General features: G+C 39.8%; 2 long non-coding RNA genes across 2 annotated transcripts; one reads left to right on the top strand and one right to left on the bottom strand.

Annotated features, from left to right (window-relative positions):
* Positions 1–4,864: 4,864 nt before the first annotated feature.
* On the top strand, positions 4,865–23,370 carry LOC306643056. The gene is made up of 3 exons (XR_013758812.1): positions 4,865–5,034; positions 21,951–22,075; positions 23,249–23,370. It is a non-coding gene; the product is annotated as an uncharacterized lncRNA (long non-coding RNA).
* Positions 23,371–25,244: 1,874 nt separating this feature from the next.
* Positions 25,245–37,822, bottom strand: LOC306643341. Its single transcript, XR_013758905.1, has 5 exons — positions 37,633–37,822; positions 30,203–30,335; positions 29,405–29,455; positions 26,798–26,870; positions 25,245–26,443 (listed from the first exon to the last, which is right to left on the bottom strand). It is a non-coding gene; the product is annotated as an uncharacterized lncRNA (long non-coding RNA).
* Between the last annotated feature and the right edge of the window lie 27,306 nt (positions 37,823–65,128).

Below are 65,128 nucleotides of genomic sequence, written 5' to 3'. Positions count from 1 at the left end.
ATACTATAAAACAGTGACTACTTTATGCATATTGCTATTACTAACAGATTCTTGTATGCTCTGCTTTCATCACTAATGGATATTTTATGAGATTTGCCTAAAATGATACATATACCTCAAGTTCTTTCATTTTACATCATATTCTACATTGTATTCCTTTATTTGATATGTCATCATTTAATTATTTTTTCTCTTACTGATGGGCATTTATGCTGTTTGTCACATTATTTTTTGCAGTGATACAATAAATGTTTGCATAAGTCTACTTACTCAAGTATGCAAAAATATCTCTAGGACTGTATTTGTTCTAATTTCTTCCAAATGGCTTGTATAAGGTACCTTTGCACCAATAATACATCAGAGTTCACATATGCCACATTATAACCAGTATTTGTACAATCGAACTGGCTTTGCCAAACAGATGGTTATGACATGGCATCTTGCTGTGGTTTTAATTCATTCTTTTGTCTAATAACTAGTGAAGACAAGCATCTTTTTTATGTATTTATTGGCATTACTGTGGGGGTATTTCTGTGAACCACTTTCTCCATAGTGCATATCCCTTCTCCATTTTATATTTAATTGTTTGTTGCTGTTGTTATTTTGATTTGAGAAAACACTTCCACGTTCTGCATTTTAATCTTTGCTGGTGGTATGCAGTGAATATTGATCAGCCCTGGCTGCTCTAACAAATACCATTGACTGGGTGGTTTAAGCAACAGACATTTATTTCTCAGTTCTGGAGACTGGGAAGTCCAAAACCAAGGTGCTGGCAGATTTGGTCCTGAGTGAGGACCCTGTTCCTGACCTGCAGTTGACGACCTTCCCATTATGCCCTCACAAGGAGGAGGGAGAGCAAGCTGTAATCTCTTCCTCTGCTTATAGGGCACCAGTTCCACTGTGGAGTCCCTACCCCATGACCTCATCTGAACCTAATGGCTCTCCAAAAACCCCACATCCAAGGACCATCACATTGGGAAATAGGGCTTTAATGTATGGATATTTTGGAGGGGACACAGTTATTCCATCCATGGCACAATGGAAGCATTTTTCTTTTCTTTTTGCATTTTATCATTTGATGCACTTACATAATTTGTCTGTTCAACTTTAATCCTATCAACTTCTTTTAGTCTTTGATTTATTGTCTTTTCATGCCCTGTTTAAGATAACTCAAAGCTAGCTCATATACTTTTATCTATTCCTTCTAACTTAGACTGCTAACTTTTAAATTTTGCATTTAAGTTTCTAATAATATTTGAGTTAGTTTCCACATGTAACATGAAGTAAGGACAAATATATTCTTTTCCACATGCAAAGCAGATTGTCCTGCTGCAATTTAGCACACAGTCCGTCTTTTTGTAATTTCAGACTTTATAATTCCATTTCTTTATTTTTTATTTCTTATGAACTTCCTGCTTCATGTGTGTGTGCTTGTGTATGTGTTTGGGTAGGTATACTTAGACTTTATGTAAAATCTATTTCTTATGGTGGATCCTATTTAAAAAATAATTGAAAGTCCTCACACCACAGTGTATGGCTAAAAGAAAGACTTGTGTGAAGAAATGCAGAAGTGGTTACTATTTCTTTAATGGACTGTTTTGGAAAACATTATACTATAAAATACATTGTTCTCAATTTTTATTTCATTATAGTGAATTGTGTGCTATGAATTAACAGAATTTTACATGTATACTAAGTGACAAATGAAATTAGTTACAAAAGTTTTATCAAATCTGTCTTCTTGATAGTTTTGAAGGAGTGAAGACCAGTCTGGTGTTTGCCTTTGTAGTGCTATATGTAGTGGGATTCCTGAGACACAGCAGATATTCAATAAATATGTTTAGTGAAAGGGTTAAAACAGAGCACGGTAAACATCCATCTTCATGTCAATTATTTGCATTCATTTTTGCCCCTAAAGACCCATTTCCTAGCCTCAATCCAACGGCCTGAGAGAAGCTCCAGCTCTGCACACATTAAGTTGGATGCTTCCCACCATAGACATTCTCAAAAACCTACACTCAGAAGGAGGTGAAACAGCTGTTTCCCTCTTCACGTGGCCATGTTGCCCTTTTGGACTGGCTTTTCCACTTTATTCTCTTATCACTCAGTTGTGTTCATCCTCTGAGTCTGACTCGGTGACTCTCCTTGTGCCCACACCCTTCCTTGACCTCTTGCTACGTCTAACCAGTGCCCTAAAAGTGGATCACAGACACCTCTCACTGCTGTGTAACCATTTCACATGCAAATCTAGGAACCAGTTATTTCCTAGCTCTTTGATAAAGGTCACCATGAGCATGGCTTCAATTCTCCTCCAGCTTCTAAATCAGAGCTGTATACACCAGAGGCCTTCAACACAGGCCTGTCCAATGACCAACAATAAGTGAGTGAATTGAGACCTGATTGCTATAGCGTTCCCCAGACCCAAGAATGCAGAGGAACTGCTTCCTTTCAGGACAAAGCGGGGACATGGTTCAGTTTCCAAATGAAAGAGCAGCTGTGTGCTGACATTAATAGTATTATCTGGTTCCACTAAGAGTTGGGGGAAAAAGTTGAAATTTTAAAATATCCTTCTATTCATTCCTTTTATGAAATTTTATTTTTAGTTATGAGGCAGTGTAAAGTATATTACCATTTTATTTGAACATTTATTTTGACCAGATTGCAAATTTTCTGTTAATTGAGTCTTGAATTGGCCAGTACACCATTGTAGATTTGCTTCGCAGCTTCTGCACAAGGAATTTATTACAGACTTTTCATCCACATCTGCTCATTTAGTTTGCTTAATCTAGTATAGTGTTTCCCTTAGATGCAAGGAGATAGTGACTATTGAGTGAAGAGTAAAGAAAAAAGAACTTTGAAATATTCACAGTTAAATTGTATCTGTATTCAAGTTCCATAATCAAATATTAAATGAACTATGCTGAGCTTTTTGTTGGCCTTTTACATACTTCCCATATTTTTCATTACAGAAATAAGACAAATGAATCAAAAGAGCTGAGAAAATTCATATAAGAAAAAAGTTTCAGTTACCTAAAAATCCATCACACAGAAGTAGCAACTTTCAATGTTCTTCTATATATATTTCCAAGGTTTTTCTTGTAAAATGCATACAAGCATGATTTTTACAGAGATTATACTCACATATTTTTGTAGAAAATGGTTTTCAATTAAACATGGTTGCCTTTCTTCTCCTTAACACTATAGGCCTCTTTCTATAGCAGTAAATACCAATGCAAATTTAATAATTAACTATTGTAGGGACTTCTACTATATGGATCTGTGTAAAATATTTGGTAAGCCAATCCTATTTTGTAGGAAATTTAGATAGTTTCTAATTATTTAATATGTTAATATGTTATATAAATCAATCCTGTATTGTAGGAAATTTAGATAGTTTCTAATTATTCAATTGATAATGAGCATTGTTGTACAAAGTATTTATAAATGTATATTACTTTCTGAGGCCAAATTCTAAAATGAGAAAAAGCTAAACCAATAATATGATTTTTTTTCCTCAAAATTTTGACATAAACTGCAAAAGTACCTTCAGAAAACTTCTGCCAATTTATATTATTTGCTTCATCTTTCTTAGGAAATGCTAGATATTATCTATTTTTCATATTTGGAATCAGATAAGTGAAAAAATGTTATTGTTAAAATATTTTTTATTAATTTTGACTACTGGCAAGGTTGAACATCTTTTCATATGGTTATGGGTCAGTTCCAATTTTCTCCCAGGTGGATAATCTTTTCTTATTGATTTTGTTTTAAGAATACTACCTTCATTCCTGAGACTGGCATATTGGTCTAAATTTTCAGTTCAATGAATAAAATATTACTTTATCAAAATTATGCATACATAGTTTCAAGAAAAATCTACTCCCCAAAAGTATAGAAACCTTGGACTGAATCCCCTTCACCCCCAAACTGATTTTCTGTTGTCTTCTTCAAGGTCACATGGTGAGAACCATGGAATGTGTGTTCTTTTCAAGATTAATAGACTCAGGGTGCAAAGAGGCAACATTCCGAGCGTGAAGAATTATTAACCAGCCCTTTTTGAGAAATGTTCCCGCATTTTCAATGCTTTGTTGCTCCACTGACTAGTGAACACAGGAGCTCACTTGGAGGCAGATGTTATGCTTCTTCATACTACAAATGTAAATGATTATCCCCAAAGTGAACATACAGCAATAAAAAAATAAAGAAAGAAAGAACACAAAATTCTCAGATGAAAACAAAGATATTGTTGCCCTGAATTCGAAAAATGATTTCTGTCTACAAGTTATTCTCTCAATCTAAGACCACTGTGGTCAACCTCAATGTGTTGGATGATGAAACAAAGACTTAAAAATCAGAGGAGATGTGCCCAGGTGTGATGGCCAGCAGTGCCAAGGTGTGACCACGGTTGCAACAAACTCAAATTCTTGCAAATCGTTATCCTAGTAGAAGTGATAAATCTCATCTAAGAAAACACTATAATGCCTCTGAAATTATATACTAAGTTTTTGTTCTAAGATAGATATGTGCATATTCCTAAGGGAAGGTCTTTATTTTTAATCATATTCTTAAAAGAGAAAATATCCGCCCCCATGTAGGACCCATACCAAACATACCGTTCCCCGGCATACCCTGAAATTTGCACATACTGCACTTTCTCTCAAAATGAATGACCTTTTTGTTTTTGTTTTTGTTTTTGTTTTTGCTGTATACTATTATGTCAGAATAATGTTCTTCTTCAAACCCCAAGTCAAAGATAACCTTACTAATAAAACCATTATTATTAACTCAACAGCCAGAGTGTACTGTTCTCTTCCATGACACACAAAACTCTTTTCTGCCTTGTTAAAATAGCAGTAAGGTCACATTATAGCTGATGATTCACCAGTTGGTCTGACTGGCAGAGTCAATATTCCTCACTCCCTCTCCCCACCCCCTCCATAAACTTACTGTCTGGACCTAAGAGCAGGAGCTGAGAGCAAATAGAGTCTGTATGCATGGATGATGGAAAGACCAATAAAGGTGAGCCTTCGTCAGGTGAGTGAAGCTTCTCTTTCTAGTTCCTTTAACTCTTCAGGAATCTGCACCCGGACGCAAGATGTTTATCTGATCCTGCGTTCATTTTGTGAGTTTGGGAATTGCTACCATAACTTACACCCAGAAATCCCAGCCATCTCAGAGTTCAGACCTCTCAGGATCTGCAGATGGGGGTCCCTGCATCATTCTCTACTGTTGCCTTTGACTCCTCAGGGTGATGGGGAGACCAGTCGAATCTACTCCCGTCACTAGTGCAGACAAGGAGGCCTGAGTTGCTGTAAGAGAAGCCTCCAGGCTTCAGGGACAAGCATTGTCTCACTCATAAACACATATTCTCTGATTTTCCCCAGCATTTACTCCAAATTAATTTTTCCATGGAAAGCCAACTGTTGTACTTCAAGCCTTTACAAGTGAATTGTAAGTTACCAAGTGAGTTGTTATCACTCCTATGTCTTTGAAAGACCCGGTGGTTGTAATACTGGTTCAGTATCACATGGGGAATAGAAGTTAAACAAGGCACAGTCCCTAGCTTCAGGAAATTATCTTCATGCCTTGGAAATCCTCTTGGATACATGAAAAATACAATAATCCTGTGTCAATGACTGGATGACAGTGCTGTGTCTTATCTCTTGTTCAGTCTTATCTGTGGTATATCAGGGAGGAAAATGCACTGAGTAAAGAATAAAACTTGACATTTTATTATATATTCCTATACTGTAAAAAATATTGCAGGAGTCAATAATGAGGTCTGTTTCTCCATTGTCTTCTGACGATGAAATTATTTTATAACTTGGAGAGCAAAACAAAGTTGAAATGATTTTAAGCCTTTTCTATTTATTGCCTTAGAGAGATCCAGAAAGTCCCTAACAGTGTCTTTTCCCCAGTTTCCTTGTCCTCACCACAGACCTGTTTCATCACCTGGAGGTGTCATTTATGAAGACAAAATAGGACCACATGTGACATAATTTAGAAGAATAGAAGAGTGTTTACAACTGCCCGTTGGTACTAACTTGATCAGCTTTTTGGTCTCCAAGTACTCACTAGCTAGTCTTTTCTCTTTGGAGTGATGTGGTCTAGCTTGATGCTAAATATTTGAAAGAAGTCTGAAACAATAGCGATCACGAGGTAAGACAGCAGCCAGAGGAGCTTCCCTAATGTTCAGACCATCCCAGCCTGTGAGGATCACCTTGGAGGGCCCACGGAGTCTCAGTCGGTGGAGGATTAACCTTTGGCTTCACACAGCTGTGTCCCTTCTGAAATCAAATTTGCCACACTCAGTGGAACCATCACATTGGGAAGAGCCTTTTTTTAATTTCCCAAGCCATTTAATTTATTCTGCATAACTAGCCACTTTCTCCCTCCGGGGACTTTCACGAAAGAGCTCAAGCCTTGATCTTTCCTTGTCGGAGGGGACAAAGCCAGTAAGTGACAGCCCAGGCTCCTGACAGGGCTGCACCTGCAGAAAACCAGATTTAAGGATTAAGGACACGGAGGCTGCACCCCGTCCTCCTAAATCCTCATGAAAATAATGCAGCATGAATCCTTTTAAAAATGTACTTAGGTGTGAAATCTTGGTCTTTCTTGTTTCCTTTTTCTTTCTTTTTCATCCCTAGACCGCCCTAGGTCACATCATGTTTCAAGAAAATAAAAAGGCTTCGTTAGTCAGGCAGTATCCATAACAGATGTCAGTTCAAACTGAGCACCCTAAAGAGATGCAAAAGACACCCTGGCATCCAGAAATGAACACATCCTGCATCCAACAAGACAAACATGTCCAAAGGGCTATTCTAACAGATTCGACTCCACATTGTAAAGTGCTTGAGTGGATGTGGCAATAAAGGGGAGATGTATATTTCAACACCCTGGGAGTTCATTTCTGTCAATCAATGGCAGGAATTCACTTTGAGGATATTACCTAAAGGTGTTTTTGAATCACTGGACATTTGGAAGCCTAGTTTGAAGCAAGCATTTAATGGAAGAGGAATGTTTTAAAAGCTTTCTAACCATTTGAAGCTGTTATGCTGAAAATAACATTTCAGAGTAATATAGCAATGCCAGTCGATTTTCGGGGGGGCCAGGAGAGGTGAAAGCTTAGCAAGGGTGAGTGAATTCTCCACAAATGTTACTAGCAGGGTAAGTGATAGAGCAGAAGCCAGAATTCTCTGACACTGGCTACTTGGTGTTCTGCCTCCATGAGACACTTAACAGTGAGGAGTAGTACTAAGTTTCAGAAAGGTTTCAAAAATAAATCTTCTGGAAGCACAAAAAGAGCAAGAAAATTTCTTGGGTTAAGGCTTTGGGGTAGAGTAGAAAGGAAAAATGGAAACAGAGTTTTTCCTTGAATTTTTCTTTGAATTTCACCACAAGAGGAGGGAAAAGGGAAGAAAGATAGGATGGAAAGGAAGCTATAAACTAGGCTTTAGTCACAAGTAGGACCAGCAGAAAATACCTTTGTATTTTGTATACCTATGTATACCTTTGCAACAAAATATAGTGGAAAAAATTCTAAACTGAGAACATAGCTACTTTGTTCTTCTTCCAGCATCTACTTCTGACTATGAGAGAAGCTTCCTTCAAGTGCAATTCTATTTGAGTCTTATTTAGAATTTTAAAAGTCTACTTTTATAGTTGTAATTGACACTGATTCCCTTAGGAGTTTCCAATTTAATAACACCCATGAGGAAGCTTTATAAACTATGAAATACTATGCATGTTTTAAAGTCCTTATTACTTTTATAAAGGATATCTATGACTTTGAAGTCCAGAAAATTCCATGGTCAGGCTCCAAACTGCATGTGAAACATGATAATGCAATTTCTTGAACATCCCTGCTTTGCGTACACCACCTCTAACCTTTCCTGCAAACTTCAAGCTGGCTTGTATATTGGTTTCCCGTTGCTACTGCAGTAAATTATCACAAACTTTGTGACTTAGAACTATGCAAATTTACTCTTTGATAGGTATTGAGATCTGTAGCCAAACCAAAGTGTCAACAGAGCTACATTCTTCTCTGAAGTCTCTGGGGAGGACGATACTCACAGGTTCTGGGGATTAGGATGTGGACATTATTGTGTCTACCATAGCAGTATTAACCCTATGTTGAAATAAGGAAACTGAAGGTCAGAGTAGTGAAATAATTAGACCATGAAATGAGGCAGGCATAAGCGAACTACCTCTTGCACTGATAAGAGCAGCTTTGGTATTAAATCTTAATGTTCAAGCAAACATTGTTTATTGTTTAGGCCTCTTCCATCAAACATCTGCCTGCCTCCAGTATTATGCCTTTGGGTAGGAATGAATTAGTCAAAGGGAAATTATAAATAAACCCAAACTCAAGTTCACTTTTGAAAATAAATTTCCAGACCAGATGCTTCACACAGTGGACACAGACATTTTTGAACCAACTATTCAAAAAGAAGAGGATTCTGTGTTCCAATTAAAGTAACTAAAACAATAAGGGCTTTCACTTTTTATGCTGTTGCTGTTCAAAGGGCTGCAATTGGCACAACGTATTTCTGGCCTTGCTGGTGTTAAAGTCTGTATCCATGTCTTATCTGTGTCTATGTCAATACCCATAAACACATAGGTGTGATGCCCACAGTTCAGCATCATGTTTTTCTGATTCCCAAAATGTCAGTTGAGCTTGGTTTTCAGATGCTTACCTTAGCCTGTGAGGTAGAAGCAGCAGCCATGACAAGAACAACAGGCCAAGCTAGTCCCTAGCTAGGCTTCATTCAGTGCATTGAGTGGAACAGGTACTGCTTTAAGCACTTTGAGTGCATGGACTCAACAAATCTTAGATCAACAGCCTGCAGTAGGCATGAATATGTGTTACAAATGAATAACCTGGCACTCAGACCAAGGTCACACTGCAAGAAAGGTTTGGAATGGGACTGCACACTCCACCTGAGAGGCACTGTGGGAGTAGACTGGACAGGATGGGATGTGCGGAGGACTCACCACCCACCACCATAAGGGTGAGAGTTACTAGGACACCTGGGCCAGCTGCCCCACCACACACACCCTGGTCATGACAGTCTTTAAGTCATACTTTCAACCAAAGAAGCAGGACCCTACCCTAGCCCACCAAGACCCTAGAAGCATTTGGCCTGTACTAGAGTCCATCCAGACTCATAGAACCCAACGATTAAAAAAATCAACACCCTGATTGCTTTAAATTTGTATCTGAAAAGGACAACATTATTACTTTTGTTTACAGTGGCATCTGTAAGTTAATAAAGAGGAGCACTGATATTTTATTAAAAATGCTCAAATCTGCTACAGTAGTACATGTTATGCTGGTTACAATGAGATGACTAGAAGATTTTTGCACAACTTGGTAATAACTTTGTCCTTAATGTGATTCAGACCAACAACAACAATCTCAAAACAAGAAAAAGAGCTGCTGGCTAAGGCAGGGTACAAAATGTGGAAGCAAGTCGGCTGGATTGAGTACATTAGTTAAGGAAAAATGGGTGGACGTCAAACACAAAATCAATTCAGTTCCTCAGTATTGATTCTCTGTTCTAGCCTATATCTGTCCTCTCTCTCTCTCTCTCTTTCTCTCTCTCTCTCTCTCTCTCTCTCTCTCTCTCTCTCTCTCTCTCACACACACACACACACACACCCCACAGTATGAGACCACTAAAAGTCTGTTGTTGACATAGAAATGTTATATATTCTTGAATTAATTAACTCCATTATTTGCCAAATTTTGTAGCTCTGTACCAGAATTGGATCAAAATTCAAAAGCCAAGAGACAAATTTCAAATTAAAAGCTATTTAAATTTTCATAATATTATGGCATTTGCAGATAAATGGATGGAATTGGAGAATAGCATGCTAAGTGAAAAAAGCTAATTCCAAAACAACCAAAGACCAAATGTTTTCCCTGATAAGTGGATGATGATATATAATGGGGTTGGGGGGTTAGGGTGTGAGAGAAAAATGGAGGGACTTTAGATTACATAGAGGGAAATGAGAGGGGAGGTCATGAAAAATTGTAGAATGAGACAGACATCATGACCCCATGTACATGTATGATCACACAAATGGCATGAATCTACATCATGCACAACTATAGAAACAAAATGATGTACCCCATTTGTGTACAATGAATTAAAATGCAGTCTGTAAAAATAAAAAAAAAATTAAAAATTAAAATTTTTTGAAAAAATTTCCTACATCCACATCTTGCTTACCCCATAAATAACAAGAATATCAAAGAAAGATCATTAGACATTTTCCATGAGTGAGTTTATTGTGCTTGTTAGCTGCCTACTCTAAAATTCTACATGCTTGAGTGTCTCCAGAAAGAAAGAGTAGAGATTAAACTTTCCCCAGAAGGAGCTTGGATAATAGTTGGCTATCCATAATATTTATATGAGAGAAAAAAGCCCTAAGATTATTTACATAGCAATTTTCATTTTAGTATAAATTAATACGTTGCAAATTGCGTGTTTAATATTGCCTAATTTAAATCTTAAGAAAGAAATAGGTTAGAGCTGTACCACCCACTTCATAAATGAGAATGTTAAAATCCTGGGTGAGAAAATGGTAGGACCTGGACTCAAACCCAGGCCATTTGTGGCTAAAACCCATGTTCCTTCTGCTACAGTCCATGGAATCAGAGGAGGCACTTTAATTACACTTTCAATGGATAATCAGGACACTTCTTTGGGGAAACATAATGTAAACTGAATTTTAAAGAAAGAAAATTTTAAGAGGCATGCAGGTTAAGTTAGCTTTTGCATCGCTGTGACCAAAAGACCTGACAAGAAGAACACGGTGGGGGGGAGGGAAGGGTTAGTGTTAGGGTTAGAGTTAGGGTTAGGGAGGGGGGCAAGTATAGAGGAAGAAAGTACTGTATAGAGGGTAAAGAGGGGTGGGAGGGGTGGGGGGAAGGGGAAAAAATAACAGAATGAATCAAACAACATTACTGTATGTGATTTTATGATTACACAAATAGTATGCCTTTGCGCCATGTACAAACAGAGAGGCAACATGTATCCCATTTGTTTACAATAAAATTAAAAAAAAAAAAAAAAAAGAAAAAGGAAAAAAAAAAAAAAAAAAGAACACGGAGGAGGAAAAGTTTATTTTGGCTCATGGTTCCATAGATGGTCAACTCCATTGCTCTTGGCAGAACATCCTGATGGAAGAGCATGGCAGAGGAAAGCAGCTCAGGATATGGTAACAGGAAACAGAGAGACACCAGAGACAAAATACAAACCTCAAAGTCACGTGCACAATGATCTACTTCCATCAGTCACACCCTGTCTCCCTACAGTTACCACCCAGGTAATCCCTATGAGAGGATCAATTCACTGATTAGGTTACGGCTCTCATAACCTAATCTTTTAACCTCTGAAACATTCTTACATTATCTCACATGAACTTTTGGGGGATACCACATATTCAAACCATGCCACAGATTAATCAAATATTTTGTATAAAGTCATAGATTTAAGAAAACATTCTTCCATTTATGCTGTGAATATGAGAGAGAGAGAGAGAGTGTGTGTGTGTGTGTGTGTGTGTGTGTGTGTGAAGAGAGAGAGAGAGAGAGAGAACAGACTATGAGTGTGCATGTTTACATCATAAGCAATTGCTAATCCAGGCTAAAATAGAAAATCAATATTGAGGAACTGGACTGATTTTGTAGTTGACTTCCTGCCATTTATTCCACAGTTCCCCTATGGGAAATATGTGGCTTGGAAACTTGATCCCAGCTTAACAGGCAGGTCAGATTGTTCTAATCATTTCATTTCCCCATCCTGGTAATTGATTTAGAAATTTACTTGTGAACTCTGTGGAGGTTTCTGAGATAGTTATTCTTAAACCAGAATATGAGTCTTCTAATTCCGTTGCAATAGAGTGGCTTCTGAACCAGCCCTCAGAAAATACAAAGACAACCATGTGGGACAATTCCTTTCATGTGTTGGACAACAGCAGCACAGGCTGAGATGAGTGACAAACGGAAACACACAGACAGGCCCAAGCTTTCTGCCTGGAGGCTTTTTCTAGAGCATGGCTGAGGAGTGGGAATCCAAGCAGAGCTCAAGGACCCAGAGGAGATGGGGAGGCAGACTGGAGTCGAGGCATGCTGGGAAGGGTATCTGAGGGAAAGGAACTGTGCAGAGAAGAAGCTGCAGAAATCTTCACCAATCAGAAAAGAGCAAGCTTGCCTCGGTCTGGGCTATGAATTCACAGGTAAGATTTCACACGGACCAGCAGAGAGTGGCTTTGAGGGGTACAGAAGTGAGAGGGAACTCCCAGGGGCTGCACAGTGCTGAAAAGGAGGTCTGACCAGGCAGAGCAACCCAGGCATTCAGACAAGACCCTTCAAAGGCCTCTTCTTAGAAGCAGAGCTATTCTAGTCTTAGAACAAAAGTGTCCTGGCCTCATCTCAATAAAGTTAAACAAGCACTGAAAGAAATGAGCTGGTCTGTGGCAAATTAATTGCCTGCCAGAACGTAACTGAACTCTTTAAAAGAAAACAACAAAATCCAGTAGGCTGCAGTGTCAATGGATAATCAAGAATTACAAACAAGCAAAAAGGCAAACAATATGATCCATGAGGCAGTGGGGGCAGTCAACAGAGCCAGCAGAAATAAACCAGATGGGCAGAAGTGTGGGAATTAGGGAGGGCATTAAGGAGCTACATGAGATGGCTTTGAAAGATTTTCAAATGTAATACTCTATGAGAAAAATAGAGTATACATGCACACCTGCACACACAATTCTGCACTGATAATGATTCAAAAGTATTTATTGGGCACTTTTAAATGTGCTGGATACCTTGCTAAACCTTAAGAACAATCAAATAAAGAAAAAAAAAAAACCATCTTCTGCCTTCAGGGAACGTAGACTCTAGTGGGGTGTGGGGGTTAGACCTGCAATTTTCCCCAGTGCTATAAAATGGCAGGTTGGAGTGAGCATAGGGATGAAACAGGAGAAATCTAACCTCCTTGAAGTTCAAAGCAACTTTTCAGGGGGAAATAATTAACCCCTTTCTGGAAAGCTATTCACAAATTCCCACACACTACACCTGCAACTTGCTTTGAGTTTGCATTCCAAAATTTCTTCCAAGTCCACCAATTCCTTATTCCAAATGGATATTTCATTTGGATTACTGTTTCTTAATGCATGAGTGGTCATGGAAGATAATTGCAGTGTTAGGGCTGCATTCTAAAACTGTCACCTGAAGAAGTGGCCCCTAAGCTCTGAAAAGGATTGACACAACGAGCCATTGCTATGGAAATCAAATATATAAACCACCTCTTTGAGAGAGGAAATATGAAATCAGAAGCAAATGTCTCCACTTAAATGAAGATTATCTTTAATTAAAAAGAAACTATGAAAAAATCATTTGGATCAAAACACTTGGCTTTATTCAAAAATGCTTTAGAAATTGCCTTCTCTGAGCTGATGAGAATGTGAAGGATCCAGGATGTTTGGGACCTAGGACACCAAACAAATTGCCTATTCCCTGACTAATCAATTTGAGGCATAGATTACAAACAAAACTAGGCTTGACTGTGTTTTGTCGTTTACCACAATTTACACATCTTCTCTGTTGAGTTTTCTAAATCTGATGGAAGGAGAAAAGGGTCCTTATTTCAAATTATTTGACGTCAGCACTTCCCTTTTTCGATCTAAAAAATAAACACCATCTTTCATAGACTTTAAATGTTTTGAAACTTTTAAATACTTTTTAACTAAAGTCTATCATACATAGAGGAGTTGTAAAACTCTTGAGAGATGATAGGTCTCACCAGCATCTGTTGTTCATCAGTTCCAGACTGAATCAACACCCAGGGTCATTTACTTTTTCCCCATATTTTTCTTATGATGCCTAGAACGAGCCCTTCTGTTTCTTCTCTGGTTTGGAGTGTCATTTAAATGTCACCAAAATGTTTATACTTAGGAGCTGGGGTTTTAGGTCAGTAGTTGAGCACTTGCCTGGCATGTGTGAGACACTGGGTTAGATCCTCAGCGCCACATAAAAATAAATAAAATATAAACTATTGTGTCCATCTACAAAAAAAAAAAATTCAAATGTTCATATGTAGAGGGTTGTCCCCAGGATGGTGGTATTGGAAGGTGTGGTGAACTTTTAAGAGAACTCAGGACATAGCTGAGTGGTGGAATGTTTGCCTTGCTTATACCAGGACCTGGCTCTGATTCCTAGCATTCACTAATAAAAAAAGGAAGAAAAAGAAAAATGGTAAATCCTAATGGGAGGTTGTCAGGTCCCTGAGGGGATTGTAGGACCCTGGTCTCTGATCCAAGAATATGACTGTTCTGCTCCTACACAACCTCCCACCCTGACGGACCATCCTCTGTTGCCCTCTCCAGAACTGAGCCCATGGGTGCCGTGCCTTTGAACCTCCAACACTGTGAACTCAATAGATCTTCCCTATTTATAGGTTAGTGCTCAAGGTTTCCCACTGTAATGCGAAGCTGACTGACACAGTTCCACATAATACATATGCTTCAGGTAATGGATATGAAATTGCAGCACACTTGTTGACTTTGCTCTGAAATGAGATAAGTAGAATATTGCTCCCACACCAATGCTTTGATTCCTTGCAAAGAATCCTGTGAGTCTGTGGAATTCTACCCTCCTATGTCCCGGGGTGACTTACAAAGGCATCATAACTTAATGTGAAGGGTTCAGGGAGCTCCATCTAGATCCTTCTTGGCACATATATTTTTCTACTCTTTTCACCACAGTGCTCCCTGAAACATCCTCTGCTTCACAAAATTTTCTATTCTTTACACTGTTCACCCCTGTGTGGGCTGCTGGAGTGGGTATCATTACAGTCATTTTTTTTTTCTTTGCAGAAAAAGGACAATCTTTCAGAGGCTCCATCTCTGGCAGGAGAAGCACAGGTATGCATGTGGCAGAGTGAAAACTGTGTCCTGGAAGGCCCAGGTCGTAGGTCTGTGCTCTTACCTTTCTGGGGACAGGGGATAATTGCAAACAGCAGTACAAAGCTCTTGGCTGCGCTCCAGGAAGCAGGAGAAGTATGTAAACAGACAGAACCTAGGGGACCATATGTTGTTTCTATTTCTCAGGGTCTCCAGCTTTGTTTTCTAGCAATGGCCCAAAACCAAGCCTCTGAAGGGCTCAAATATTCAGGGAAAAAAACACACTGTGTTAATAGTACATTTTCATCTTCTTCAGCGTCTGTCTTCTGCCTTCTTCTTAGGAAAGATAAAAATATGACTGGATATAAAGTGTTCACCCACCTTTTGCCCTCAGTCTTCAGTACTTAAAACAAGGTTTGCAACACTGTTAGCAGAATATCATCACCCGCTGAAGCATCCTAGCAGACTCACAGGATGGCACCCGAAGGCCTCAGACAGAAATGATTCCAAAGCACGTTAAAGTCACGAACGTCATGCAAATAGATGCTACAGAAAAACAGAGCACCCTGAGAACTAATGACCTCAGAGCTTGCAGGGTCCCAAGAGGCTTCTGTGAAAGGTCAATGAATACAGGAGGCAGGATTAACGAGCAGAAGAGAGGCAGGATCTTTGCAGGACAACCGAAGGAAGGGAGGCCGAGAGTCCTCACTCTCAGTCTGACACAAGCTTGTTCACCATGCAGACCAGACAGCTGGTGTCAGAATCCTGTCTTTGTAAACATCTCTCCTTTCTAAAAGAACATAATTCTGCTCCCCTGGTGTATTCTTCACTTATAGCTGTCTGAATTGAAAAGGCAGATGTTTTATTTGGGGAATTGACTGCAAGGGTGATTGCTTTCAGGTGAAATGGTTAATAAATTAAAATTTAGGGAGCAAGATAAGTCTACTTAGGGAGTAGAACTCTCCTAGCTAAGGTGGGGAAGAGAGCTCAGCCTGGTTGTTCTGGAATAGCTCTGTGGATAATGACATAATTAGCAGAGGAGGGGGGTGGAACAGTGGTATCGATTAGCTGTCTAAAAATTGCCCTATTGCTAAACCTGAAGCCAGACATTTTGTTACTGAAATAACACTTGTTGTACAAGCTGAGTCTCATGCAGAGGAAGGTGTTATAAGGAAAGCTTTGTATGTACAGTGCCCCCAAACTCTGGGACCTTAGCTTCTTTTGAACAAAGTCAAATCTCTCCCAGTTTTCGACCTTCCACCTTCTTCTCACTTCCCACTACAGCACGTCAGTGTCTTTCCAAACAATTAGCAGAAAAAGTCCTCAAGAGTAATGTCTGCCCACTGCTTCCAGGGTCTCTTTCCCCACTCATTAACCCACCGAAGCCTGATCTTAGCGTCTGCCATGGCCCCAGCTTGTCTTCTGGGAACACTAGCATCTTGTTCCATGAGCTGCTGAGGACACTTCAATCTCCACAGTTCCGACTGATCACTTCCTCCTTTTAAAAATCCATCATCCTCTGTTTTCAGGAGTCCACAACTTCCTGGTGTTGCCCCTATATTTCCTTGATTTGTTTTCTGTGGTTCCATCTTACATAAGCTCATATAGTGGCTCTGAAGAAGTATTTCTTCTATAAATGAGAAACAAAAGAGAAGAACCAAGGACGGAATCCAAAGAAAACATGGCAGAATGTGTGCTCCAAAGTCAATTTCTCTAAATTCATGTTTGAGTGCCTTTCTGGATGATGCCCACTGCTAACATTTGCAGGACTCAGAGAGAGGTGCAAAGATGCAAACAAAGCCTCGGCCTCACAGAACTTCCACCTTCTCTTCGCTAACTCAGCCCTGCTCATAGAGGAGCTGGCTTCCTGGCCAGCAGACAATGCAGAGTCAACCACAAGTCCTTCCATGACCACGCAGAAGCTGTGACAGCAGCCACTTTAGGCATTGCTCTGGCTAAGGAGTGGGCAAACAGCAACTGAGTCCACTCCGGAGGCCACAGCCCAGAGATCTGAAGCATAACCTAAAAGAGGAGATTCTATTAGGCTTGGGGTGGACTTGTCCCTTGTCCCTTAGGGAAAGTCTTCACCCCCACCCTCCACTCACATGCCAGCCCAGAGCAGGGCTGGGGAGAGGTTCTGGTTGCAAGACTAGTCTCCCTCATCTTTTGGTGTTGTCAGCTGAGGAGGCTGAGCCTCCCCTTTGGTTGCCCTTGACAGGCATCAGAATAGGTTCCAAAGCCAGGCAAAGCTTCTCACACTTTTAGAGCCTGTATCCTACAAAGCCTTGGATGCTCCTGGGGGCCTCATGTCCCTATACCCTAAACCCTAGATGGTCACAGTTTCTGTACATCCACTCTACTCTTACCTGATTGTGATTTTTTCACATTATATTTTAAGCAAAATTAATAGGTGATGTACATAAAGATGCAGTTAGAGAATAAGTAAACAATACTGCTTTCTACGCTCTTGGAGACGGCTAAGGACCAAATGAAGGAAGTTTCATAAGCAAAAGGTTGTGGGAAAGAGATGGAGGACTTAATCAGACAGAGGTTTAATTAAAAACTAATGAAGTGAGGAAACTGGGCTTACCCAAGATGAAAATAATTACATTGTATGTTACCCTGTTTGTTCATTATCTAAGCCAGTATTTTCAACTGACTCATACGCATCTAGTGAAAAATAATACTTTATTTAGCAAAATTGGTCATGTACACTACCAACCCATATCTATTTACACCCATGCATTCATTCATTTCTCATTACAGAATGGGGAAAATTCAGGGAATTTGCGTATGCCGCATGGAATTTGATGCTGCTAAATACGAATATTAACAATGAAAATTAATCAAAAACAGGAACGGAACGTGTTAGAGTTGAAAGACTCCATACATTTTAAGAATCCCATTTTAGACCTGGAACAGAAACACTTGAAATTCCAGAAACCATTGCCCTCTTATTTGTGTCTCCAACCACAGGACAATGGGACCATTTCCTCTCCCTTCAATGTGAAAGGGTCTCCTCTGCACATCTGGGGTCTCCTCTTGGGAGTCTGCCTCACCCTGGGAAGATCTTCTTCCTGGGTCATTGGGTTCATTTGCAGTCGTTCTTCAAAGCACAAGCCAAGGAGCACCTCACGTACGAGATGTCCCTCAGCCCAGGTTCTGTAGTAGAATCAGTCCTCCTCGCTGCTCAGAGTGCAATGGAACTTGGGACTGAGGTAGCGTGTTGGCTCTCCGCTCACTGACTGGGTACTTCGGGTGGATTTGGGTCCCTCCATTTTTTGTCTATAAAATATGGATGGCAACTAAATATAATTCACAAGAGACTTTTGAGATTTAAATAGCCAAGAAAAGAAATGGAAGAACAATTCAGGAACAATGTCTGGTACTCTGTAAGTGCCTACAGATGCTGCCTATTGTTATAGTACATCTTTATTTGAGCACAGGTTATAAACAGTTATATAAATTACATATTAGCTTATCAGAATCTTACCCTTTTCCCCCCAATTCTCCAATCTTTAAAGCATAATAAGCCTTCAATAACTTTTTGTTACACTGCAATACAGTGACCCTAAATTTTATACAAATACCTAAAACTTTACAGTATAATGAATGGTCTCTATATGAGTTATTTTTATAAAGCAAGTGCAAGTGGATAATTTTACCAAAATAAAAATTTTAAAATGTTGAAAATTTCAGGGCCTTAAGAAATGGTCTGAATTAACAAAAGTTCTATTGCATAATGGTTTTGTTAAGGAGTAATGATATGTCCATCCCTAAGTGATGAATGGTGACTCTAAATTATGCACTATATTGGATAAGCCACTATCTTTTTCCACAAGGATTTTCTGCTGTTATCTTTTATTTTGGTCATAATTTACAAAATTTTAAATAAATATTTCAATCAAAGTATTCTTGGACATATATATTATGAAAATTTTCTTATTTGCATAGCAGGAATAAAAGGCCTGGCCCTGATATTCTCCAAACTTCCTGACTGAGGAGTGAACTATCTTCTGATGGTAGACAGTATGTTACTTCCCAATAATAAGAAGTCACATTTAGAAATATCTTAGGTAATTTAGCAATGAATAATTGAAGCACTAGAAATCCTAGTTATGTGGACACTTCTGCTCCACATTAAGATGGAACCAATGAACACAAAAATGTTCAGCTATTTATCCATTCAATATATTCACCTAAAAATAGCCATTATCTGTACATAGCACAATAAAAGGCAAGACTGTCCCAGTGTTTTCAAGGAAAGAAAAAAGGACACAATCAAGTTGCCACTAACAAATAGGAGAGGAATCAGGAATTTTAAATCAAGCCACAGCATCATGCAACAGTCTTTTGCATGATTGACACAAGTCCACTTTATCTTGGTACAAATGTGCTACTAAGGAAGGAGCCAGCTGAGAACACCATGCTTCCACTTCCTGCCTGCCAGCTTTACTTTAAAGAAAGAGGGTTGCTCATTTTGCATTGATTGTAAAGTCACTCCAACCTTTATCTGCTGCAGCAATAGCATGCTTTTCCTCAATCGGGGCAGAATCTGGTAAAACAGAAACATAGGCATCCATATTTATCTGTCTATAGTATGCAATGAGACATTTCTCCACCTAAGCCAATTACTTTGCTGTCAAAATATTACCAGAAGCAACTGAAGAAATCAGTAGGGCTTTATACAGCCTGGTTTCCCCACTGGTACAGATAGGAAGTCTTCAGCCTTCCCTCTCTGGGTTTGTCTTCCGCTTTCTAAGTTGAAAATCCTCATCACTACTAACCTGGTATTATGAGGACTAAAAACACTTTGAGATGCAAACAAATGCAGAAAACTTGATCCTGGCTGCCTTCTTATAGTAAGAGCAACTCCTTAATGGGGAGAGACTTAATAAAACTGCTAAGGTTCAAGTTCAATGAATTCTCTCCAAGAAGTACTCCAATGACCCTGAACATAATATGAATTTATGTTATTTCATCTCTCTCTCTCTCTCTCTCTCTCTCTGCAAAAATGAGAGAGAGAGAGAGAGAGACAGAGACAGAGATACAAAGAGACAGAGACAGAGAAAGAGAAATTGGAAATGGAAAATGTAGACATGAACCTCACTGTCCGTCAAGGAAGCATGAAGCCTCCTGAATGCTCAGTATAAGAGTTAGTTGCATGTACGTGTTGAAACCAGTGAGTCTGGGCATCACTTTCTGGGGATGTGAAAGAAACATGTATGTTCCAACTCAGGATATGGTGACAGAGGATCCTAAAGAAATAACACCTTAAGGGACTGCAAAAGCTGTATCAGTGACCCAGGCTGCCACAAAAGTGGACCTGGCATCTCAATCAACCTTGGGTAGATCTCTGCAGGACTGGCAAGACCCCTCCTGATGTCAGAGTCACCAGTGCTGTTGAAGGGGAGTCCTGAATTACAGAAGGGAATACCTTCTCCAGAAAGTTAGCCAGCATGGTCACAATGTGATGTTAGAATTAAGGGCTAGGTTTGATCCTCCCTAAAACATTGTCTAAAATTCTAGACTTAGAGTGATACAATTTTGAATTCATGAAGAGCCAACCCTGTGCTTACTGAAAATTTCAACGTATATTTATTTTGTTTTCATCCCCTGAGTTTTCTATACAAATATAGTATGACTGAAGCTAGCTATACAAACATTTTTTTCATGAAATCCACTTTTATAACTGTCTATTTCTAAAACTACTACAAAGAAAATTGCCTTTCCCCTTTATTCATTCTTTAATGGTCTTAAAACAATTATCTATCACTGTTATAATACATGTCAACATCAAAGATTTTATACTTTGGTACATGGTTCCTATTAAAAGCTATCACTGTAAGAAAAAAAATCACTATCCTGTGATATAGGACTTGACATTTCTCTTAGCAATGTAAAAAAAAAAAAAAAAAAAAAAAACAATGCAGTTGTTGAACAAAATGTTCAGTTCTCAAATCACCATGAGGATCTAAGAAAGCTTTACTTGTAAACTCTTCCTTGAGATAAAGCATCATGCCTTTTGCTGCTTTATTCTACTTACTATCTGGCACAAATCACATACAGAATGTACAGAATATTTCAGGACATGAATAGCACACGGTCCATAATTTACAGATTATCATTTGCATCAAAATAAGCTGTGCAAAGCCTTTAGCAACCACCATGTAGGGGAGTCGGTCTGAGAAAGGCTTACTTTTCTGCTCTGGCCTCTGCTAAGTGAAGGCCATGTTTTCCAAGAGGGCTGCTCAGGTCCCCTGGCAGATACTCTGCAGCAAGGATGGCTAACCAAGCCACCACAGAATGGAGGCCCCAGAAGGAGATGTTTCCTAAACAATTGTGGGAAAGCCATAGCATGCGCATCTATTGTAGCAAAAATAAAACCCAGCTTCCCAGGACCTCTTCAGTGCAAGGTGTTCCTTGCTAGCTCTGAATTGATCACCCCTCCCAGGCTCCCCAGACTCTCTTTCCACATCAGTAGAAGCCACCCTGCTTCTCAGCATGATCCCAGTTTTCAGGATGGCGCAGATACTTCACAATTTGTTCTTACAAATCACACTCTGTCTTGATGGGGGAGGGGGAGGAATAAAAGATGTTTTAATTAAGATGATTATAAAATAAATAAAAAATTAACAAGTCAAAGCAGAGTAAACAAAACACTGTGTAAGCAAAACAGTGCCTTTTAGGAGTTCCCAGAATGACTAAATTAGCAGAGAAGTGGAGGTATTCATTTTTTCAAAAGTATTTACATGTTTATTTACATTTTTTCACACTGATGAACAATGTGTTTTATGTAGATCCCCATTAGAATTTCTCTGATTCCTTCTGCAAACAATGAACTTATTTCTCATGCAGATTGTATCTGTTTAAAAAGTTATTTGCCTTCTATGATAAAGTATCAACTAATTATTCATCCAAATTGTTCTATAACCTTAATAATAATAAATTGTTATTTTCTACTCTAACTGGAAACAAATGTGTCATTTTAGAGATTATGGTTTTACTCATTTGATGCATCTATTTTTGTGTCTCCGCAGCCTGTGAAACAATTGAACACTCCTCTTCTGCTAAAACTTTCCCCTGGATCCATGTCATGTTTGCCCTGTTCTAACTTTCTGGCCACTCCAGCAGGACAGGAGAGATGGAAGATGCTGGTACTAAGGTAGAGCTGACTGGGAGCAAGAAGTTCTGTTGTGCACAGCACAGTGACCACAGACAATGGTCATGTATTTCATATTTCAGAAAAGCTAGAAGAAGGAGGGATTTGGAATTCTTTCACTGTAAAGAAATGGTTAATGTTTGAGAAAATACATGTGTTTACTTGGATTCAAGAATTGCAGAATGTATCCATGTATCAGAACATCACATGGAATCTCGTCAATATGTAGAATTTTTGTGGAATCAGTTTAAAAAAAAATGCCTTGATGACAAAGCAACCAGGCACAGGATGTAGCATATAGAATGTAGGTGTGAAGTCACAAGAGAGAGAGAGAGAGAGAGAGAGAGAGAGAGAGAGAGAGAGAGAGAGAGAGAGAGAGAAAGAAAGAGAAAGAGGGAGAGAGAGAGAGAGAGAGGGAGAAGAAGAAGAAGAAGAAGAAGAAGAAGAAGAAGAAGAAGGAGGAGGAGGAGGAGGAGGAGGAGGAAGAGGAGAAGGGGCAGAAGGAGGAGAAGGGGCAGAAGGAGGAGAAGGGGCAGGAGGAGGAGGAGGAGGAGGAGAAGGGGCAGGAGGAGGAGGAGGAGAAGGGAAAAGAAAAGAAAAGAAGAAAGAAAGAGAGGGAAGGAAGGAAGGAAGAAAGGAAGGAAGGAAGGAAGGAAGGAAGGAAGGAAGGAAGGAAGGAAGGAAGGAAGGAAGGAAGGAAGGAAAAAAAAGGAAGGAGGGAGGGAGGGGAAGGAAGGGGGGACAGGAGAAAGGAAGGAAGAAAAAGGGGAGAGGAGAGGGAGGGGGAAGTGAAGGGAAGGGAGGAGGGAGGAAGGAATGGAGAGAGGGAGGAAGAATCGAGCACTCACCTCTTTCAAGTCCTGGAAAGCACTCATATAAATTCAGCTTCCAAAGGACTCTTGGGGTTTACTCTGGATTTGTGAGAACTGAGCGGACTTGGCCTTATCTGGTATTTACTCCTCTGTCAGAGGCGCTGGTTGTTGCCTTTCCACTTCAGCTCTGAATCCTTCCTTCTGCTTGGGTTGGGACTCTGCCGACTCCATTCCCCCTTTTCCAGTGGACCCCAAAGGCAGCTGGGAGAGAGACTGAAGGGCTGGGGAAGGAAGATGGGCTGTTCCTGCCCTGGGCTGTGTACTGCTCTGCCTGCAAAGGTCTGGCGATGGTTATTTATCCTAGAAGCACAGCTGGCGCACCGCAGGCTTTTCTCAGTGCTTGGAGCTGACCCAGAGACGTATCTCCAGGCCAGCAGCAGCACCTGCCTAATGCCCCACTGCAGATGCCCGGGTTTTATCTCCAAGGTAGGTTTTAAACCCCCGTCCTCTTCCATGGTCTCCTCCAACTAAGAGGAGGTGACACATTCTGCACTTACTCACTCTGTTAACTCAGTATTCCCTTTCTGCTGTTTTAGTTTTCCATGACTTATTTAGTCCATCTCTTATGATCAACTCTGTTAAGTAGTTGGTGTGGATTCTGCTCTCCAGCAAAAGGTAGCCTGCAGGAGCTTGATCGCCCCCACATGCCACAGCCCAGCACCCTGCTTCACTGCATTGCTGACATCCCCCATGGCAAGCAAGCCCGCTGGAATCCCACGTTTGCTAAAGGTGCACCAGAGGAGAGGAGGCAAACACTTCAAGAGTCTCAGGTTGGCCATATCGATGAGGATTTAAGGGCCCTGCAGCTCAGGTTATTTGAAATGGCAGTTTCAACTGTTCGAGAAGAATCTGTTGCAGATTAGGACACTAGGTTTCCTTCAATCCTCCCCAACCCACACCAAATGTTGTAATGCAGGATTCTAGAGTTCCCGAGCAAGACCACGCCTCCTGCAACAGAGAATGTTGTCCCTGGCTTGACACCAGACTCTAACAACCTGAGGTGGAAACCTGGGACATAAAGAGACTGTGCAACTGGAGATGCTTGTGATGGCGTAAGAGTAGTCACAGCTGCAAAGTCACCAGGTAGAGTGGGTGCACAGTGTATCATAAGCAATGGAAGATTCTGAATTTGGGTCATGCGGGTCTACAGAACACAAAGAATTAAAAGAATATCTCAGAGCCTGTCCCTTCTGGACTGGCATCACTTGGCTTACCTCCATGACTCCATGGGGAAAGTGGGGACGGGAGCATCCCCCACAACAATCTGATAGAAAAAGAAATGTCTGAGCCGTATTTGGTGGATGGATCAGCTTGAAATATTTTTGTGGACTGAAATGGACGGTCTTGAAACTGTGGGTCCATTCCTGCGTAGCCCTGAGAAACACTGGAGGGGAACTGGCCTGTGGGCAGAGCTGTGAGGAATGCTCTTGGTGACAACTTCGGGTAGAGGAAGGAAGGGTCTGCAATAAGAGCATATTCAAACCCCCAGCCAGAAGCCAATGTTCTGGAAGGCGAGAACCATCGTGGAAGGGGTAACACTGTAAGAGCAAGTCAGGGACACCTGGGGAAGAGGACTTGTTCAGACCCATAGGACCACGTGCAACATGTGTAGATCTTTGTGTCTCAAATCAATGTGACAAATGAACACTGGACACTTGATACACAAAATTACCCATCCACTGATATCAGCCAGCTTCTATCATTGGCCACATCAGGGGCCAGGGAGCCGTAATCATGGAGTTGAGGACGGGGTCTACATATGACACAATCAAGATGAGGTGTCTGTCTCCCAAACCTCTGCCACTAATGAACAGTTGCCCTGTCAGCAGCAGAGTCCTCCTGTGTCCTCAGCGTGGTGTCTGCACTCAGGGAACCAAGCCACCACTTGTGAGCAAGTTGATTGCAGCTGTCCTTCCTTCACCCCATGGGAGGCTGACGCCCTGCTCCTAGGTGGGGGCGTGCTCTAACCAGGGGCTTCTCTCCCCAGGCTGCAGTACCTCAGAAGGGTCACAGAGTGCCAGTCACCCCTGTCTTTGGCTTCACTGTCATGGATTCAGTTACCCATGGTCAACCACAATCTGAAAATATCAAATGGGAAATTCTAGCAATAAACAATTCATGTTTTAAATTGCATGCGTCCTAAGTATTGTGATAAATGAAATCTCGTACCATTCTGCTCCATCCTGCCTGTGCTGTAAATCTCCCCTTTGTCTGCTATATCCACAATATGTATTTGAGCAGCCCATTGGTCACTAGTGGCCATCTCAGCTATCATACTGGCTGCAATGATATCACAATGCTTTTATTCAAGGAACCTTTATTTAGTAATAGCCCCAAAGCACAAGAGTACTGATGCTAACATCTAGATATGCCAAAGAGAGGCCATAAAGTAATTCCTTTAAGTGAAAAGGGGAAAGTTCTTTACTTAATAAGGTCAGAAAAAATATATATGCTGAGATTGCTAAAATCTACAGTACAAATGATTCTTCTATTCATACATTTATAAAGAAAAAAAGGAAATTTAGAGGTATATGTGCACAGGGAAAAGCATAGCATACCTATAATAATGTATTATCTGCGGTTTCAGATACCCACTGGGGATGTTGCAACATGTCTCCTGTGAATACTGCATGTAATTAAATTGCTCTTTAGGTCACAGACGTGACAATGCCACATGAACCTGCAATCCCTTGGTTTTCTTGCACCCTACACCATAACAAAGCTGCCCATCTACAGAACATGGGAACAGCCTCTCCCAACTTGGACCAAGAGATAGATAGACCCTGTTAGGTTGGGGCACTGCCATTCACAACACAGTATTAACTGAACAAACTGCATTATACTGGCTCTATATCCCTCAAGGGCTAAAACACAGAGGAATGAGAAAGAACAATTAGGAGTGGACCTTCTCATTAATTCTCAAGTGACCCACTTGGGGAAATTTGTGCTTTGGTTCCCACAGTTCAATGCCATTCCTTCTATTCCATGATCCACTGTTGAAACTGGTGAAGAAGCAGATCAACTTCAGATCCCTTTCAAAGCTCCAATGAGTTTTTGCATTTATTTTAACCTCTTTCATGTCTTAGAGAGTTAAGCGACAGTATGTAATGTGATGAGCATATATTTGCGTGAGCATATGTAAAAATCAGCAAATCCCTGGGTTTTAAGCTCATATGATATCTGTGGCTTAGATAATTTTGCCTCCTAATGACTCTAACTGCACTAGCACCCTTAGTAAATGTTTGTTGGAGTGAATGTCCCCTTTCCTAAACAGAATGCCTTTTTTGAGAATGCTTTTTAGGTTGAACATTGGGCTTCCACCTGGGAGTGAAGGAAAAAAGCAGAAAGAAGTTAGGCTATTCACAGGGCAGTGGTGATACTGAGCCTCTGCTGGATCCTGCTTTCCTGCTCCTTCAGTGATTCTTTCCAACAAACAGGGTGCTTTGCTTAATGGCACCTCCTCGATTGTGCTTCCTGAATTGTGCTGTCGAGCTGTCACCTGTAAAGAAAGGTATCATTTGGCTCACAATAAAAATAGAAGAAAGCCATCAAAATAGCACTCAACCGTTCGTGTATAATTTAAGCAAAACAACCACCCCGCTCAAAAATGAAACAACCCCAAGACATTTGGGCCTAAATTTTCTCACAACAAACTTTATTATTATTAGTTTTTTTTTTTTTTTAAATATTTCACCAGAAGAAGTCTGTGACCAGGATAAAGTGTCATCTTGCTGTGCATTGACGTCTCAGACTGTCTCAGCCTCTCATATTGTTTTGATCTAGTAAACTCAGAAGGAGCTATTAGTGCATTTGCCCCAAACAGGCAAGGCTAAGCAAATTTTAAGAAGCATACCTGACCTGTGATCTCCCTCCTTATAGTATTCTTTTCTGTCTTTCAGAAACTCCATGCTGGTTTTGACATGAACCTGGAATGAAAACAGGATATTACTAATGTGAACATCCTTGTTAATTCTCAGAACTTGCAAATATAGAACCAGATCAGACACAAGATGGCAGAAAATGCTACTGTTTGTTGTATTAAATTTGCCATGTGGCAAAATTTGAATTCCTTTGCCCTTCTTTTTTTCCACCAAAGACAGGCTGATGATATCACTTAAAATATCTAAAAATGATAGGGGGATTCAGAAGATAAGCACAGACACCATCTGTTACCAGAGTGAAACGGGTCCTCCTTAAAGGGACATAATGCTAAATAGGGTGGCCTGACTTGCAGAAAGTAGGACACACTGAACAGTGGAATCACTGGATCAGGAAATGTCAGGTGGTGTGTGGGGAAGTTTATATGCTACAGTGAGCAGGTGATGGCGTATCTGACACATTTAAAGTATATATTTAAGATTGAGGAACACTTTGATCGTACACTGAAATGTCAGCTGTGTACAGTTCCTCCTAACCTTTTAAAAACGTAGGCATAGAGGTCTTAAATTCTCCCTGGTGCAACAGAAATTGGAGTTGTAATTTTGCCTTGTCTGGAAATAATGAAACTTTAACACACTAGGGGTTCCTTCCTCCAGCCTCTTTTTACCTTTATTACAAAAAAAGAGAACTTCTTTGGGTATAAAATTACAACTTTGGGGAGCATAATAGGGATTAGCTCTTTCATTCGGTATTCAAGATTTTACTCTATTAAATGCTAAAGAAATGGTCATTTATTCTCAAAACTCAGCCTCCTTCTATCAGGAAAATAACTTTGGCAGAATGAAACACACACACACGCAAAGAAAAGGGAAAGAATGTGAATATTTGAAAAGCAAATGCAATCACACTCCCACGTTGTGCTGACATAAACGCTGCTTAGCTTGCCAAAGAGAAAGTAGGTCATTGTATTAGTGTGTTAGGAATGCCACCTTGAAACTTTTTATCAACTCAGGAGAAGAGTGTCAATGACCCTTTTAGACATTATGGAAACGAGATAAGGCTGCCCCAAATGGTTAGATCTGTAGTCATGAATCATTTTGTATCCATATAGCCCCATATGGAAGACATTCTCCTTTGACCCTGAATTTTAAACAGTCTGTCCATGTATTCTCCCAGCTCAGGCTCCACTTGCTTCTCCACTGCAAGACTGAGGGGACGCTGTCTTCTTTTGCTCAGGGCCTCCTCTTCTGTCATCCTTCACCCGTGCATGTGCTATGCATGGCCCAAACAGTAAAGTTGTCCCCTGGACAGGCCGCCCACATTGCATAGCACTCTTCTCCTCGCCTTTGGGAAAAGGGGAGCAATATGGAAATGCTCTCCGCAGGATGTGAGGGAGCTGGGCAGGCCGGCACTGGTGAAGATTCCTTGAGTTCAACCCCAAGACCACCATCTGCATGGACGAAACTGGTCTTATCCTGGCAGAGCTGGCTGAATCAATGCAGACTTCTCATCCTCAATTTCTTTCTCCTTAGTTCCCCTTTCTCTCCTTTTAAAATTTCCTACAACTTCCCTTTATCTTTTTCCTTCTCTAGTCTGAAAGGAAGAGAGCACCCGTCAGCCTGCCAGCCCCTGGATTCCCCTCATTTTGCATAGGGTTTAGTAGCTGCCTGGGAAATGATCCATTTTGCCTGAAGCCTCTGGGCAAAATGTTAACTCTGAGGGGAATTTACATTATTGCTTTTATCCACCATTGAAATCAAATATAAGGAAAAAGTCATAGAGCTGCAGCAGCAAAGACTGTAAGAAAAGATTGCCAAAAATGAGCTCACATTACTGGAGAAGAGGTTTGTGTCAGAGTAAGGAGAAATACTTGAGTGAAGCAATGCCAAAGCAGGTTGTGGAGAGTCTACTAGGTGGGTTCTCAAACTCAACGTAAGTGCTTGGGAGCCAGGGCCAGTCTAGATGTCTTTGGACATCTTCTCTCCTTAACATCCCATTTCTAAGAGCTGTCAATCAAACCCTTGCAGAAAAATATGAAATGTTCATATGTATAGTCCTCAAAGTTCACTTTGAAATCCATCTGAGTTGTCAAAAACACATCAAGGACTGTATGAGGACTAATGCTTTAAACCAACAAAATAGTAACTTATATACATACAGCAACAATACTTGTTTCAATATAAAATTTTTACATTCTATCCCATAACATACTAGAGCTCTAATCATGGCAACACAGATTTTCATCAAAATAGAAAAAAGTGATACTTCCTGAATACAACAAATTAACTTAGACAGGGATATGTATGTTAAGTGTTTCTATTAACTGGAAATACTTAACATACAACTGGAAATCTCAGTTAAGAATAAAGTTGTGACTGCTAAATGTTCCATATTCCAAAGTTTTCATGACCATTTCTGAAAGGTGATATTTTAGCAAAATGGATATTGCAATCCTGCTATTCCTTCCCTCTGAATTTCCACCTAGAATGCAAAGTTTGTGGGACACTGGACTGGGGTGACCTTCCCTTCCCTAGAAGTTGGTTCAGTGCCCGAACTAGGTTAGTGACACTTTTTCTCTTGCCTGAAAATTGTGAACCAGAGAATAGGCAGAGTCCCTGCCCCAATCCAGAATCTACAGGGAGTGAAGAAAGGATTTTAAAAGATGAATTGCTGAAAGAGCAACTACATGGCCTAGACCAAGGAACCTAAAAATGGCAGCAGGCTTAACAACGTTGTTAGTCACTCTCAAGAGAAATAAAGGGTATAAGGAGATTGTAGGAGCAAGAGGCTATGCGGATGGCCTCTCAGTGCTAGGAAAGGAGAAAGGAGGCAACTTCCTCATCACCAGCAAGGTGGGGCTGATCACAGAGGCAGAGTACCTGAAGCCAGCACAGAAGAGGACATCTGACTCACTGAGTGTGGGCATGAGTCAAATTTATTTTCCATCCCAGCCCCAGCCCCATCCCAGCCAGAGGGACGTAATGAAATGGAGAACTCTACAGCCCCACCTTCAAACAGTTGCAGCTTGATCTGCAAGTCTGACCTTTGCAGATAAAAGATGAAAGTTTTGAGCTTGAAGTTTTAAAATAGACTGATTTAAATGTTCATAGCCCAGATAGAATGTTTTCATAACTAAAAGTGACTGAAAAGTCAAGAAACTACACAAGGATATTAGAGAAGCACACTACCAAAGGGAAAGGGTTTGCAGTAAAGTAGAACTCACTTTCCCTTTATGGGATTAGATGAATGGATGGATAGATAGATAGACAGATAGATAGATAAGAACAAGTCATTGTAGACAAAGAGATAAAAATTAGACTTAATACTCTTAGGTTGTTTTGAAATCTAGTGAAACTAGGAGGGCCTCCAATGGCTTAACTCTGTCTCCAAAGGCCCGTTCCTCTTCCCACTCTGCTTCTGAAGATAAGTGCTTCTGTGCAATTCTTCTTAGCAAAAGGACCAGGTTCAATTCCTGCTTGCCCCGGAGTAGAGTGCTGCAGCTCTCTGCCAGCCTGTGGAGCTACACAAACATGCCCATCACTTCCTCCACACAAGCCAGCCATCACCTTGTCCTTTCAATACTACAAATCCTGCCACCCACAAGCCCCCCGGTTGTCCACTCTATGCCCAAGTGCCCTGTGTACCCCATGTGGCCCTGTATGGTGTGCTGTGTCCTCCTCGCCCAGGCTGCAAACACATGTGACTAATAACTGCTGTCAATCTCACCTGTCCAGTGTTGCGTGGTCAGCTCTCCCCACAACCTCAGGGCAGAAAATGCTCCTTCAGCAACAGAGTGAAGAGAACGCAATGAAAACACCAAGACCACTATTTTTACAGGAAATCTTTAATAGATACTCTAAAAACTCTAATTGTAAGCTTTTCCTTTTTGCCATGAAGATGCTAGGGAAACAATTTCATTTCATTCTGAGGAATAGGAACTTCATTACCTCCCGTCCCTTCCCTGCATGCCAGGGAGCTGTAAGTTGGTACTAGAGGGCAGGCCCAGGGAAATGTCCTAGATTCAGCACTGTGATGTGGATGTGTCCCCAAAATCATGTGTCAAAACCTTACTCTCCAATGCAGCAGCGTGCAGAGAGGGAGCCCACAGGAGGGTTTCAGGTCATGGGGACTCTGCCCGCGGGAATGGATTCGGGCTTTGGGCTGTGAGTTCGTCCTCTTGCTCCTCTGCCTGGCTTCACGGAAGGATGCAGCACAGGGTCTTGCCAGATGTGACGCCCTCGATCTTGGACTTCTCAGCCTCCAGAACTGGAAGCCATAATCCTCTATTCTTTAAACGTTACCCAGTCTCCAGCACTCTGGCACAGAACAGAAACAAAGAGACTCCTAACTGGGAAAGTCAGAACAAGAACCATGGCTTTCAAAGCAGAATGGGATGTTGAACACCAGGCATCGGAATCCAGTCACAGAGACTGTGCTGTAACCGAATGGTTCTCAATTACAAATGTGCATAAAGATTCTCTGGGTGCTTGTTAACAGGAGCGTTGTGGCACTACCTTAAGAAATTCTAATTGTTTGCATCTGCCATGGGGCCCAGGAACTCACATAGTTTCTGAAAATTTCTAAGTAGTTCTTTTGTATAGGTTCACATTATGTCCCCATGGAATGGATGTTGTGTCCAGAAGATTTACCAGTCAGAGGACTTTTTTCCTGGCTGCTCTCTAAGCCTCAATGTTCTTCTTTGTAAAGTGAGGATAGTAATAACTGGCAGTCAGGACTATTGAGATGTGCTATTCAATATTCCCAATAAACGCACATGCATAACATGGATTAGTTCTTCAATGGAAAAGGCTTGAACATAGGAAACTTGGGTTCTCTGAATATTTACTGTCACTTTGTCTTTCTCGTTCTCTTTCAAACCAATGTGTTAATTTTGTAAGCGGAATCTAGAACAAAATTGGGTTTTCACATTTGTTCACTCAGATTTAACTCTAAGTTTCAAAATGATTTTAGAATAGATTATTCCATGAACTACTGTTGGTGATCTTGTTATAAACTGACTCTTCATTGAGATAGGTAAAGAAAGAGCAAAGAGTCAAGTGGTCCAGAGTTGCAAAATAAAGTGAGAAATTGACTGATTCTTCTAAAGTTCCAAGTAAGTTTACTAGATGTAAATATAGGCAGGTAACAGATCCCAAACTTTACTCTGGAATAAATAAAAACAAAACAAATCCACTGGATTGAGAATCAGCACAGAAGTTCTGCTTTCTGATCCAGATTGACACTTATTAATTGATTTTAGGAGCATCTTTTAACCTTTCCTGGCTCCTGTTCCACTACTAATCCCATCATTGAAATCAGAAGATTGAATGGAGACAGTGACACAAAGTTCTTTCAGGCCGCAGTCTTCGTCTGCGGTTGTTCCACATCTGAGCAGATGTGATGAGCGGAATAGAGCAAGCCCCACCTTCTCCCTACCCTTGGAGTACAAGAAGGAAGCATCCCCTAAGGAATGACCATTTCTATTATTTATTCCTGAGAGTAAGGCAACAGCTGACTGTACAATTCAAAAGATAAGTTCATTGTTTTTACTTTAAGAGGTGCTATGGGCTGGATGTTTGTGTCCTCCTAAAATGCATATGTTGAAGCTCTAACCTCCAATACGATGCTAAGGAGATGAGGTCTTTGAAAAATACTTAGGTTAGATAAGTTTATGGAGGTGAGATTACTATGATGGGATTAGTGTTCTCAATAGAAGAAGAAAAGGCTAACGTTCGCTCTCTTTTTCCTTAACGTGAGGATCCAGCAAAAATGGGACATCTGCAAACCTTGAAGAGGGTCCTCACCAGGAAACAGCCACATTGACATTCTGATCTCAAACCTCCCAGCCTCGAGATCCGTGAGAAATAAATGCCTGGTGTTTAAACCACCCACCCAGTCTATGGTGCTTTGTTAATGCAGCCTGAACTTACCAGGACAAAAGGTCAACCGTTATTCTATTTTTGCAAAGCACCTGCACTAGAAATCAACCTGCTGTTGCCACTATTAACCCGGCCATTGAACTCCTTCCTGGGAACCCAGGGCTCCTGCTCAATAAGGTCAACAGAGTGGAGTTCTGCACACCCAGCCCACTTTTTCTGCTTTCCTTTCCTCCTGAGTTCTGCCTACATGTCTCAGGCATCGAATTTCTCCAGAGCTTCTGTCAATTATGTGTTCTTTTTCCTCTTCACTATTAAGCAAGTGCCTGCTCCTGAGGACTCCAAGTGAGGCAGAACTCGCCTTCCTTGGCCTTAAAAATCACAGGGTCTTTGGACCCTGCCAAGTTGAACTGGGCTGTGCTGGTGCCCTTTAACCAGCGGGCGTTCTCAGATACTCTCCCACCTCAGCTTGGTTTACCTTTCCTTGAACTTGCCCTGCCTTTGTTTACACACCTCACACTTAAACTTTGCTTAAACTTCAACTCCCCCACCTGTGTTTCCTGGCCTCTGCAGGCTGCCTCCCCCTCGCTTCCTGTGGATACCAATACTCGCTTCTGCATTTTCTCTGGAGACTTAAGTTTGAGTGAATTACACTTGACATTTAACATACGCGCACAGCGAATACTCCGACTTACAGAACGGGGAGGAACAGACAGACGTTCTGCCGTCGTTGTTCAGACGGCACACGCTCCACATTTCCTTCGGAGCCCAGTGTCAGCTGTCTTGTCACGGAGTCACTGAGCAAGCGCTGCTGTCCTGGGGGCAAAGCAGTGCTCACTGACCTGTGTGTGTTATAAATCGAGCTCAGTTCTGACACAGTCTTTGTCCTTTGGGAATCCACCAGCTAAATTCAGACTATAAAGGCTGGCGGTAAGGAGATTATGCTTCTTAATGTTCTTTTAGAATAAAGGTGAGGTCTGGACTCATAAGTACATGCACCCTTAGAGAGTGGGTTGGCAGAAAGTGAAGAAAATTCCCAAGGGAGCTGAAGGTCCGCTGAGCAGAAGGGGCAGGGGTGGCGAGAAGGGAGAAGACAAGACCCCCACCCCCAGGGGAAAGAGGAGGCTTCAGTTACATTCTGTCCTCACAAGGCCAACAAGTGTTTAGAGAAGGAGACCAGCAACTCAGAGGAAGTGGGTCAGCCATGACAAAGTCACCTCCATACTCCCTGCAGCTCGGCCGACTTGAGGCAAACCTTCCTCCCCCTGTGGGACCCTCCCTCCTGTTTTTCTTTTAGAGCATTTACTTTAGAAACTTATAATTGCGATTTTTTCTCTGTCCCTTTGAAACGTAGAGAAATCCTCCTCTAGCCTTTTGCCAGAAGGTCTTTCTCAAAGACAGGGAGAAACCCTTTTGACATGTGGTCATAAAGAAACGCAGCTTCCATACCTCGCAGGTTCTGTGGAAGGACAAACCTGACTTTAATAAGCCCAATTAGCAAGCTCCCTGGGCCCAGCACAGTAACCACCTCCCCCACCCCGGGGGCCTCCCGGACTTTACCCCGTGCTTAAAAATCTTCCTGTCTCGTTACAGTACCTCTACCGCAGTTGTCTTGAAAAAATCTTCCCAGCCTGCTTAATTTTATCTGGTGCAATTTTTCTTTGATCGTTCATAGGCCCAGCTCATAAATGACCAAGACGTACTGAGCTGTCCTGGGGTCCTGGAATAGCAGAAGTGTCTTGGGTCTCCACGGTGGTCGGAGGGTAGAAAATGTTCTGTGGCGGAAAGGATTCCTGATTAGACAATTCCACCACATCCTTCGCTATCTTGAATGAGGCAACAAAGCACCCAGCATCAGAAATCCTGGGGTAGAAGGGAGAAGGGGGATTTCCATGAGCACTAACATAACTGTATCTGATCATATAGACGAATTAATATCATTCTTTAGTAAAAATATTATGAATTTTAAATAGTCCCAGAAGTACTAAGAAAGTAGAATATTTCCAAATATACCAACATCAATTTTATCTCTGATAAGACTCCTGTAAGTGTGCTCTACCTATCTAGACAATAAGTTTCTAGAGCCTTACATAATAAAAAAGCAATACCTTCACCAACTTTCCCTTTTTATTTTTAGAGAAAAAGAGAGAGATTTCTTTGTATATATAGACTTATTGGTGTTAAATTGAATAAGGAAGAAAGAATTTATAGAAATATCAAACTTGTGTACAATAATATTACAATTTCATATAATTCTAAATTATTCATTACACACCTATTAGATTCAACACTTGGGTCAGGGATTATGGAATATGAGAAGTGATGTTCAATGTATACAATAGATACCCAAAATCTAGGTCAAGTTTTTTTTTAATCATTTTAAAAATTGAAATGTTCACAATGAAAGAAATATTCCAACAAGACCAGTGCTCTAACCAGGGTTAGGGTTAGGGTTAGGGTTAGGGTTATGCTGGAGAGCAACATAAATGCTCATTTCAGTCAGGTCTTTATGGTGCAGCAAAAGTCTACAGTTCTGATTGGCCAAGAGTTGGAAGATTTCTTTTTCCAGGAAGCAAATGAAACTATAGACGCATTAAAAGCTACAAAAGGTATCTCAGAGTGGGGACCAGGCAGCTTCAGGATCTCATAGCTGTTATCTCGTGATTCTTCTAGCCAACATGCTCAGAACTAGTGATTGCTACCCCCGAAAAGAGGTACTGCTAGTGCTTCAGCAATATAATCACTGACAACCAAGAAGTCTAATCAACAGCTAACAAGGGTCCTGATGATACATGGTGACCTGGTGGAGGAGCAGAACCACTTGCATTATCACTTGTCACCAATACATATGAATGCAAGCAAGGGGTTTTCATACCCCTTTTGTTCTGTGCTCCCAACCCAGGCTCAGAGAAGCCTCTGAAAGTGACATCATTTGTCTCATGGGGTTTTTCTAGGTTGCCAGCTGAAACCGAAACTGAGTGACACCACTCTATTGTTCCTGAGCTACTCTAGTCTTAGTCCAATGGCATGGCATGAAATCCACCAGAAAGAAAGAAGGAAAAGAGGGGAAAGTAGTTTCCATGAGTACGGGATCTTTATCTTACTCACTGGATCATTGCCAAGGGCTAGAATGATATTTGGTGCACATGAGATCTGCATTGAAAGAAAGAAAGTAAAGAAGAAAGAAAGAGAGAAAAAGGGTAAGACAGAAAGATGTTGAAGGCAGGAAGAGAGAAAGGAGAGAATCCGAGTCTGTATTTAGACACCAGGATTTCACACAGCTGGGGATTGCACTCTGAATTTCTAGGGAGGCTTTTGAACAGGGGAAGATGTTTACATGACAGGTCTGCTGTCAGTGTTTCTGGCATCTATGCCACTTTATTCCAAGAGGTGGAAATGGAAAGCTGTGTGTACACAGTTTGTATTGCAAACGTCATCACCTTTGCTTTCTCTTAGCACATTAAACTCTTTACCTTTAAAGCATAAAAATTGTTCCTTCTTGATGCGTCAGACACAGTACTGGTCCTTCTCTTGAATGCTTTTGACAGTTCAGCCCAGGATAAATTTGAATAGTGTAAACAAAGGTGTAAATGGAAATAACGTATAAAGTCAAGGAAACAGAAAATAAAATTGCCAGTTCAGGCATTATGTATCAGAATAAATGAGTCTTTACTATTATTATGAGAGATGTGCAGGAATTATTTTAGATATTGCTACTTGACTGACCACCAAAGCAGTGATTACACAGTGAGATATGAATTCATGGGCATTAAGGCATTCTTCTCTAATGCTGTGGATGAAAACATGACTCCAGAATTCAGCATTATTCAACAGGATGGAGCAGGTATGTATGCTATCCATAGTGCAGATCAGAGGTTCCCCAGGGAACATCAGCTTGTATGACTTTTCAGAGTCTGCACACAACTGAATTCTGCACAGAGGTATGATGGCAGGAGAACAGAATCTGATCAATGTTGACATGAATAGCAAGGTGTCAGCTCCCTTACTAAAGAGACCTAGTTCCAGCACCACTTCTTCAACACAGTTGTAGCTTATTGAAAAAATTACAAAGTCATCCAAGCATGTTTACCCCCAGAATGGGTCTGACAGCAAAGTCAAAGGTTAAAACCGATGGGAAGGATATTGGCTTTCAATGCATGGAGAGAATACGACTTTAAAAAAAACAAAGCAACTTTTGCACAGAAGTAGAGATGCTTTTTAGGTAGCATTCAACCTGGAAGTTTTTCCCCCAGGCAAATGCAGTGGTGACCTATATAGCTCTACCAACTCTTATTTTATAAAATAGAGACTCCAGGGCAAGGGAGCATCAAAAAAAAGAGGACAATCCTGGATATTTGAGAGATGGCGATGGAAGCTTCCGCATTTCAACTAAGTTCAAGAGCTGACGGAGGCACCCCACTTATGCTGTGACTTGGATTTTTCTGCAAATAGCAATAAAAAAAAGTAAGGTGTAACATTCAGAGGAGTGTAGGACCATCATACTGCACAAAGAAGAGAATCAGTGGATCATACAGAAAAGAAAAAAAAAAAAAAAAAAAAAACAGAAACAAAAGTGGAATTTATAGGAACCCAGATAAAGGAATTCCCATAGTACTATTTTTGTTGATCTAATAAAGATAAAATTTATGCGAACCCCATGGACGAATCCAAAGTACACTTGGGTGAAAGATGGGAGACATTGAAAAATTCCAATCCTGTGAATTTCATGAATCAGCAAAAGCCATCTATGTTAATGAGTGAAAAAGCAATCGGGTGAGGGAACAGTAGGGAATGACTGGAAAGAGTCACTGGCAAGCATTACGGGACAATGAGGGTCCCCTGTCTTGACTGGGTTACACAAATGTGCAACTGCATGTAAAACCCACAGAAGGGTGCACTTCAAGTCTGGGCATTTACAAAGAAAGAGAGGTACCTGATTCTGGCGGATCCACTATCTTCTGTCAGGCTAGGTCAAATGTCCTTGCAGAATAGTGCCAGTTCCATGTCTGTTCCTAACCAGTGAAGCACATGTTCCACTCCTGCTCCCAGGAATTAAACAAAATGAAGTCATCCTTGAGCATTTCCTCTTATCGGCCCCATTTGGTACTTAACGCATTGTGAGTCTCCATAAATATTAAACAGGCTCTCCCAGTTCAGGCAGTAAGTGAAATTCAAAAGCACACCAGGGAATGGAGAGTGTTCACTAAGCACTGGTATTAGAGTACCACTGGTATGTTAAACAAAGTTTAGATTTAAAACATGTTTTTAAAAGCACTTTGGAAAATACAGTCAATACACTGCTCAGTTGTTCAAACATCAAACTCCACACACACACACACACACACACACACACACACACACACTACACTTACCCCAGAAAAGCCACCATTTGTAAAGCTTATTAGTACACAATCATCTGAGTAGCCCTGGCCGCTGGATGATGTTCATAAATCTTAGAGGATGGAAAGGATTCCAGCTTTCCAGGTCTGTGGACCTTAATTCTCCATCTGTGGCTTGATTAATGGAGTAGGTTTGGCACCGCTCTGCCCTGCAGTCAAAGGTAGAGCACACTAATGATGACCAATAGGTAAAGGAAGAACACAGAGAAGAGAAGAGTTCATGATACTTAGGTGAAGAGCAGAGAATCATCCATCTTTTTTAACTCAGACCCTGAGAAAAAAGGGTTTGATTTCTCTCTTTGTTCACAGTTGAGAATTCATGGAAACTTTCTGGCTTTGTTTCCTTGCTTTATAGGTTGTGGAAGGCAAAATGGGAATTCAGAGCATGCATGCTACAAGTAGCTGTGTGTGTGCATGTGTATGTATGCACACGTGTGTGCGTGTGTGTGTCCCGGGGAGTTGAGGACATAATGCCCCGCGGACTTGGTTTGCCACTCTCCTTCTCTGCCCCCTTCGCTCTTAGTTGCTTGCTTTTCAGTAACATCCTCAGTGGCTACGGTGAAAATAACCCAAAGTGACAGCTCAGGACCAGAAAGAAAACTGGTATATGCCCATAAAAACAATTTATATTTCAGGCGAACTTGTCCCAGGGTACTTTTTGTCAGTTTTCTGTGTTCAAATCGCCGTTATTTCTGCTCGAAACCACTCATGTTGTAACCATATTTTAAAAATGAAAACCAAGATGAAGAGTTCCGGGCAAAGGCAGGGAGAAGGGAAAAGATGGCAGGCTTGCAAGGAGCTCCACAGCGAACCTGGCCTTGCACTCCAGGCTGTCAGGACTCAGCCCTGCTGCCATGTGGACTACGGCGCGCTGGCTGGCGGCTGTCACTTTCACCTGTGGACATCGCCATCCGATATCTGGATGCTCCACACACTGGGAACAAGCAGAGCCCATACTGGGTGGTCACTTTCCTCAGGGTGACTGTGGGCAGGAAAATCCGATCCCCATGTTAGTGCTTTCCTACAGAACCTGCTCCCGGTTCTCCAGGACAAACGGCCTGCGTGAGGTCCTCCCGACACATCTGAAATCAGTGCGCCCCTGAGGAAGCACACCTCACCAAGCTCAGGACTTAGAATGGGGTCCATTCCCAGGGCCACTTCATCCTAATGCATGTGTGTTTCAGGAAGAAGAAGATGAGGGAGTTATGCTGAAAATTTAAGTTCCCATTGGAGACATCAGTCTATTCCAATGGACACTGATTTTCCCAATGGAGGAAAATTGATTGTTTTTCATAAGATCAAGGAAATGATGGGCCAAGAGAATATAATTCCCAGCAGGCCATCCTGTTTCTGGTCAAAATAACTTTTTCCCCTTCCTTTTTCCTTGAATCAATATATATAGCAGTTGTGTCTTGGACTCTTTCATACATAATAAATTCCCCAGCAATATTATAGACCACACATGGAAGGAGAAAGGGGGATGGCGGGTGTAGGATCCAAATACATTTAAGCCTACTCAGTGTGGGATTTCTCATTAGTAGAAAGGATTATTCAAATGATCTATCATTGTAGCTCATTATTCCGCTAGTACAACATGCTGTGGACTAAAACATGCCTACCCAGCCCTAACTACATATTCAGAAAAACAATTAGAAATTATTAATCTACATTAGCTTTATTAGCATTTTTCCCTTCCCCCCAATGGAATTTGAACCAAAATTTAACTTATTTTTTTAAATGTTTTACTTTTAAAAGAAATCCTATAACTTACTTGGGCAAGCTCTTGGCTAAGAGCTCTGTGAAGAAAACTTCATAGATCCACTTTGCCTCTAGAAATATGTGATTTTGTACAGACACACTGGTTGAATCAAATATGAACAGGGCAGTAATGGAAACACACACTGTCACAGTGTAGGTGCCTGGGACAATTTAGTGGACAGGCCACAGGTCTGCATATCCAACAGAGCCTCCATACACTATCCAATAACAAAATCGCTGATATCCAAGATGCCAATACTGACTTCTCCAGGAAACATTAAATTAGTATGTTTAGATTAGTTTAAGAAGGTAGAGCAGGGTATCATTTACAATTTAAAAATGTCATTGTTCCGGAAAATGTTTAGTCAAAGATTTTGATTTTTAGAGGTTATTAAACACATGTTAACAAACTGATTACCTGGAAAAAACAATTTTATGCACATTTGATTACTTGACTTTTGGAGACCAATGAGAGGATGATGACCACAAAGTACAGTCCAAATCCATTGCTGGCACCCTGTAGAACTATCAAGTAAAGGATCACCTGATTCTAATGCGTTTATGATTCCCTAAAGAAAAGGAAATCTAAATAAATATAAGGGTTAAGCTTTTGATTGGAGAACTAAAGAGAAGTCTTTTAATTCTTTAACGAAAAGAGGTTGATAAGACTGATGGAAGAAAACAATATCCACAACAGGACTTAGTCGATAGTTGGAAATGGGGGTGGGAGGGAGAAGGGCACCTCCAGGGTTGCTCTCTGGAGCAATCAAGTGCACTTACTGGTACGTCCAACCTTCCAGAGGAGCAGATTCCCGGACAGGGCACTCTGGAGCACACGGGGGTGGGGAGGGCATATGTTCATTTCAGATTTGCTCAATTTGTAATGCAAACTTAAATTACCCAGCATGAGCTGAAGAGTTGAGTTGGCAGCATTGAGAACTCAGAAGATCGATCTTGACTGAAGATACACGTTTAAGAATAACAGCCCAGAGACAGAAGGGAGGAGGGGGATGGAGACCAGAAAGGAGAACAGACAACACTATCTTTTAAAGATGAGACAGAGGATGCCATTTGCTATACAAAGAAGTAATAGAAAGGAGTAGAAAATAAATTTAATATCTTATCTCTTCCACTAAGTATTTATATTACTCAATCACTGAAAACCATTCCAAATCTGCCACATAAAAGGAAATATAATGTAATGAAAAACTGAGTACAAATTACCAAAAAACACTAAGATACGCTAGTCTGGGAAGATTTGGGAGAAAGTTAAAAATTGAAGTATGTGGTGCAAATGAAGAAAAGGAGAAGAAACCCCAGGAAAACCTGGTGCCCTGGCGAAGGTCCAGCTCAACACCTCGCCAAACGCTTCTCTCACTCCCTATGTTTTTACCATAGCACTGCACATGAGCTTCCCTAGAATATTTATCATACTTTATTACAATTATTGATGTCTTCTCCCCTATTTTATGTGATTCTCTTTAGTCCATGGGTCTTACCTTATCCAGCTCTAGTTCCCTAACATATGACAGAAAACCAAATGTGGTCAAGGATCACACTCAACCATGGCTCAGTGAATATCAAGAGAGTAAAGAACTAGTTTGTCTACACAGCAGATTAATTACAACTGAGCATCTGACCCAGAAAGAACTGCTGAGGCAGGTGACAGATCAGGTTGAGAATTTTGAGTAAAAATGCTGTCATGTGACTAGCTATACCAACTAGTGTGTATGGTAGAAAGAATGAGTGTTAGCCCCACTTTATAGGTAACGAAACTGATATATGAATGTGGATATTTTCAAAATGCACAAAGTGAGATAGAATCAGGCAGACTATTATTCATAGTCTTCTGACTTTTTCTTTTTTTTGCAGTGCTGGGGATTGAACCCAGGGCCTTATGCATGCAAGGCAAGCACTCTACCAACTGAGCTATATCCCCAGTCCAGTCTTCCGACTTTTAAACAGATAAAATTTGAACTGGGTCACGCTAAGGAAAGCAAACTTTGTGAATATTAATAAGAGACCTCCAAATCTGGAAAAAGATGAAAGAAAGAAAGAAAGAAAGAAAGAAAGAAAGAAAGAAAGAAAGAAAGAAAGAAAGAAAGAAAGAAAGAAAGAAAGAGAAAAGTAGTACAGTATTATCTATGAGAGGAAGGGCTTACTCTGAAAACTATACAGTGTACAGTATAGGCAGGGTATAGACACACAGAGAGAGAGAGAGAGCCACTGGAATCTCTCTTCTAGGTGATGCATTCCCAAGAACATGAAACACAGTTAATGTTGGTTTCATTAACTATCAGTACGCTTACCTGCAGCCCGCTTCATTCAAAAATACATAAAGTACTTATTAGGTATGCATACGATTCTACAATTTTCTCCATGAAATCACTATACAAAACTCTAATCAACAGAAATCATATCAAAACAAATACATGTAAGTATGGTGCAAAACAGAATATAGTAAATTCTTTAAAAAATAAAAATGATAGAAACTTGAGGAAAAGAGAGCATCCACAATAGCAGAGGGTAAAAATGTCTTCGCAGACTTAATGGTTGAGAAACTTCCAGATCATGTTTTAAGTATGCATATATTTTCTTGGCACTTTTGCACATCATGTGCTCTTTAATTAGCATATGAATAGAGAGTCAGGGCATGACAGGAAGCAGTCAAGACTAAGTGATCTCAGAGGGAGAGAGCACAGGCATGAAGGTGCAAGTTGTCCAGTTTTGTGGAATGCAGAGGATGTGCACAGGACAGCAGTATCCACATCTGTCACCTAAAGCAGTACCCACTGTTCAATAAATAAGCTTTGACCACCAAAGTGAAGAACCAGGAGGCGAATGTCAACCACGGAAGTCACTCAAGTGGGAGAATGACATGTTCACTTCTCTTGTGGTGAACTGACTCAGGGTTTTTAAACTTAAAGAAACTAAAGTTTGATAATAGCAAACAGATTGGGTAGATTAAGTTTAGAGTATAGGGAAAGTAGTATAAATTTGAACTGTATACGGAGATGTCAATGATAATTTACATACAGGCAACCGGAGATGACTTGGCAACACCCACTATAAGTAGCCACTAAACCTTAGTGACCCCAGGGTCCACCATGATCAAAGACTGTCCTCAGGTAGCACTCTAGGGAAGGGCTGTGGAACCTGAGGAAGTCAGTCTAGTGAGGGCTTCTTAGGTCACTGGGCGTGAGTTCTCAGAAAGTAGTTCTCCTAGGTGCCTCACAAGTTCTCACAAGATTATGATTATAAAAGCCTGCGTCCCTGCCCCACCTACCTCTGTCTATCTCCCTGTTCAATATGTAATCACTTATTTTCTCCCACACACAATCCTGCCATGACTGCTCCTGCCATGAGGTTGTGCAGTCAAGGGCCAGCCCTCACCAAGCCCGAGTCACACGATTTGGACTTTGAACCTCCACAGCTCTAAGCTGAATTAACCTACTTTTCTTCATAAGTAGCCTGCCTTGGTTACTCCATTATAGTGATGACAACCTAACTAATACATGGAGCAGATCTCTCCGCAAGAAGCAGAGGTAGAAAGGAAAAGTGAGGAAACAATAGCAAGACAGGTGTTTCCCCAGAGTTTTATGATTATGAAACTTGTCTGTTATAGTGTTTGACCCTCACAATGGTGAAGCAAGGAGGGAAAATGGTCTTATTCCTATTTTAGAAATGAGAAGTTGGCTTAAAATAGGTGATCTTTTCAAGGTGGTAATATATATATAAGAGATAGATTAAATAACAGGCCAACTGGAGTCAAATCCAGTTTTTTTCATACACATATTGAAGATATTATAATGATCAGTTAATAGATGCCAGTAGACACTCAATGAATGAATGAATGAAGAATTATAATGATAATAAAAATGACCATTACTCTTAATAGGTAATATTATTAAGTATTTATTCTATGCTACTCCTGTTTGAGATGCTTTAGAAGTAGATTTCTTTTAAATTTAAAGTTCACAACAATCCTCTAAGAGGGACTATTGTTAACCTCTTATAGATGAAGAGAACAAGGCACAGGAGTCTTAATGACCTGTGGAGGGTACCCAGCTGCTAAGTGGAGGCTCTCTGACAAAGCCATACTGTCAACAAAGCTTAACTTACTGTCCACTGTGAAGTGCTACAGCTGGTCTCGATTTCCATGGAAATACACACAGATAGTTGAAACACATAGAGAAAGGAATAGATGAATCAACGGATGGTGTGATATGGAAACATGGATAGTTTTATCCAACCCATTGAGGACCCGAATAGGAAAAAAAAATGCTTTCCCAACTGCCTACTTGGGCTGGCACGTTAGTTTCTCCATTTTTTGAAATGAGTTGAAGCAGCTCCCCTGGTTCTCAGGTCTTCCAATCCTTAATGGAACCACACTACCAGTTTTCCTGAGTTTCCAACTTGCAGAAGGCAGATCATGAGACTTCTCAAGCTCTATACTGTGTAAGCAAATTCCCATTACTGTGTATCCATCATCTCTCTACCTACCTACCTACCTATTTCTCTACCTATCTATCCTGTTGGTTCTGTGTCTCTGGAAAATTCTAATTAATATAGATGGATGGATAGATGAATGGATGGATGACAAATGGGTGGATACATAAGTATGGATAGATAGCATGGGTATGGATGGAAGCATGGATAATGAGAGGCTCACACGGATACAAATGCAGAAAAAGAATGAAAAGTGAATAGTAGGAGCACTGGTATTGAAAGCTGTAATGAAGTGTTTTTGTCTGTTACAGAAGTCTTTGTGTATTTTTCTCAAAAAAGTATTAGTCACTTAATTCTAATTCTTCCTTATACACAATTTGTTTTTGATTGATATTAATATATCTCCTACCTTCTTTTTGATTCAAAATTCCATTTTTGATTAAGAAATATTAAATTTCTTAGAAGAAATTTTACACAAAGGGAATGAAAATATATATACAGATATGTATATATATATATAAATTTTTTTCTAAAACCTCAATCCAAGCTTTTATTGCAAAAGTATCTATAGTTTTAGTAAAAGCCTGACTAAAAGCAGTTAAACATATAGTCTTTTCACCAAGACTACAAAAATGACTACTAAAATGATTTTATATCTTACTTTATTGCTGTTTTTTTTTCCTAATGGAGTTATGATCTGAAACATTTAGCCTTGTAAACCATAATCTGAGACTTCTAATCCTCTCTCTTTATGTTTAACACAACCAATATAATTCTGAATGGAAATGTGTTTGTCTAAGAGACTGATTCCAAATGACATTTCAAAACAAACACACACATACCCACACACATTCATTTCCAAAGCAACTTAATGTTAAATTACTGTTTCTCAGCGTGAATTTGATCAAGTGTTTACATCTACCCTTGATGGAAAGGGACAGTGAGGAGGCAACATCATGTACTGGGCTAATAATAATCAGATTCCCTGTGCTTGCATAACCTCCTGATTTCAAGGAGCTTCAAGTACCTTATAGATATTATCTCATTAATCCCCACAACACCAGTGTGAGATGGATGGCAAATAGCATGCTCCACTAGGTGCAGGAAAGATAGAGATGATGATTACAATAATGCATCGTGTTTGCAGAACATCCTGTACTGAGATCTTCAGAACGTTTCACGGATGCTATCAAACCAATTGCCTGATCTTCCTAAAAGGCTGGCACCGGCAAACATCAGCTTCTTTCAGATGACTGTGGAAAACAAAGCATGCACAGTGACTTATTCAGTTGTACTGGCAAGAACAGAGCCAAGGATTTTTTTTTTCTCCTAATGGTATACTCAATGTCCTGAAACTTGCTTATTGTTATTTATTTGATACCAAAAATAGAGTTTATTGGTAGATAAGAAGTATATTGATTGATTTCAGTCCCATGTTTTAATTACTATATCATGGTCCATAGGAGCAGACTAAGAGCTGCTGATGACAGAAAAGATGACATTTCTATACTTAGCACATTTTCTGAAATTCTAATGGACTTAATTTTTCAGAGCTAATCCAAACCCTTTCTGAAACAGGCATAGAGGAGATGAGAGAAATAGCAATAAATTTAATACTTCAAATAATTTTCCTATCATGAAATAAAATTTTACATGCTAAAAAGGCATGAAACTCAAATGACGGCAATGATTTTATTTAAGGGGACAAAATAATTTTAGAAATGGCTGCCCGAGTTTCCTGATCCAATAATTAAAGATGGATAAAAGCAGGCTTTTACTATATTCTGGTAGACTTTTGTGTTACTCTACACTCTGCTTTCACTTGAAGGAAGGTAATAAAAAGAAAGTAGGTGTTTTCCTATAGTACAAAAAGTTTGAGGAAGAGCTTGGACCTTTGAAGGCTCATTCAGATGACCATGTGACCAAGCAGAGGAGCCAAGTACCAGATGAGAGTAGTGGGACCTCTCAGGGACCAGGTTTTAAGAGCTTTGGAGGTCTCAGAAAGAAATACATGCATTTTTTAATGGATAGCGAAAATAATTTGAGGGTGGGAGCAGAGTTTAAAGGTGATCTATTTTCATTTAAAAATCATTTTTGATGCTATAAGAATAAGGAACAGGACCTCAAGATCAACAGGAAGACCAGGGCAGGCTACTGTAGTATCACAGAGAAAAAAACAATGAGGTTCTGTAAGATTATTCAACAACCATTAAAGGGCTTTTTCAATTTATGCCAGCTGTCCTGTTTTTAACCAAGATATCCCATTCCCTAACTATGGTAGATTGCAGCCACCATGATTTTAGATGACATAATGGTAGAAGTGTAAAATTTTTAAATAGCCACAAAAAGGTATATATCAACTTTATATGGCTACAGAAATGGAACAAATGGAGTTTACTTTTTATCATGTTCATTCTTCACTGAAACAGTTGAAACTTGTTTCACACAAAGGACAAAACCAATCATAACCCAAAACTTTATACACCAGCTTGCTTAATGTTAAATGTGTTTTCCAACAGTAACTAGAAATTCATTAACATTGGTAACAGCCAAGTTGAAACATGATCCCCTCCCTATTGGTTACCTACACATGAAATTTCCAAAACACAGCACATTATCTGGACATGTAATTACAGAATAGAAGCCCACTTCGTACAGTAACAAAGGCAAAAACAAAAAATTAATATGACCCTCAAGAATGTACAGTACCCAGTTTTAACTGCTTTCCTTCGTTCATCATATAAAGGCAGACGCCACTGAGCCTGCTTCCTGTGGGTTCACACCCTTTGTGGGGCACCCCTCCTCATCTTGGTTACAGAAAGAAAGAATGAAAGGCATCCTCACCATCTCCTCAATATTCTTTTAAAATGTAGAGATACCCAAGAACATAGAAAGTGACCACTTTGCAGGTTACAGTGAGGTTGGCTTCTATCCTGGACTAAGTCATTCCCCAGTATCTCTTTGGCCTGTACCACAAACCCAGCTTCACCCCCGCCCTTAACTGACCACTACATCAACTTAATCATCTCCAATAAACTATGTTGCAAATGTGCTTAAATTCATCCCAACAGTATAGCTGTCTCCTTACAGTATTGGTTTTCAATTTTATTCCAGATAAAAGTTAGTATATTTTAAATACATTTAAGAACAATATATATCCAATGCAAAGTTGGAAATCTAAATGTGACTAAGTGAAAATAACATGTGCCTAGTATATTCATGTTATATATAGTATAACTGTAAATGTAAAATTTGCTAAAAGAAATACATAGCCTGGTTTAAAATCTTTATTATCAATGGCAATATCCCACAAAGCACCAGATTTGCAAATATGGACTTAATATTTAAATTTTCCTCAATTAAAATAAAGTCAAATGTATTTCACTATCAAAGAAGTATCTGCATTATTGTAATTCAGAGGAGGAGGCTCTCTTCAAACATTTCTCTGTGTGAAACTGATTTTCTGCCTTTGTAACCTTTGTACACGCAGACATGATCTCTCAAGGTGGACCAGGAACTCTCCAGGGAGCATGGGAACTTTACAACGATGGTCATTAAAGTCTACAGAAAGCACCACAGAAGAGGGAGGGTTTGCTGTTGCTATTCATTCCACTAACGTCACCTCTCTCTTCCCAACTCTGATGTATCTTCCTCTGCTCTGGAACAATCTATTGCAGATCTATTGTGGAGCATTGGTAAACCTTTGCCTCAGCAGGAGTTCTCAAATGCTAAGTGGTATATAGATTTGAATGTTGAGGCAATCTGCAAGCAGTTAGGGTAAGAAAAAAAAGTACAGACTATTAATGCTTTCGCTTTGGCGAGCCAGATACGCATTTCATTTATAAATTAGTGAATTATTTACTTTGGTTGAAATAATCTATTCTTATTAGGGCACATCTGGTGTTAATTATGAAATACATAAGCAATGAAAACATGTATTTTCCAACCAGTAAATAGAAATTCATCAGTATTGGGAATAGCTAAGTTGAAGCTGCATCCCTTCCTTCCTGTTATCTATATTTGAAATACCTAAAACACACCTTATTATCTTGACACATAATTATATACAGAATAAAAGGCCCCAATAATCATTTTAACTCACCATTCTTACTAAAATGTAATTAAAGCTTCCCCGAAGGAGAACAATCTGAATTTAGTGAATAGATTTATATATCCAATGAACTCTCATTATTACTAATAGGCTAAACTCAAAACATTTGGGGAATAGCAAATTATTTAAACTTACATCTATACATGATCTATACCAATAATATGTTAAGTATATATTTTCTTTAAAGAACAAAGTACAAAAAAATACCTTTTCAGAGAAAATGCAGTTATTACTTGTACAAAGTTTACATTATTTTGGTATGTTTATTTTTTGCATTTATCTTGAATATAGTTTTTAAGCTGCAAGAACATAGCAATGAGACATTGCAGCAATATTAGAAATAAAACAGCTATTTTCACTTGGAAGTAAAATTAAAACTTTAAGAGAGTCCTGTATATAGATATATATATATATTTTTAATTGGTTGATACTGATTTGGGTGAGAAATAAATTTCTTCTAAGTTTTCCCTCAAGCACTGCAGTATAATTCAGAGCTCTCTATGTATTCCAGGACCTTCCCTAGTAATGCACTCACCAGATGCTTTCCTTGAGACTATTCCATGTGCCTAGCCCTGTGCTAGAATCAAGGCTGAAAAACTAAGCTAACTTTGATGAGCATGCTGTCTTCCTGTACCCGTTAGCCCCATGGGACATTCCTATTACCAATCACCAGTCAGTATTATTGGGTTTACCGCAAGGGTCACAGCAAACAAAATACAGACTGTGTTAATCAATTTTTCATTGCTGTGACCAAAATATCTGACAAGATCATCTTGGAGGAAAAGTTCATTTTTTTCACAGTTTCAAAAGTTCAGCCCATGGTTGGCCAACTCCATGGCTCTGGGCCTGAGTTGAGGGAGAACGTCATGCAGAGGGGTGTGGCGGAGGAAAGCTTCTCAGCTCATGGCATCTGGGAAGTGGAGCAAGATGTCAAGGACACACATAATCCCCAAAGGCACATCCCCAGAGCCCTACTTCCTCCAGCCACACCCCGCTGGATACAATTACCACCTAGTCATCCATTCAAATTATCAATCCTTTTCCTGGTGGAGGTTACACTGATGAGGTTTCAGCTCTCATAATAATCATTTCACTTCTGAATATGTCTACATTGCCTAACATGGGCTTTTTAGGGGACACCCCATATGCCAAGCATAACAGGTCCTAGTGTGGAGGAACGAACCCAAATATCATCTCCACCATGTCCATGTTGCTCAGTGTAGGAGTCACTGTTAACCACCTCCTACGCCTTGGTGTACTCATGGTTCAGCTGGTCCATGTGTCCAACTATGCTGTGATCCTATGTTATGTGGATGTTTAGTTCCCGAGGAGGTGTGAGGTCATATGCCCCTCGTTATATTCCAGAAACCGTATATACTGTGAGAGGTTTATGTTAGTTTACTTCAGTTCAATTTACTGTGGTTGTCAAATGAAAGTAGTTTCAAAGGTGGGAAATTATTGAGACAGAGGAAGACAGGATGTTGCCTTTCCCACTCAGTAATCAGTCTACAAACACCCCTCAGCCATATCCCGGGTCTAGTTCAACTCTTGTCCCCAAACCTAGCACCTGGCCTACACATCAGCTGGTTCCAGCTATACACAGTCTGCCTCCCTCTCTGCCCTTCCTCCTGGAAGCCACCCAGCTTCACGTGGAGCTGTAGGGTGCCCACTGCTAACTGGCCCTCGCCTCGTGTCTCATCACAGTGGAGAACACGAAGCTACTTTCGGTGTGTCTCCTCCAACTATCTGTCCTGCAGCAGCTTCTCTCGTTTCTGAGATATCAAAGACATCTCTTCAGCCACCGCTGATGTACCACTCTCAGAGAACACGGGGTTCTATAAGCATGAAATACCCTTACCACCTACCAAATTAAATTTGATTATTTTTCTTTCTCTTAGGGAAAAAAATATAATTACTGTTTTCCCAGTGAGTCACTCTACCATGTGTCTGAAACTTTACAAAAGATTCATATCATTGAATCAAATCAAACATGTTACGTTGGGAAGTTTTTTTTGGGGGGAGTGGGGGTGCTGGGGATCAAACCCAGGGCCTTGTGCTTACAAAGCAAGCACTCTACCGACTGAGCTATCTCCCCAGCCCCAGTTGGGAAGTTTTTAAACAATACTGCTATCTAAAAAAAGTGTGAATCTCTTGTTCAATATTATAATTAGCAAGGAAAGGCCTATAAAGGTGGCAGAAATAAAATAGCAAGATTATGATTTGATATTTCCAAGCCAATCCTTTCAATCCTAAAATATCATAGTAGATGGGTTAAGATTTCCCATTCTTAGAAACAGCTAGTTTGTTGTTGTGATTATTTTTAATGCCAGGTCTATCACTCAAAGAGCTGAGAGACCTGGGTTCCACCAATTTCATTTCATAAGACAAGAGATGAGGCTAGGTAAACAGAAGACTGAGGCTGCCACCATGCTGCTGTCAGAATTTTCTGGAATATTGCTTTAAATAGAGATGAAAGGAACAGTAAAATAACCTCCGATACTGCCAGGTCTTTGATTATATTGGAATTCCTGTATCATAGACTACCTAAAAATAATTGTAAATTAGACCTGGCTCAGAGAAAGAAGTCACTCCTAATTTTAGCAAGTAGTTCTCCCAGTTCTCCCTGTTTCATTGGTCGAATTCCAAGAATCTTAACATTGGAGAGAGAATTACACACCTGTATTGTCACAGTATTTTCTGCACATGTCCTACACTGTGGGTTCATTTATTATTTCAATTGTTTAACAAATATTTAGCATCAGCCAATCTTGTGTGCATCTAGAGGCACAAGGGTGAACAGGACACAGTGTTTCTGTCTCATGGCACTTTCGTAGAGGAAACAGAGAAAAGTGTCAAGAAATTTAAAAAGATGTTGGAAAATTCCATACTAATGTAAATTTCATTCTTAATTCAGAAAAGTCAACCAGATTTCATGAACAAGTCTTCATTTTTACTGTGTCAGTTGAGTTAGTCATTTTCACCCCCAAATTCAATATCCCGTTAATTCTTCAAAAATACCTTCATCAATGCTTTAAAATAAAAAGGACTGAGAAACTTAAGGACCTTGAAAAATCTTTTCTGAGTACTATTGAGATGGAGGGGGCAGTGGTCAGGAGGAAATCTCTGGAGAGCTCTTGAAAGTGTTGCAGTTAATGTGAAACTGCAGAAGCATCACTAATAGGATTCCAGACCCCAAGGACAGGATAGATCACCTGGATTCGGCCCTTTCTGTTCTTCTATTTTAATATAATATAATGCAAGGTAAGCACATTTCAGAGGCAAGAATGGAGATTAGTTTATTCTCTACCCTCCCCAGCAATTTTCCTCTAGCCAAGTAGATTTCTAGCTAACGGGTAAAATCCTGCATTTGCGTTCCCAAAAGTCTTTTGTGACAAATGACAGCTATATTAATCTGTTGGATAGGTGTGCTGAAACAGAGAATTACTGCATCTACCCTGCATTGGATTTTGATTCCATTCATTCTAGACAACTCCAGGGCTTCTCCTTTGAAAGCTTTGTGGGCAAATTGTATCAAGAGAGAACTTTTTTTCTCCCCTGATGAAGTACTCTACAGCTAGATCATGATTAACCACTATTGTAGCTGCTTCCTTTCCAACCTGCAGGGAGCAGGTGAGCTAGAGTGTGTCTCAAGCTCCAGAAGGCATATTAAAAGTGAATTTCGTTGGGGAAGATGCAGCATTGGTCACATGGATCACTTTACCAAGCAAGGAATCGCTTGCCTAGAAGATTCTTTGAGCACACATGGGTTCTCTCCCAGGAGCCTCTATAATGATATTCAATTTGGCACATTCATGGACTTCTGAAAATCCCTGCTCTCAGTGTCTGGTTGACAGAATTGCTTTATTATAAACTGTCTTTGTGAAATATAGTATGCCTGATGGATATTAGATGTCTATTGATGGAATGGTGGTAGCTCAAGGAAGAAGCTACCTCCTCCTCCTCTCCTCCAGGAATTTTCAGTTACTTAGACTGCTTCAAAGTCCCTCGAAGTCTGGATAAGTGTCGACCTCATTTCTGCTAGAGACTGGCCTGCCTTTGTTGGGACTTCCGTGAACAAATGCACAGGAACAGTAGTGTGGAAGCTCTGTGCTCTTATTATACTACTGCATTTGATCTGATTTTAAAATAAATATAATCAAATATTTATAATGGAATCCAGTGAATTTGGGAGGTTTTCAGTTAACCTGAGTCATCTTAGATGTCACATTGAAATCTTTGTACTGTCTATCTCAAATAATCATTCTATAATTTATTCTTTCTGTAAAACATAGCCAGATGAACCTGGCTTGCCTAATAAGTAGAAAGGGAAATAACATAGACATGTCTTGGTCTGCTTGGTGGACTGGGATCTTAACTATTATAGGTCAGTGTTCCATGGACAAACATATTCTTTTGAAACAATTTGGAATAGAATGGGGAATTTACGATCTTCTGGCAACAAGAACTTGGATGATTTGAGTTGTTGGCTTAGGCTGAGGTTGTAAATATGAACTACCTTGCAGTCTTGAGCAAGCCTAGAGAAGGGCTCCATCCAGGTCAGCTCTAAATAAGCTAGCCAGGCCAACCAAGGTTTCAATGGGCATGTACCCACGTTTCCAGGAAGTCTCAGCACTTCCTGTCTAATAATGTTAAAAGCTTGTAAAATTAAATAATACCTGTGCATAGTATCCCATAAAAATCGTCATGGTTGCATTTGGAAACAACTGAATTTTCAATGTCATCACAAGAAACTGTACAGGGTGAATTTCCAGGCTGGATCTTAAATGCCCACTTCAAAGAGGCCAGCAATAATGCCTACAGGAGAAGTAACTCAAAAATTATTCTCCACGAGGCAGAAATCAAGCTGCATGTTTTTTTTTTTTTTAATTTTTTAAATTCTGAATCTTTAAAAACGTTTTAAAATTTAGGATGTTAATACGAAACACCTTTACTTCTAGCTTTTGAAAACAAGACACTGGTTTAGGTCGGAGAAAAATTACTTCAAAGATACAAACTGATGGAAAAATGCTTCTTTTATTTGCCTGATTTTGCTGCAGCCTAGATAATTTACCATTTCATTAAAATTATTTTTTGACTGCAAGGATGATAATACTATCTCACATCAAAATATAGAAATGTTGCGATTACTTGTTTCATATCAAGACTGCAGTTAATTTAAAATTAGTGATTTAATATTCTTGAAATTGACTTTGCAATGAACTTTCTTCTAGTACCTGTTTTATGTATTTATATATGCATATATATGTATATTAGATGTTATATATCTGTATAAATGTATGTAAATATATATTTATGTATTATATCTACCTGTTGGGTATATTATTATATATCATATACATTGTTATATTTCATTTAGTTCTATTTCCTTTCAAAAGCCCATTCACTTCATCTATTCACAAAATATCTAGATATCTAAAATTAGTCACCAAGGGAAACTCTCTCCATAATAGTTTTAATTTCCTCTTTTCTCCTGATAAACAAACAGGATGGAGGGGAAAACTGAGCTGAAGTATATAATAAAACTATAAATGCCTGACTCTTGAAGGCACTACCTCAGAGCCTGATTCTCAAAAAGTAAAAAATAAGTAAACACTTATGCAGCTGTGATGGGAATTTTCAGGGCATCTTTTATGCATGAGTAGAAATGTTCAGTGCACTAAGCTCAAAAAAAGAAAAATTGAGGATTTATCTGAATATATAGCAGTGTAAAATATAGGGTAGGGAGTTGGGGAGAGAGGCAGCCAAACGAAAGAGCGGTCCAGAACATCCTCAGCAGTCACACACACACATTACCGTGAAAAAGAGCCAGTGCGCTCTGTCTGCACTGCCCGCTTCCCTCCCTGCTCTGCCGGCACCTCTGTGTGGCAGGTGGACCCTGGGCTGCATTTATTACCGCGGGAGAGCAAAGGCTGGAGCCTGGACTCCATCCGTCAGCCTAGCTAGCGCCTAGATAGTGTGAGACGGGCCAGGTCTTTCACAAACGGGTCCATGAAATCAAGATTTCTGGTGCCACCGTAAAAGGAAGATGAGAAGTGAGCCGGGAGAACTTTATTTTTTCCAGAGGCGCCGGACGGCAGCTCCAGCAGATCTCTTTGGGTAATGAGTTCCATGGCAGCAAGGAATGGCTTGTCAGGTCAGAGATGAGCTGTGGCCAGTACAATCCAGGGCCCCGAGTTCCTGAGATGAGATTTCCTCCGTCTTGAATCTGTACACAGGATCATCCATTCCATCACCCAGAAACGTGAGGAGAGCGCTTCCTGGCAAGTCAGGCAGAACAGGAACCACCTCGGGACAGGGAGGGTGGAACTATGGAACCCGGAGCAGCTGGCTCCAGCAGACACATCAACCGAGGTGCGGAGGAGTGCAGAATTGCTCTGCCTTACTACACCCCAGAAATGTGGCAAGCGGTGGCAGCCCCGGTAGGACAGGGAGGCCACTTGCACACAGCCCTTGGGGAAGAGAACGTGGTCATTCTTGTCAGTCACCCAAATAGGCAGGAGTCAACCCAAAATTCCTGTGAATGGTGCACAGCTGTAACATGAAACTGGAAGAGGTTGGTGTTCACACACATATCTTGTTGATACATAAGATATGGAAGATTTGGAAGAGTTAAAATGCCATAGTTGAAGTGGCTTCTCTTGAATTCCCAAGCTAAGGGCTGCCTACACACTGCTCAGGTTGAAGAACGCTGATAGACACATGTCCAAAAGTATCTGCCACGCCCGTAGACAAGCGTTCACATAGGACCAAAGTTTTCTACTAATAAACTAACTATCTCTATTTAAAGGCCCCGGAGAAACAGCAAGTGATCTGATTAGCACCCACTCCTCCACTCACTTAGATTCATTTATAAAGTGAGCAAGTCATAGCTGAGCAGAACCAAGAAAACACTTTTGGACGGTGTTTTGATAGAAATGAAAGGAGCTGGAAAGGTTCCCAACACAGGTATCCCATCCACTCTCTGCAGGAGCACTGGCCAGGTCTGGCGGAAAGCCCAGCTCCTACGTAGCCATTTACCTGCCCTGACTTCACACTGACACGGAGATTTGCTTCCTTCATCTGCTACTCAAGTCAGTAATTCACAACTCAAAGTGTTCATTAGTGGATGTAATAAAACTATGAACAACTAATCTAAAGTCACAAGGTAATTAGTAGAAAGTTCGAGACACCTTTTACTACTGCCCCCTTGCAAATGAGCTTATAATTAGGTAGTAACAAGAATCAAAAGCAAAACCAAAATGAACTCTGCGTCTCTCTTTTCCTCAATTTCTCCTACATGATTCATTTTGGTCTGCGCTAGAATCCTACCATGGAAACAGCCTGTGACTTTTGGCAGTTAAAAGTACATACAGCTGACCACCTTCCCCCCATCATCTCCTTCCCAAAAAACAGAGCAAACAGTTTCATCTAATATCTCAAGTCTCCTTTCTCATGCATATTTAAACATGACCTTTAAATACAGCAGTGCTCCTTCCAAAGATTTTTTCCAAAAGAAGAGCAGTTTTAAAAATAGCAGGGGTACAATAACTTGGTACTATTTTGAGATTATCCTTAAATTTAGAAAATGCTTCTTTGTGGGTTGATCCTAGGGTCACTGAGGATGGTTTGTGAGCCCCTGACCTGCCCCTCCAGGCTTTGACATTTCCTCTCCACAATTACTAACCATCTCCAAAGCGTAGGAGACAGGTGAGACATTTAGTGTCACTTTTACAAAAGCAAACGTGAAAAGTAGAAGCCGAGGAGATTCCAGTGACTTGAGAGCATTTCAGGGAGGAACACAGGGACAACCATCACAAACAACTGTTGACATCTGAACTCAGCGGTCATTCAAGGTTGAGGCCATCTGGATTCTCTGAGAGCCACAGAATTCAGGCACGTCACTCACGATCAAGGTACTCTTCACTTGACCAATGAGGCCACATAAATAAAGCAGGTGATCAACGGGTTTCCAGACTAGTCTGGGAGTGAGAATGTTCACAGCAGATCATACGTTGATCATACGTTGTTCATACGTGTTAAAGGAACTTTGCTTTCAATCTGAGAAAAACAAGGTTATAGTATAGGAAAAATGTGATCAAATTTTGACCTCATATTTTGACTCATATACAGATTTTCAGCAAATTTTGACTCATGTATAAAGTCTCAGCAAAATGATGTAAAGAACAACTTCTCCTAATTTCCAAATAGGAAGATGGCTGTACAGCAATGTAGATTATTTATTTTTAAAGAAACATGTAGGAGCTGGGCACGAGAGTGCACGCCTATAACCCCAGCAGCTTGGGAGGCTGGGGCAGGAGTACCTGCAGTTCAAAGTCAGCCTCAGCAAAAGCGAGAATAGGGCTGGGGATGTGGCTCAGTGGTCAAGTGCCCCTGAGTTCAATCCCCAGTAGCTGCCCCCCAAAAAAGAAAACATGTAGGCACCAAAGATTTGCTAATTATCCATTCCATTGTACTTAGATGGTGTTCAGTTCTTTCAAATGTTATTTCAGAATATTCATTGAGAGCAAAAATGATCAGAACTATGAATTTAGAAGGTACTTGACCTCATCCCCAGTGAGTGTTAAGAGGTGGTGATTTTAAGTTCCATTTCATTTGTTTTCTTGCATTTGAGAAACTTTTATTAGCATAATTCATAAAGCCACTGTCATAAAGCAACACTATTTATCTTGCTGGCTCAGTTTCCTAGATCAAATTTTTACCTCATTTTTAAAATGGTGTTTGAATGTAAAGAAAGTTTTCTGCAAGTTCAAGCAGAAGCAACTGGAATGATTTCAGGACCCAAAGGGGAAGGAAACCCCTGCGTGCAGAAGTAATTTCATTTTAAATGGCACCTTCAACTTAATGAATTATCCTTACCGAGGTTTGAAATTAAATTTAATCTGTAATCCTTCAGAAATATTTCACTCTTTCTAAGAAATACAGTTATAATTATAATATTCAGGGGCATGCATTTAAATTCACAATTGATCTTATTCTCCTTCTTTGCCGTTTGACTTGTCTTAAGGAAAAAAATCTATTTTTTTTATCTATATCTTCTGGGAAATGGGATTATTCTTTTTATTTATTTATGAATTCATATGTTGGACCTTTTCTCCATAGAGTAGACAATCTTTTGCAAGTAATACCCTCAAATTTTAATCAAGTATAACTTCTAACAATGCTGCGAGGAACTTTGTACTTTTTTTTTTTTTTTTAATTCAGCCTTACACTTTTCCATTCGATACAACTTGGAAAATGGAAAGAGGAAAGTTGGAGACAATCTTTCTGCTCCATCAGCTACAGGGTGGATCAGAGCCACAACCCTCAGGTGCACTCACACTATGAAGAGAAGTAGAGGCGAGAGAGGCAGGAGGACGGGTACCAAGGGCTGGTCCTGAGAGAGAGCGAAGACAAGAGCCAAGACTTAGAGCCTGACCCGGCCAAGGCTCACACCTGCCGAGCACCGTGGCATGGCGGGTGACAGAGGGAGGGCCAGCCATGGTGGGACTTGCAGAAGAGCTCGGAAATTCATCCCATTCACTGAAGACAGGAAACCAATATCCTCTTTTTTTTTTTTTTTTTTTTTTGGCAAAAGGAAAGACATTTTAATGCTTCTGATACATTTTACTAAATATCTTTTCAGATTCATACATCTAATGTCAATATATATTAACTCCATCAGTGTACACTTTTTTTATTGTAAACAAATGGGATACATGTTGTTTCTCTGTTTGTACACGGAGTAAAGGCATACCAGAGTGGGAGAAAACTTTGCCAATCATACTTCAGGTAGAGCACTAATCTCCAGAATCTATAAAGAACTCAAAAAACTCTACACCAAGAATACAAATAACCAATATTCTCTTGAAATGAAAGATAAGATGGAAGTTCACTTCACATTATTTAAATGTCCTATCTTTACCCAAAGGACTTAAAATCAACATACTACAGTGACACAGCCACGTCAATGTTTATAGCAGCTCAATTCACAATATCTAAATATGGAACCAACCCAGGCAAATGCCCTTCAACAAATGAATGGATAAAGAAAATGTGGTGTATATATATATATATATATATATATATACACACACACACACATATACACACACACAAACACATACACACTCAAACACACAGTGGAATATTACTCAGCCTTAAAGAAGAATGAAATTAAGACATTTGCTGGTAAATGGATGGAGTGGAATAAGTGAAATAAGCCAAACCCAAAAAACCAAAGGCCAAATGTTTTCTCTGATACATGGATATCAATTCACAATAAGGGAGTGGGGAATAGAGAAAAGGTGTTACTTTATAATAGGTAGAGGGGAGTGAAGTGAAGGGAAGGGTTATGGGGGTAGGAATGATAGTAGAGTGAAACAGAGATGACATGACCATAGAACTCAATAACATAATCAATAATTTGGATTTAACAGACATATATAGAATATTCTATCCATCAACGAGTGAATACACTTTCTTCTCAGCAGCACATGGATTCTTCTCTAAAATAGACCATATACTATGACACAAAGCTACTCTTAGAAAATATAAAAAATTAGGGATACTACCTTTTATTCTATCAGATCATAATGGAATGAAAGTAGAAATCAATGACAAAATAAAAAACAAACTACTGCAACACCTGGAGACTAAAAAATATACTATTAAAAATACATGGATAGCAGAAGATTTCAGGAAGGAGATAAAAAAAAAATTCTTAGAGGTAAATGAGAACAATATAAAATATCAAAATCTCTGGGAGGCTATGAAAGCCGTACTAAGAAGAAAATTCATTGCATGGAGCACATTCAATAGAAGAAGAAAAAATCAACAAATAAACAACCTAATATTAAGCTCAAAGCCCTAGAAAAAGGAGAACAGATCAACAACACAAGGAGTAGAAGAAAGGAAATAATTAAAACAGTGCTGAAATCAATGAAATTGAAACAAAAGAAACAATTCAAAAAATTGACAAAACAAAAAGTTTGTTCTTTGAAAAAAAAAAATTGATAAATCCTTAGCCACACTAACGAAGAAAAGGAGAGAGAAAACTCAAAATACTAAAATTCGTAATGAAAAAGGAAATATCATGACAGACACTGCTGAAATACATAACATAATTAGAAGCTATTTTGAGAATCTATACTCCAACAAAATAGAAAATCTTGAAGACATTGGCAGGTTTCTAGAGACATGATCCACCCAAACTGAATCTGGAGGACATACACAATTTAAACAGATCAACTTCAAGCAATGAAATAGAAGAAGTCATCAAAAGCCTACCAACAAAGAAAAGTCCAGGGCCAGACAGATTGTCAGCTGAGTTCTACAAGACCTTCAAAGAAGAGTTCATTCCAATACTCCTCAAAGCATTCCATGAAATAGAAGAGGAGGGAACTATTCCAAACTCATTCTATAAAGCTAGTATCACCCTGATACCAAAACCAAAGACATATCAAAGAAAGAAAACTTCAGACCATTATCCCTAATTAACATAGATGCAAAAATTATTAACAAAATTTTAGCAAATTGCATACAAAAACATATTGAAAAGAAAGTTCATCATGATCAAGTGGGTTTCACCCCAGGGATCAAGGTTGGTTCAACATCCAGAAATCAATAAATGTAATTCACCACATCAACAGACTTAAAGTTAAGAATCATATGATTATATCAATAGATGCAGAAACAGCATCTGATAAAATTCATACACAAAACCCTAAAAAAATATGGAGAGTAGGAACATACCTCAACATTGTAAAGGCTATCTATGTTAAGCCCATGGCCAACATCATTCTTAAATAGAGAAAAACTGAAATCATTCCCCCTACAATGTCCTCTTTCACCACTTCTATTTAACATCATCCTTGAAACACTAGTCAGAGCAATCAGACAGACCAAAGAAATTAAAGGAATACAAATAGGAAAAGAAGAACTCAAATTATCACTATTTGCCAATAACATGATTCTATATTGAGAGGATGCAAAAAATTCCATCAGAAAACTTCTAGAACTCATAAATGAATTCAGTAATGTAGCAGGATATAAGATCAACACTCATAAATCTAATGCATTTCTATTCAAAAGTGATGAATCCTTTGAAAGAGAAAATAGGATAACTGCCCCATTCACAGTAGTCTCAGAAAAAATAAAATAATTGGAAATCAATCTAACAAAAGAGGTGAAAGACCTCTACAATGAGAACTGGAAGACACTAAACAAATGAATTAAAGAAAACCTTAGAAGATGGAAAGATCTCCCATGTTCTCGGATAGGCAGAATTAATATTGTCAAAATGGCCATACTACCAAAAGCACTATATGAATTCAATCCAATTTCAATTAAAATCCCAATGATGTACCTCATAGAAATAGAGAAAGCAATCACGAGATTCATTTGGAAAAATAAAAGACCCGGAATGTCAGAGCAATACTTAGCAGGAAGAGGGAAGCAGGAGGTATCACAATACCAGAACGTCAACTACACTACAGAGCAATAGTAACACAAACAGCATGGTATTGGCACCAAAATAGACAGGTAGATCAATATTAAGAATAGAGGACATAGAGACAAACCCACATAAATACATTTATCTCATACTAGACAAAGGTACTAAAAATATACAATGGAGAAAAGATAGCCTCTTCAACAAATGGTGCTGAGAAAACTGGAAATTCATATGCAGCAAAATGAAACTGAACCCCTATCACTCACCCTGCACAAAACTCAACTCAAAATGGATCAAGAACCCAGAAATTAGGCCAAAGACCCTGCACCTAACAGAAGAAAAAGTAGGTCCAAAACTTCATCATGTTGGCTTAGGACCAGGCTTCCTTAACAAGACCTCCATATCACAAGAAATAAAAGCAAGAATCAATAAATGAGATAGAGTCAAACTAAAAAGCTTTTTCTCAGCAAAGGAAACAATTAACAATGTGAAGAGAGAGCCTACAGAGTGGGAGAAAATCTATGCCACACACACCTCAGAGTATTAATCTCCAGAATCTATAAAGAACTCAAAACACCTTACACCAAGACTACAAATAATCCATCAATAAATGGGATAAGGAAATGAGCACACTTCACAGTAGAAGATCTGCAAGCAATCAACAGATATATAAAAAAATGTTCGACATCTCTAGTAATCTGAGAAATGCAAATCAGAACTACCTGAGGATTTCATCTCACACCAATCAGAATGGCGATTATCAAGAATACAAGCAACAATAGGTGTTGGCGAGGATGTGGGGAAAAAGGTCCACTCATACATTGCTGGTAGGGTTGCAAATTGGTGCAGTCACTCTGGAAAGTAGTGTGGTGATTCCTTAGAAATCTTGGAATGGACCCACCTTTTGGCCCACTCCTAGGCCTATACCAAAGGACTCAAAATCAGCATACTACGGTGATGCAGCCACATCATTGTTTATAGCAGCTCAATTCACAATAGCTGGATTGTGGAACCAACCTAGATGCCCTTCCATAGATGAATGGATAAAGAAAATGTGGTATATCTACACAGTGGAATATTTTCCAGCCTAAAAGATGAATGAAATTATGGCATTTGCAGGTAAATGGATGGAGTTGGAGAATATCATGCTATGTGAAATAAGCCAATCCCAAAAAAACCAAAGGCTGAATGATTTCTCTGATAAGTGGAGAATGATACATAACAGGGGGTGGGGAGGCAAGAATAGAGGAAGGATGAATTGTATAGAGGAAAATGAGGGGTGGGGAGGAACTGGGGGTAAGGAAAGGTAATAGAATGAGACAAATATCATTACCCTATGTAACATTACACAGATGGTGTGACACTACTTCCTATACAACCAGAGAAACGAAAGTTGTGCCCCATTTGTGTACAGTGAATCTAAATTTAAAAAATAAAAATTACAAAAAGGGAAAAAAGTTAATCACTGAAGAATTTCTTTTTTTTTTAATTGTAAACAAATGGGATTCATGTTGTTTCTCTGTACATGGCGCAAAGGCATACCATTTGTGTAATCATAAATTTACATAGAGTAATGTTGTTTGATTCATTCTGTTATTTTTTCCCTTCCCCCCACCCCTCCCACCCCTCTTTACCCTCTATACAGTATTTCCTTCCTCCATACTTGCCCCCTCCCTAACGTTGCCTCCCTAACCCTAACACTAACCCTTCCCTCCCCCCCATTATGTGTCATCCTCCACTTATTAGCGATATCATTCGTCCTTTGGCTTTTTGAGATTGGCTTATCTCACTTAGCATGATATTCTCCAATTTCATCCATTTGCCTGCAAATGCCATAATTTTATCATTCTTTATCGCTGAGTAATATTCCATTGTATATATATACCACAGCTTCTTTATCCACTCATCAATTGAAGGGCATCTAGGTTGGTTCCACAGTCTGGCTATTGTGAATTGAGCAGCTATGAACATTGATGTGGCTGTATCTCTGTAGTATGCTGATTTTAAGTCCTTTGGGTATAGGCCAAGGAGTGGGATAGCTGGGTCAAATGGAGGGTCCATTCCAAGTTTTCTAAGGAATCTCCACACTGCTTTGCAGAGTGGCTGCACTAATTTGCAGCCCCACCAGCAATGTATGAGTGTACCTTTCTCCCCACATCCTCGCCAACACCTGTTGTTGCTCGTATTCTTGATAATCGCCATTATAATTGGGGTGAGATGGAATCTTAGGGTGGTTTTGATTTGCATTTCTCTTATTACTAGAGATGTTGAACATTTTTCCATATGTTTGTTGATTGCTTGTAGATCTTCTTCTGTGAAGTGTCTATTCATTTCCTTAGCCCATTTGTCGACTGGATTATTTGAATTCTTGGAGTAGAGTTTTTTGAGTTCTTTATAGATTCTGGAGATTAGTGCTCTATCTGAAGTATGATTGGCAAAGATATTCTCCCACTCTGTAGGCTCTTTCTTCGCATTGCTGATAGTTTCCTTTGCTGAGAGAAAGCTTTTTAGTTTGAATCTATCCCAGTGGTTGATTCTAGCTTTTATTTCTTGTGCTATGGGAGTCCTGTTAAGGAAGTCTGATCCTAGACCAACAAGGTGAAGATTTGGACCTACTTTTTCTTCTATAATCTGCAGGGTCTCTGGTCTGATTCCGAGGTCCTTAATCCATTTTGAGTTTAGTTTCGTGCATGGTGAGAGATATGGGTTTAGTTTCATTCTGTTGCATATGGATTTCCAATTCTCCCAGCACCATTTGTTGAAGAGACTATCTTTTCTCCATTGCATATTTTTGGCACCTTTGTCTAGTATGAGAAAATTGTATTTATTTGGGTTTGTGTCCGTGTCCTCTATTCTGTACCATTGATCTACCTTTCTATTTTGGTACCAATACCATGCCGTTTTTTTTACTATTGCTTTGTAGAAGAGTTGAAGATCTGGTATTGCAATACCCCCTGTTTCACTCTTCCTGCTAAGGATTGCTTTAGCTATTCTGGGTTTCTTATTCTTCCAGATGAATTTCATAATTGCTTGTTCTATTTCTGTAAGGTACGTCATTGGGATTTTATTTTTTGTTTGTTTGTTTGTTTTTTTGTTTTTTTGTTTTTTTGGTTTTTTTTTATTGTAAACAAATGGGATACATGTTGTTTCTCTGTTTGTACATGGCGTAAAGGCATACCATTTGTGTAATCATAAGTTTACATAGAGCAATGTTGTTTGATTCATTCTGTTATTTTTTCCCTTCCCCCCACCCCTCCCACCCCTCTTTACCCTCTATACAGTAGTTCCTTCCTCCATACTTGCCCCCCTCCCTAACCCTACCTCTAACCCTTCCCTCCCCCCCATTATGTGTCATCCTCCACTTATCAGCGATATCATTCGTCCTTTGTCTTTTTGAGATCGGCCTATCTCACTTAGCATGATATTCTCCAATTTCATCCATTTGCCTGCTATCCCACTCCTTGGCCTATACCCAAAGGACTTAAAATCTGCATACTACAGAGATACAGCCACATCAATGTTCATAGCTGCTCAATTCACAATAGCCAGACTGTGGAACCAACCTAGATGCCCTTCAATTGATGAGTGGATAAAGAAACTGTGGTATATATATACAATGGAATATTACTCAGCCATAAAGAATGATAAAATTATGACATTGGGATTTTAATTGGAATTGCATTGAATTTGTAGAGCACTTTTGGTAGTATGGCCATTTTGACAATATTAATTCTTCCTATCCAAGAACATGGAAGATCTTTCCATCTTCTAAGGTGTTCTTTAATTTCTTTCTTTAGTGTTGTATAGTTCTCATTGTGGAGGTCTTTCACCTCTTTTGTGAGATTGATTCCCAAGTATTTTATTTTTTTCGAGGCTATTGTGAATGGGGTAGTTTTCCTAATTTCTCTTTCTCAAGATTCATCACTTATGTATAAAAATGCGTTGGATTTATGAGCATTGATCTTGTAACCTGCTACTTTACTGAATTCACTTATGAGTTCTAAAAGTTTTCTGGTGGAATTTCCAGGTTCCTCTAAATATATAATCATGGCATCAGCGAACAGGGATAGTTTGAGTTCTTCTTTTCCAATTCGTATCCCTTTAATTTCTTTGGTTTGTCTAATTGCTCTGGCCAGAGTCTCAAGAACGATGTTGAATAGAAGTGGTGAAAGAGGGCATCCCTGCCTTGTTCCAGTTTTTAGGGGGAATGCTTTCAGTTTTTCACCATTTAGAATGATATTAGCCATGGGCTTAGCATAAA

The sequence above is a fragment of the Sciurus vulgaris genome (genome assembly GCF_902686455.1).
Source record: "Sciurus vulgaris genome assembly, chromosome: 13".
NCBI classification, from domain to species: domain Eukaryota; kingdom Metazoa; phylum Chordata; class Mammalia; order Rodentia; family Sciuridae; genus Sciurus; species Sciurus vulgaris.
The sequence above is the reverse complement of the archived record's forward strand: the minus strand, read 5'-3'. Positions and strand labels throughout refer to the sequence as shown.